At 48.5% G+C, this 60,948-nt stretch overlaps 2 protein-coding genes across 4 annotated transcripts; both read right to left on the bottom strand.

Moving 5' to 3' along the window:
- Positions 1 to 4,820: 4,820 nt before the first annotated feature.
- ACCS (1-aminocyclopropane-1-carboxylate synthase homolog (inactive)) lies at positions 4,821 to 22,443 on the bottom strand. Of its 3 annotated transcripts, none has more exons than XM_088843265.1 (15): positions 22,316 to 22,443; positions 20,383 to 20,673; positions 18,446 to 18,505; positions 15,881 to 15,951; positions 14,629 to 14,698; positions 13,866 to 13,932; positions 11,791 to 11,888; positions 11,182 to 11,259; positions 10,331 to 10,431; positions 9,414 to 9,503; positions 7,658 to 7,703; positions 7,403 to 7,544; positions 5,535 to 5,677; positions 5,282 to 5,435; positions 4,821 to 5,138 (listed from the first exon to the last, which is right to left on the bottom strand). In XM_088843265.1, exons 2-15 carry the CDS (start codon positions 20,671 to 20,673, stop codon positions 5,041 to 5,043), a joined length of 1,509 nt encoding a protein of 502 aa, XP_088699391.1. In that variant the 5' UTR covers positions 22,316 to 22,443; the 3' UTR covers positions 4,821 to 5,040. The 3 variants fall into 3 exon arrangements, with proteins under 3 accessions (XP_088699391.1, XP_055279853.2, XP_088699392.1); XM_055423878.2 differs by having other exon boundaries at positions 22,143 to 22,442; XM_088843266.1 differs by lacking the exon at positions 22,316 to 22,443 and having other exon boundaries at positions 15,881 to 16,100; positions 20,383 to 20,440.
- A 2,465-nt stretch (positions 22,444 to 24,908) lies between these two features.
- Positions 24,909 to 43,972, bottom strand: ACCSL (1-aminocyclopropane-1-carboxylate synthase homolog (inactive) like). The gene is made up of 15 exons (XM_055422709.2): positions 43,951 to 43,972; positions 35,973 to 36,529; positions 34,526 to 34,585; positions 33,990 to 34,060; positions 33,554 to 33,623; positions 33,262 to 33,328; positions 31,743 to 31,840; positions 31,413 to 31,490; positions 30,971 to 31,071; positions 29,708 to 29,797; positions 28,921 to 28,966; positions 28,681 to 28,822; positions 26,504 to 26,646; positions 26,266 to 26,419; positions 24,909 to 24,991 (listed from the first exon to the last, which is right to left on the bottom strand). Exons 1-15 carry the CDS (start codon positions 43,970 to 43,972, stop codon positions 24,909 to 24,911), a joined length of 1,782 nt encoding a protein of 593 aa, XP_055278684.2.
- Positions 43,973 to 60,948: the final 16,976 nt, after the last annotated feature.

Raw genomic sequence — 60,948 nt, 5'->3', positions numbered from 1 at the left:
AGCCCCCCAGGCTCCTCTGTCCATAGGATTCTCCAGGCAAGAATACTAGAGTGGGTTGCCATTTCCTTCTCCAGGGGATCTTCCTGACCCAGGGAATCGAACCCATGTCTCCTGTGTCTCCTGCATCGGCAGGTGGGTTCTTTTACCACTAGTGCACCTGGGAAGCCCTGTTATTTTACATGGAATCTAAAAAACAAAACAAACACACAAAAAACTCAGCTTATAGACACAGGGAATAGAATGGTGGTTGCCAGAGGTGGGGGTGGGGAGAGGAAGAAATGGGTGAAGGGGTGAAAGGCAAAAAGAAAACAATGGAAAGAATTTTGTAGCAAATACCCATATATCCACCATCTATATTATGCAAGTACTATTTTACAGTACTTGTCACATGTCTATCCATCTATTTCCTGATCCATCATTTTTCTGTTGCATTTCAACATAAGTTGCAGATATCAGCAGTTACATCTGAATATTTTATTGAATGTATATGATGAACTAGATATCAATATTTTGCAGTTCTTATTTCTTATGAGATAAAATTTATGTACAATATGCACATATTTTGTACTTTTTCTTTAAATTAGGGAATAACAAGAGCTTTGGCAGATGAAGGGGAAAAAGTAATGGCAGAAGAAAGAAAAATTAATGATTTTTCCTTCATACAAAAATTATACTTCCCATATATTCATTAAACATCTAAAAAAAGAAATTAAGTTAGAAAAAAAATATGTAACAGAAAGAATGAACAAAAATAATAATTCCTCATGAAAAACTCATAAACTAGTAAAACTGATTTTAAAAAAACCATTACAAGACTGTTCGTGATAAAAACAAATGTAGAACAGAAGTCACCAAGATCAGCAGTAGAAAGGGGGAATATGACTCTACAGAAAAAATAAGAAAAGAACGTACTACTGATACACACAAACGCACAGACCTCAAAACATCAAGCCGAGCGACATAACCCGGACACGGACGTGAACACCTGTATGATCCCTTTGACCTGGAGACTTTAAGCGTGGAGCTGGAAATCAGAATAGCATCAGCCTGCAGGGGGTTGGCAGTCCATGGGGCCACAAAGAGTCAGACATGGCTCGGTGGCTGAACAACAGCAGCAGGGGACTGAGAGACATCAGCAAGAGCTCGAAGGAGTCTGCCGCAGTAACGGAGGTGTTTTACGCACGATGGGGTACTGGCTACACAGAGGTATACATTTGTCAAGGCCACTGAGTCTTCAGTGCACATCTGTCCATTCACTATAGCTAAACTTTACCACAGGTTTTAAAAATTAATAGAATGCAATGTTTAAGCCAACCAGTTCATTCTAAAGGAGATCAATCCTGCTGAAGCTCAAAAGACATCTGAGAGCAGCACTAGACCTGGATGGTATTTTTAACTCTCCTAGGACTTTCCCTAAGTAGAATTTTTAATTTGGGGTTGTTTTTTTTTTTACTGTGTACAACTTTCATATGGTTTTAAAAACAAAAAGCATTAAAGACAAACCCAGGAAAACCAAAAAAAGTGAAAGAAAAAAAAGTCCTCACTCCTGTTTTTGTTTCCCATCCTCCCACTTCCCCTACCCTATAGGCAATTACCAATCTTAGTTTCTTTTGAATTCTTTTTCAGACTAAGCAAAAACGAAGGACTTAAATTTTGACTTAGGGTGGTGGAGTCTGAGAAAACATGATGTCAACCCTTAAAAATCCTGCTGAGAGTCATGCAGGCTTAGAACTGTAGTTAGACATGTTCACGTCAGAACTGGAAATTCTGTTTGACCTGGCCTTCATCCAAACTGGGGTTGTCATGACTGTTCAAAGCACAAGTTTCCAGGGGTAAAGAACCTGCCTGCCAATGCAGGAGATGTAAGAGACTCAAGTTTGATCCCTGGGTTGGGCCGATCCCCTGGAGGATGAAGTGGCAGCCCACTCCAGTATTCCTGCCTGGAGAATCCCATGGACAGAGGAGCCAGATGGGATACAGTCTGCAGGATCAGAGTCAGACACAACTGAAGCGACTTAGCTCGCACACGACCTGACTGGGAATCCTGGCTCTGCTGTTTCTGTCACTGTGTGACTTTGGGAACATCATTTCATCTATTTAGGACTCAGTTTCCTCATCTCTAGGGCTTCCCTGGTGGCTCAGACAGTAAAGAGTCTGCCTGCAATGCAGGAAACCTGGGTTTGATCCCTGGGTCAGGAAGATTCCCTGGAGAAGGAAATGGCAACCCACTCCAGTGTTCTTGCCTGGGAAAATCCCATGGACAGAGGAGCCTTGAAGGCTACAGTCCATGGGATTACCAAGAGTCAGACACGACTGAGAGACTTCACTTTCCTCATCTCTAAAATAGGGGGTGATAATGGCAGCTTCCCAGTGTGGTTAGAGTTAGGAATGCTGCCTGTAAATTACCCCACATGGTATCCCAGGCATACAAGGCTTTCACAAAAAGACAGGGCAGAGGGATCAATCAGTGAAAGGCAGAAAGAGGAAAACAAATCCTAATCCACAGAGCACGGTTTATAGAAAGTAAATGCTGATTTCACCAACATGCTCTTGACATCAGTTCAGTTCAGTTCAGTTCAGTCGCTCAGTCGTGTCCGACTCTCCGCGACCCCATGAATCACAGCACGCCAGGCCTCCCTGTCCATCACCAACTCCCGGAGTTCACTCAAACTCATGTCCACAGAGTCGGTGATGCCATCCAGCCATCTCATTCTCGGTCGTCCCCTTCTCCTCCCGCCCCCAACCTTTCCCAGCATCAGAGTCTTTTCCAGTGAGTCAACTCGTCGCATGAGGTGGCCAAAGTATTGCAGTTTCAGCTTTAGCATCAGTCCCTCCAATGAACATCCAGGATTGATCTCCTTTAGAATGGACTGGTTGGATCTCCTTGCAGTATAAGGGACTCTCAAGAGTCTTCTCCAACACCACAGTTCAAAAGCATCGATTCTTCGGCGATCAGCCTTCTTCACAGTCCAACTCTCACATCCATACATGACCACGGGAAAAACCATTGCCTTGACTAGACGGACCTTGGTTGGCAAAGTAATGTCTCTGCTTTTTAATATACTATCAAGGTTGGTCATAACTTTCCTTCCAAGGAGCAAGCGTCTTTTAATTTCATGGCTGCAATCAGCATCTGCAGTGATTTTGGAGCCCCCAAAAATACAAAGTCTGACACTGTTTCCACTGTTTTTCCATCTATTTCCCATGAAGTGATGGGACCAGATGCCATGATCTTTGTTTTCTGAATGTTGAGCTTCAAACCAACCTTTTCACTCTCCTCTTTCACTTTCATCAAGAGGCTTTTGAGTTCCTCTTCACTTTCTGCCATAAGGGTAGTGTCATCTGCATATCTGAGGTTATTGATATTTCTCCCAGCAATCTTGATTCCAGCTTGTGCTTCTTCCAGCCCAGCGTTCCTCATGATGTACTCTGCATATAAGTTAAATAAGCAAGGTGACAATATACAACCTTGACGTACACCTTTTCCTATTTGGAACCAGTCTGTTGTTCCATGTCCAGTTCTAACTGTTGCTTCCTGACCTGCATACAGGTTTCTCAAGAGGCAGGTCAGGTGGTCTGGGATTCCCATCTCTTTCAGAATGTTCCACAGTTTATTGTGATCCACACAGTCAAAGGCTTTGGCATAGTCAATGAAGCAGAAATAGATGTTTTTCTGAAACTCTCTTGCTTTCTCCATGATCCAGCGGATGTTGGCAATTTGATCTCTGGTGCCTCTGCCTTTTCTAAAACCTGCTTGAACATCTGGGAGTTCACGGTTTACATATTGTTGAAGCCTGGCTTGGAGAATTTTGAGCATGACTTTGCTAGCGTGTGAGGTGAGGGCAATTGTCCGGTAGTTTGAGCATTCTTTGGCATTGCCTTTCTTTGGGATTGGAATGAAGACTGACCTCTTCCAGTCCTGTGGCCACTGCTGAGTTTTCCAAATCTGCTGACATATTGAGTGCAGCACTTTCACAGCATCATCTTTCAAGACTTGTAATAGCTCAACTGGAATTCCATCACCTCCACTAGCTTTGTTAGTAGTGATGCTTTCTAAGGCCCACTTGACTTCACATTCCAAGATGTCTGGCTCTAGGTCAGTGATCACGTTATCGTGACTATCTTGGTCGTGAAAATCTTTTTTGTACAGATCTTGACATAGGAACAAGGAAAGAGACAGCTTTTCCAAACAGGAGCACCAGCACCAGAGAAGGGGCCTCAAGCGTACAGCTTTAAGGCAGGTTCAGAAAGCTCCTTTGGGCTCTGAACGAAAGCATCCCTGGGGATAGGGTGGGTGGCCCTTTCATGCTTAGGGGGTAAAGGCCAGCCTGGGTCAGCTTGTCCCCTGAGCAGTTCAGGGACCCTCATCTCCCCGCAGTCATGGCTAGGTTACTCTGGCGCAGGATCAAGAGTAAAGGGAGCTCCTTGCCAGGACGACCACACCCTGGAGACAGAGATGCCCCACCCGGCTCCCACCAGGGGCCCGTTCACTTCATCCCAAGCAGAGGCTGGTCCCACATCCTGGGTCCCAGGTGTGCTGTGGGGCCCCACATCCTACGTGCAGGGAGAATAACCTGAACACAACAGAATTTAATTCCTTTCTCCTTGTACTTTGGAAATTATCGCTCTTTTCTCTCTTGGGGGGTGTGCTCTCTCTGACATGTGTTGTTCCTTTGATTTGTTTCCCTGGCGATAAAGACAGAGGACTGAAGACACCATCAAAAGGAGGTACAGGTTGTTTGTTTTCACATCCTGGGGGTGCCGAGGGCTGCATGAGGAGCAGTCACGACTCCTCGGCTGTTCCGTAAATGACTCACAGCAGAGGCTTCTAGTTTTTCCCTGTTTTGTTTTAATAGCAGGAGATGGGGTGGGGGGATGGACCACAACTTAAGGCACATCTCGCTGCCCCCCACGAGAGCAAGGAGCAAGGATTCTTCTTCGAGGGCAAGGCCGAGAAGGGTATCTGCCTGGCAAATGGCTTGTCCAGCATCAGTCTTCACAGTGGCTGCGAGGCCCTGTGGCCACAAGGCAGTGACCAGCTCACCTGTGGGGGCCTTGTGGCTCCTGGATCTGGTGGGGAGGGGCGCCTTCTGCCAGCTGGGGTTGTCCCTCAAGCACCTGTCGGACCCTCTGCATCCCTGGGAGGTGGGAAGGGCAAAGTGAGGGTCAGCACAGATGCTGGGCGGGTGTGGACCAACCAGCTCAGGCTGCCGGGGCCCCAGGTGGGGCCAGAAGCAGGAGGGCAGGCTGAAGGGCGCGGTCAGAACGCAAGACCGCTCACCCAGGCGAAGCCGGGGGATCTTGTCCGAGAAGACCAAGCGGAACCAGCCGGGCTCTTTGCACTCAAAGGCTTTGCCGAAGGACAGCAGCACCTTGTTCTCCAAAAATCGACGCCACAGCAGCACCTCCTCCTCAAAGGTGGCCTCGGGAAGGTACTGGGAGGGGTGAGAGGAGCTCAGGATGCTCGCCTGCTGGCAGGACCTTTCTCACCACCACCCCCACCACCCCACCACCTGCATTTCCACCTGCATCACCTTCCTCAAGTCGACCCAGATGAAGAAGCCGGCCCCATGGCTCACGAAGGGGATACCTAGGGCCCGGAGGTCCTCCGAGACATAGGTGTGGGCAGCCTTCAGCCGGGCATGGTTTTCCGGCAGATACACTTGGTTGATCCAGTCTGCATGGATGAAAGAAAAGCCAGAATATCAACCTCCCATCAACCCTCCACTGTGTCCCGAGAAGGGACACTGAAGGGAAAAAAGCCCTGAGCTGCCCAGACTGGGTGAGCCCTGCCCCGCTGGCTGATTGGAGGTGATGGAAACAGTCAGTGAAAAGCACCTTATATCCAGGTACTCGGCTGTTCAGGAGCCCCCAGACACAAAGTCCCTCAGGACCCAGACCCTCACCAGAGGTGCACCCCCTTACACAGTGACACTTCCAAGTCACCCGGGCCGAGTCCCAGATCTCAGTGTGGCCACTGATGAGGTGTGGGGCCTTGGACAACTTCACCTCCCTGATCCTCCCCATTTTTTAACTGACCTTTGTTTTCAGTGTCCAGTTCGATGAACTGTTAATATATACATATATTTGTGTAAACCAACCCTCAACACACACACACACAGGCAGGCTACTGAACAGTTCCCTGACCCCAAAGAACACCCTCGTGGTGTCTGAAGTCACATCACCCCTTCCCTATAACTGCTGGTCTACTCTCCAACACTGTAGCTTTTGCCTTTTCCAGAACATTACGTAAGTGGAATCATACAGTAATCTTTTCACTCAGCACAATGCCCTTGTGATGGGCCATCATGGACTTTATATCAGCGTAGTATTCCACTGTGTGGGTGAACCACAGTTTGTTTCTCCATTCATCTGCAGAAGGACATTTGGGTTGTTTCCAGTTCGGGGGGATTATGAATAAAGCAGCTGTTAACATTCACGGAGAGGTTTTTGTGTGACCATGAGGGCAAAGATCTCCCTGGGCCGGGAAGACGCCCTGGAGGAGGGCATGGCAACGTACCCCACTACTCTTGCCTGGAGAACTCCAAGAACAGAGGAGCCTGGCGGGCTGCAGTCCATGGGGTCACGAAGAGTCGGGTACGACTGAAGTGACTTAGCGCACACGCAAGGGCAAATATCTCGGAGCGGGGCTGCTGGGCCATTTGGTGAGCGTGTGTTGAACTTTATAAAAAACTGCCCAGTTGTTTTCCAAGGTGACCGTTCCATCTTACATTCCCGCCCGCAGCACGTGAGAGTTCCAGCTGCTCTGCCTCCTCACCAATACTTGATACTATGGCTCTCTTTTTAAATTTAGCTACGACCGCTGGTGTGTCCTTGTCCTCGTTTTCCTCATCTATAAAACAATGGGGAAATTACAGGGACACCTGCTTCTGAGGATTCTGGGGAGGGGCGACTGAGATGATGCATTGAGAGCGTCTTGCAGGGCTCAATGAATGGTGGCAATTACAGGTAACCTTTCTATCTGAACTCACTCTCTGAACCCAGGAACAGAACCGATCAGCATAGAGAGAGATACTTCCATTATAACAATTTTCCCATAATAGTGTCTGCTCTTTTCCCAGGGCTCACAGCTAAGAATAATGAGTTTACATTGATGAAGTGCCTGCTATATGCCAGGTGCCATTCTAATTGAATGACAAATTTCACCATCCCTACAAGACAGATTCCATGATGATCCCTGTTTTGCAGATGAGAAACTGAGGCTCTGGGAGGTGAAGGAATATGCCCCATAGTCAGGAAGTGACAGAGTCGGGCATGAACCCAGTCTGGGCTCAGAGCCAGCACGCTCAAACACCACCCTCAATTCGTCTCGTGGGAGAAGTATCCACAACCCCTGGCCAGTCCCTCCCGCAACCTCAAGGGGCCAGGCCCAGGCAGTCACCACGGTCCCGGAGCAGCTGGGCCATCTGATACTGGACCAGGCCACTGAGGCCGTGATAGCGACACAGAGAGGCCACCGCCGTGGCCACGTCCTGGTTTTCCGTGTACAGCGTGCCGAAGCGGAGCCCAGACATCCCGAAGTCCTGCAGGAGAAAGGCACCACGGGTGGTGGCCAGCCCTCCCGGAGGAAGCCAGCTCCACCCACCTCTCTGCCCTCCCGCCTCCCTGACACTCCCAAGGCCAGCCAGGAACCCACCTTGCTGGCCGCCCACATCACATGGGTCCTCTGGGGATCAGGCAGCCTGCGGAGAACACAGTGTGGGAACACGGGCAACACAGACCCACAGGAGCTCACAGGATTGGTTGATCAAATGAGGAGATGGCTGGATGAACCTGTTTTCATCTCCTGAATTGCTAATTCCTCTACCTGCCTTACAGCAGGGGTCAGCCAACTGCAACCCACAGGCCAAATCTATCCTGCTGTCTGTTCTTGGAATTGAAGCTTTATGGGGGAACAGCCACACTCTTTCATATACATACCGTCCAGGGCTGTTTTTATGCTATAATGCCAGAGTTGAGTGAACAACCATATGACCAGTAAAGCTTAAAATATTTGCCATCTGATCCAAAAATATTGCCAACCTCTGATGCAGAGCATATTTCAAGCATCACTTCCTCAAACAGACCTCATCTGACCACCTCCCAGTAGACCAGGCCAACTGGGTACCCCAAGCCGATCCTCTGCTGTCTCCACAGACACCTCCTTTTTAATCATCAAATGATTAGCTGTGTATCTAGTGGCTAAAGCTTGTAGAAATATAAGATCCACAAAAGAAGGGCCTGTGTCTTTCTTGTTTGCTGACGTATCTCCAGCATAGCACAGTGTCTGGCCCGCAGTAGGTAGCAAGTCCCTGAATCTCCGAGTCTCACTCTCCTAATCCCACATGCCATCCACTTGGCAGAGCCTTGTGAGGACTGGCTGAACAGAGCAAAGGAAAGTGTTAAGGGACCACTGCCTGAAACCACCCTAGCCAGGCAGGATAATAGCCACTTGTGAGAGTTATGTCACAAGAGAGAGGTCCTGATGAAGGACATGGAACTGACAAGCTACCGCCTGCCAGAAGAATCCGGGAGCAGCTGAAAGGAGGGAAACACCAGCCCATAACATGTCCTTCCAGCCTCCCAGAAACCCTCACGCTGGAGATCATCTTGATTGAGAGATGCTCGAGCTGCCAGGGAGGACCTTGAATTGAACCAAAAATGGGCAGAAGCAAGATGACTGGCCAGAGAGAACCCCAAAAGCTAACCCCATCACCATAAAACCCGAGATATTGAGCCACGTGGCAGAGCGGTTCTCCTGGGTGCCTATCCCCTGCTGCTCTCCTCCCGGACGTCCCTTCTCAATTAAGTTTCTTGCTTTGTCAGCATGCATGTCTCCTCGGACAATTCACTTCCGAGTGCTAGGCACGAGCGCACTCTCAGGCCCTGGAAGGGGCCCTCTCCCAGACACAAAAGGACTCAGCAGGGCTGAAAGGTTCAAACAAACATGAAACCGTCAGAATCCCCGAATGCCAGATGTGCAGGCTTGACAGATGATCTGCTCCAAGTGTTCCCACAGGTGCTTTGCCTACACATGCCTGACTCAAGAATAAATCTAACTTGACTCAAACTGCATCTAACAAAAAAACCTCCAATAGCTGGCAGGGCTTGGCACAGGCAGGGGGCCCCAGGAGTATTTGCTGAATGAATGAATGAAAATGGAACCACTCTGGAGATGAAGGAAACAGCAGAGAGGCCCATTTCCCACCTCCCAACCCTCCCTCATGGAATCCTAAGACCCTTCCTTGGAGCGTTCAGAAACCCCACAGAACAGTTTGAAAACCATTGACTGGCCCAGCCTCCCTTCTTGTTGGGGGATCTGAGGACTGCAGGATTAGCGGGAAGGGAGAGGAACTGCCCTGCGGTTGAGGGGGTCGGGGCAGGCAGGGGCAGGGCCAGGAGAGTCATCTCACCTTTCCAGGCTCAGGACACTGCAGTACCCAGCGGACTCCTCAAACACGGACAGCATGTAGACCTCGTCCATCATCACATGCAGCTCATGCCTGGAGGGCAGGTGTGGGGAGGGGGGCGGGGAGAGAGCTTGGTTTGTTGGTTAAATGCGCGCGCCCCCAGGGTGGGATGGCAGTGAGTCAGAAATCCAGAAGTACCACAGTCTAGCCCAGGGTTACCAAATTTGCTTTTTCCAAGAATATCCATCTTCTATTTTTTTTTTTTCAAACAGAGATGACACTGGGGCTTTTGAAGCACTGTGAGGGAAGGCAGAGCCCTCGGGCACCGCTACAGAGGGACATAGTTAGGTGTGAGACAGTTAAGTGTCTCAGATGGTAAAGAACCTGCCTGCAATGCAGGAGACCCAGGTATGATCCCTGGGTTGGGAAGATCGCCTGAAGAAGGAAATGGCAACCCACTCCAGTGTTGCTGCCTGGAGAATTCCACGGACAGAGGAGCCGGGGGCACTATAGTCCACGGGATCGCGAACAGTCAGAACCGACTAACACTCACACCTAGTGAAGCACAGACAGACCCAGATTCACAGCTGGCCCCGCCCCTCACCCTGAGGCTCAGTCTACTGGGATCAAGACAATATCTGCACCTAACAGCACTGCCGAGAGATTACATGAGCGAGAGCGTGAGGGTTTAGCAGGGGCCTGGCCCCTAGATTGGCAATAAATGACAGCTGTTACAAGAGAGAGAACTAGCATCCCACCAGAGATCTGCTCCCCGCCCCCACCCTGACTCTCCTGCCAGGGAGGGTAGAAGCAGGCAGAAACCGACAGTAGGGTCAGGAGGGCAGCAGGCGCTACACCAAAGCTCACATCAGAAGCCTAACCTGTCACAGGCTTGGTGGGGTGAGTGTGGGGCGCCTCACCTCTTGGCAAACTCCAGGTACTCCTGCAGCTCCCCTGGGGAATAGACGTCACCCAGAGGATTCTGGGGGTTGATGAGGATGAGGCCTTTGACCTTCACACCCTGAAACATCAGTAGGGTAGGAGACCCTCAGCTCCTCCCCAAGGCCACAGAGTCCCACCGAACAGGCCCGGCACTGGGCCGGATCCCGGGGAAATCTGTTCACCACTCAATATGAAATGAAGAAGGGCAAAGAATTATATCTACAGTATTGTATCAGTTATAAAAGAAAACAAATGCAGAGACCAAAGCTTAGAGGGAAATATGTCCAAACACCAATAGAGGTTGCCTTTGTTGGTAGAAATACGGCTGGGAGGTTGTGCTTTTCAAATTCCCACAGTGGTCATGTATGACTTTTATGACCAAGGTTAAAAAAAAAAGATAGATTGATAGATTTCTGAAATGTGGACTGGATAGGAACCACTGGTCTCTGCCGTTCTTAAGGAGGCCTTAGATCTCCTCAGAGTGAGGGGCTACCTATTCACATCACCAGATAGATCGTTGAACCACAAACTTGTAAGCTCCATGCCTGACCCACTGAATCGAAATCAGGCTGAGTCAGGGGTAGTGTTTTTAATCAAGCTCCCTGGTTGATTCTTTGTATACTGAGAGTCTCAGGGATTCTCTCTAGTAGGAAGACTTCTATGGGCAGGCTCCTTCTTGACCCCAGAATGGTTTCATGCTACCACCCTATCCCCATCCCCAACATAGAGTTTCAACCCTTCTCCCTAGGAGACAGGTCCACAGGAAGGGGGTCCCTGCCCTGCTCAGACCCACCCACTTCCAGCCTTGGGTTAAATTTGATCCCCAGACCTCAGAATTAGCTCCTTGCAGGGCCATCTCCAGCTTCTCCACTGTGAGCTGGAAGGGGCGTGTTTCCAGCCCAGTGACCTGAAAAAGATCCACAGAAGCCACCAGCCAGGTTCAGTCATCTCGCTCCGGACCTGAAGGTTGGGGCCTCACCTCCCCACTGCCATCTCCAGCCTCCTCTTAGGACAATCTCAGAAAACACAGGGTGTGCGGCGTCACTCCCTTCTCACTGCGACCCACACATCACATCAGGGACAGCCTCACAGCTCGTAGGTTTGGAGAAAAGCCCCCTGAGGTCCTCTGATTGGGGTCCCTGGGCTTCCATGTGGAGGTCTGCTCTGCCCTGTTCTCACCCCACCATTTCTATGTGGTCTCCCTGGGACACCCTTGGCTTCTACATGGGCCCCAGGGATCTCAGAGCTGGAAGATCAGATGTCCCCAGGGCACCCAGGCAAGGGCAGCCATGGCCAACAGGAGACCCCATTCTCCTTCTGGCCGTAACCCCAGAGCCCGCGGCATGGACTTCCTCTCATGACCATCATCAAATTCAGAAGCAGGAACATCCTGGTCTACAGGAAGGTCCAGGCCCACGGGGGTCCCAGGAACTCTTACCTCACTGTCCAGATAGACACAGACCAGTCGGACGTTGCCATAGAGATACACGTGCTGTGTGATGGCTCCATAGTAAGGGGCAGGGATCAGGAAAGCCTCTGGGGGCAGGAGTGAGCCAGGGCCTGTCACCCTCTGGCCAGGACGCCCAGAGCCCCCATCCACTGACCCCCCCACGCCTCTCCAAGCCTTCAGTGTCCTTGGGGAGCATGCTTCCTCTCTTTCAGCTCCCAAAACTCTTTCTAAAGCTTGGATCCACTGAGATCAGTCCCTTTTCCAATAATTAGTAGCTAACATTTATTGAGCGCTCACTATGTGCGGAGCTCTGTGCTAAATACCTTTAATCTCACTTGATCATCATAGCCACTCTGTTATTATCTTAACTTTACTGATGAGCAAACTGAAGCTTAGGTCCCTCAGAAGCACAGGACACTCTGGGTCACTCTGAGGACAGACTTGGAACCAGGAGTCGAAACTGCAGGGTGATGATCTGGGTTTGACCAATGGAAAAACCTGACAATGGCTAGAACTGCCCAGAGACAGGACATGCTGCTTCTGGAGGGGTGGGGACACTGAAAGCAAAGGCTGAGACCACTAGGGTGGGAGGGGGTGCCACGCAGAAGACTCTCGCTGTGGCCGGGGGTAGATGAGATGATGTCCAAGGTCTGCTCTAATGCAGAGGTGAAGGCACTGCCCCAGTTCCGCAACGGTCACATCGGTCAAGCTGAGCTCCTCAGCCTTCCCTTCAGCACAACCCCCTCCCACAACTCCCAGCTCCGGACGGAGTGGCCTTTGTCTTGCATGACCCCTCTGCTGACCACAGGGACTAGACCAGAGGTAGACAAATGACCCCTGGAGCAAATGCACTGGCTGGCCAGACACCCATCACGTTCTCTCTGTCTCAAGACTTTGCTCCAAGAAGCAAAGACCCTTGTGAGATGAGAATGAGCACTGGAATGCTGAGGTCATGGAGTCAGAGCTGGGTCAACCACCCGGGGCCCTCCAGAGTTGAGGATGGTCCAGAAGAGGAGGAGGGAGGGGGCCGCACATCAGGGACAGACAGAACGTGTGCTTCTCCTACGTGTGACTGTTAGGAAATTGCCTGTTACATCCTTGGGTGAATCTTCCTTTTAGGTTCAAAATGTTACACTTCTTTGTGTGATTCTGAGAAATAACTCAATCCCTTGGGACTTAATCTCCTCATCTGTTAAATGGGAATAAAAGCCCAGAACCTATCTCACCCCCTGGGCCTTAATCTCCTCATCTGTTAAATGGGAATAAGCCCAGAACCTAGCTCATTGAAGTTATAGTGGGGATTAAATGACAGACTGTGCCTAGCTTTAGACCAGTGCCTGAAGCATAGTATGTGGCCAATCAAAGTTACTAACAGTAGTTCAGAAGTTAAGCTAGTGTGAGCGGGCCTCTGTTCCTGGCAGCCAACAACCCCAACCATGACTACAGACAACGTCCTTGAAATGACCGTGGCTCTTGCAGTAGGCGCTGCTGGCTAGCCAGTCGACATCCATTCCTAAGAGAGCACACAGATTTTTCAGCTATGACCAGCAAGAAATCCTAGGAAAGTGGACCTTCCCCCAGCCTCTGGGGATAAAGCAAGTTCGGCTTACACCAACCAGAGTTCTCCTACCCTTCACCAGGGACTGCTTTGGGAATGGGTCTGTGAGTCCATTCTGGCCAGAAAGATGAAGGGGACTCTCCTAGAAAAGAGTAGACCCATTTCCTCCCTCCCCTCAAAAAAGAGATGGGCAAAGCACAGCCTCCCTCTCTTCCTGCTTCAGGACACGCTGTGACGTGAGGCTGTGAGTGCCATCGGAGAGCACGAGGAAAAGCCAAAGTCATCACAGAGGCAGAGCCCAGAAGCCTGGCATCACCTTGATTTCCCCTGGAACTGCCAACCCCTGCTGTCTTGTCAGGGCACTTAGTTCAGCCCCCCGTGGTCTAAAAGTCTATTAGAGCAAAAGCATCTGATGTAGCCCTCCAGGCCCAGCAGCTGGGGTCGGGAGGCAGGGCAGGGGTGGGGGGGCACCGCAGGCCCAGGGCCAGGGCAAAGGTCTACTCACCCCCCGCCTCACACAGCACCGTGGCCAGAGCAGAGAAGAGAGAGGCACAGCCGTTCAGAACAACCACCTGAGGGCGACACGTCCACGGGACCAAGATGAATTCATGCGGGAGGCAGCGCGGGCCTGCAGCCTGTATCCCGGAGGGCGCAGAGGCAGGGCCAGGCCACAACTCAGGGGGCCCATCTGGGCACCGCCACAGCAAAGCCATGGGGGTCCCCGCAGGCCCCTCCTGACTAACAGCCGAATCCATTTGTGTGGCTCATTTGTGAGGACCCTGTTCCAGATCCGCTGAGCAAGCAAGAGGGAGCTGGTCACTCAGAGAGTCCGGCCCAAAGGTGTGGAGGAAGAGGGGCCACAGAACAGAGCAGGGCAGAAATTACGCTGTTGCTGCTGTTTAGTTGCTAAGTCACGTCTGACTTTGTTGTGACTCCATGGATTACAGCCCACCAAGCTCCTCTGTCCCTGGGGTTCTCCAGGCAAGAATAGTGGAGTGGGCTGCCATGCCCTCCTCAAGGGGATCCTCCTGACCCAGGGATCTGGAAGCGTCTCCTGCCTGGCAGGCAGGTTCGTGACAACTGAGCCACCTGGGAAGTCCTGCAGAAGTTATACCCAAACTCTAAATATCTAGGGTGAGGGTAAAGAAGGGAGGGGTGTCTTCCTAATTTCCATATCAAAACTAAGTGACCCCACCAGACCGCTGGTCAGCCAGAAGTTGGGGAGGGAGCAGAAGAGGAGGGAAGAGCAGAGGAGGGGAGTAACTCACATTCTCCGGTTTAAGGGGTGCGGGGCTTCTGCAGTAGAAAGACAGGAACCTGGCCACTTCCTCCCGGAGGCTGGAAATCAGACAGACAGACAGACGGCAGTGATTGTCAGAGGGGCCTGAATTCCTCCTCCACCCCTTCAATGCCAGAGCTCCTCCAGCACATCTTCAGGCAGCTGCCATCACCCTTCTCTGCTTCCCATGAGGGGAATACAATCAGTATTTGTTTCCGCTCCTTGGCCCCAGCACTCTCCACACGCATGGAAACTTTCACTCCAGTAGTTGCAGGACACCCGACCTACCTAATCAGCAGACTGTAGGAAAATCACAAGTAACACTCTCTGTGTAGATCTAGCTAATAGTAATCATAACACATCATCATAATAAAATATATAATGTATAACAACATAATTGGTATAACAATAACTATTATCATAGTTACTGCTAACATTTACAAGCATTTACCTTATGCAGGTGTTAGAGAATTTTCCTTAATCTTCATAAAACTCCTATAAACAACTACTACTATTCCCAATTTATAGACAAAGAAACTGAGGCTTGAAGGAATTAGGTCATGCGCTGATTAGTGGCAGAGTCCACACTCAAGCCCAGTTGTCTGACTCTTGGGCCACCATCCTCATTATTACAAGAGCGGGTGCCTTGGAATTACCCTTGGAATCACCCTTGGAATCAAGTCCTGCTCCAGCACTAAATCCTTAGGACTGCATCTGGGCCCTAGTAAGTGCCCAACAAATATAAAGTCATATTAGTTTCATTCATCATCTCCCATCTTATCAGCAACAGGAGTCCCCAAGCTGATTCTGGCTCCTCTAAAGCTACTGAGAAACTGGGAACAAAGACTCCTGGCCTGAAGGCCCTCCCCATGCCTCAGACTCAGAGAGACCAGGTCTGGGGGCCTCTGAGTGGGGGCAGGACAAACAAGAGGCACCAGTTCTCTGCAGATGCTCGACAAGACCCTGTGACCACCAGCTCTCCAGGACCAGGCCTCAGCCCAGGGCAGGCTTTCTCAACCCAACACTGTTGATGTTTGGGGCCAAATCATTCTTTGCTGTGGGGGCCATCCTGGGCACTGTAGGAAGTCTAGCAGTATCTCTGACCTCTACCCAGTAAAAGCCAGCAGCACCCCCTCCCCCAAGTTACAAAAACCAAAAATGTTTCCAGATGTTGCCACATGTCTCCTGGGAAGCAAAACCGCCCTGGAGGTGAGAACCACTGGCCCACAGGTCCTACTTACAATGGATGTCCCCTCCAGTCGGGATACTGCAACAGGGACGGCTCCACCTGCAGCATGTCGCTCTGACTCAGCTGGGGACAGAGGCGGGACAGCAGGGCTGAGGGCCGTACACACTCATGGGCACCCGTGTCCACACAGCACTGGGGCCTCTCAATCCAAGGGCTGCTCATCAGAAGAGCTGGGACGGGGGCAGCCCAGGGACAGCATTCTCATGCCCACTCTGCAGATGAGGAAACTGAGCCTTAAAAACGTCAGGTGTGGGAATTTCCTGGCAGTCCAGTGGTTAGGACTCCTGGCTTTCACTGCAGCAGGCACAAAATTCCATCCCTGATTCGGGAACTAAGATTCTACAAGCCATTCAGCGTGGCCATAAAAAAGTCAGGAGGCTAGGCAATGGCACAGTTTTAGCAAGTGGCAGAGCTGAGATGAAACAGAATTTCTGACCCCTAGCCAGTGCTCTTTACACAATACGCCACCTATCAAAACCAGAGGGTGGATTTGTGGACGCGGTGGAGGAGCCCTCGACCCTCAGCTCCTCTGGGGGGTGACAGAAGAGGCCCCAGAATTGGGTGCCCTATTTTGGTCTCGGTTCTGAGTCCTAGAGGGACTCAGGCCACTGCTCCTGCAGCCTCAGCTCAACCTCACACTTTGGAAAACGCAGCCATTTCCAGACCACCTCCACTGCCCCGGTGCTGGGTGAGGGACTCCCACGGCATCATGCACACAAAGTCGAGGAAAGGCAGGAGCCGTGGGCGGTGGAACAAAAAGGAACAGAGGGCATCAGCCACGTGTCCATAACTCCACCCTCCTCCCTTTCTCCCTCTATCCTGAGAGCCACGCTGTCCAATACAGAGGCCGCTGGCCACTGTGGCTCCTGGCTCCTTACGTGTGACTCTCCTGAAGTGAGGCACTGGATTCTGAAGACTTATATGAAATAAGTATGTAAAATATGGGGCTACCCACGTGGCTCCGTGGTAAAGGACCTGCCTCCCAATTCTTGAGTTTGAACCCTGGATTGGGAAGATTCCCTGGAGAAGGAAATGGCAACCTGCTCCAGTATTCTTGCCTGGGAAATCCCATGGACAGAGGAGCCTGGTGGGCTACGGTCCATGGGGTTGCGAAAGAGTCAGACACAACTTAGCAACTAAACACCAACAACAGCAACATGCAAAATATCTCAATAATTTTTATATTGATTGCATGTTGAAATGGCTATATTTTAGCTATATTGGACTGCATAAAATACATGATGAAAATGAATGTTACCAGTTTCTTTGTACTTGTTTAATAGAAAAATTTTAATTGCATATGTGGCTCACATTTTATTTCTACTGGATGGTGCTGAGCTGCCTTACAGTGGCGAGATATCTGTGGGTAGAACAGGCTTTTCAAGTCCACTCCCTATACCCATCTCCTATCAGGGCTCAGATGTTCCCCTTTGGAAACATGCTCCTTTGGGTGAAGTATCACTCTCTCCACAGCCCTAGACTCTGACTCCTAGGCCTTGAGAGACACGTAGTTCCTGTGGTTTGCTGCAGATGGCTCTCACTAGCTCAAGAAATCTGATTATTCTCTCTATACATGAGTGGGCAGGGAGAGGGAAGGGAAAGGGGCAAAATAAGGGTAAGCGATTAAGAGGTCCAAACTGCTAGGAATAAAATAGTTACAAGGATATACTGTACAATATGGGGAATATAGTCAATATTTTACAGTAGCAATAAATGGAGCATTATCTTTAAAATTTTTCTTAAAATTAAAAAAAATTAATTTTTTTAAATTAAAACATCTTAAAAAAATTGTGCATCACTGTTATATACCTATAACTTAAATAATACTGTACAGCAATTACACTTCAACTAAATAAAATAATCTGATTATTACATTTTCAGCAATTTTTCAACATGTGCTAAAAACCAGTCATTTTCAAAAATGAAATTACATAAAGTATATAGAAATTATATAAGTCAGTCGTAGTAAAAACAAAGTAAAAACATAAGTAAAAATCATAGTAAATCAAACCATACTAAAAACAAAGGGAAAAGGTACTCAGACATTATTCCATTTCACTCTCATCTGTGCTCTGGGGGTTCTTCCCATCCCGGTGTCTGCATGGTGGGACCACCACGTGATGTTGACCATGCCCCTCTCTTGCCAGCTCTGCGTGCAGTGATAGCACGGCACAACCCTGAATCAGCAACAGTGGGGGTATGCACACTATGAGACTCCTCTAAAGCTGCAGATCAGGACTTCTCCTGCCCCAGGGCCAGTTGTTAAATACTGACCACACATCACTGAGCATCTCTTCCTGAGAGCAGGGACCCAGCCAGCAGGAGGGGCTGAGGCAGGAAAGAGCCAGAAGAGGAGAAGCAGCAGAATCAGAGTCAGGAAGTAACTTGCCCCAGATGGCAGAGAACGTGGTCCCCAAGGCAGAGCTGGGTCTCCTGACTCCAAGACTGGGGCAACTGAGGCAAGCAGCCGGCTCTCCGGGGGACGCATCCCAGGGAATCCCAGAGAAGATAGCCCCTCAGAGCAGGGGATGCCACTCAGAGGTGCACTGGGACTTACCCGTCTGGACAGCAGGTCAAAGCAGAGTTTGTTCTCACTGGTGCCCAAGTTAATGATGCCCTGGAGGTAAGAGGTACAGAGCCACGTAAGCACAGCAGAGGGTGCCAGCAGAAGGCTCCAGGAGCACACAAGGCAGCGAAGTGGAGCTCCGCAATCTTGACCTTCCCACCACCCCACCTGGTCTTTGCTCAAGCGCTGCCCTCCACAGGGTTCCCTGATCACATCTCCCCATTTCTAAAGCTCTGTGCAAATGCCTTCTCCTCCAGGAAGCCCTCCTTAAAAATCCCGCCTGCAAGGGATCTTTTCTTCTTTGGGACCCCAAACTGCTTCAGCTGTTCCCCTTGAGAGCACTGGTCAGTTTCCATCCCAGGTCACAAAGACTGATGTATAGGCTTTCTCTCCCCTACAAGACGGGGAAGGTCCCTGAAGACACCACATGCCCAAGACACACACTGACTCTCTCCAGAGGTTCAGTTTACAGGATGACAGGATGTGTACACAGTAAGCTGGTGCTCTGGCAGGGACAGGAAGAAGGGTGAATATACAATAAGAAGAGGCCCTGGGCTGGTAGAAATTCTCCCTGGGTGGGGACCCATGCCACGTTACACAGCATCCAGATTCCAAACCCATAAGGCACTGTTTTCATAGGACAAGGAGGAGAGCAGGCACAGCTCAAGTTGCCCCTTACAGAGTCCCTGAAAAGACACATGCACAGCTAATTCCTGACCCCTAAGGTATTAGAGGGGACGGGCAAGGGGGAGGACGAAAATGTAGAGCCTCAGTGGGCTCCGGTTATGACAAATAAAAGGCAGTGCTTCTTCACACCCTGGGGAGCAAACCTATAGGATCTTCCCCGCCACCAATCCATCGCTGAATCCTGCCACTTGTACCTGCAGATACAGGCACAGTCCAAGCAGTTCTCCTCCACTGCTAAGCCACCAGTCTCTCTTATCTACATTATTATATTCTATATATTATATTATATTATTATATATTATCATTATGTTACATAATAATATATTATTATTATATTCTATATATTATATAATATATTCTATATTATATAGAATATATAAATATAATATATAATTATATATATTATAAAATACATAATATTATACTATTAATATAATAACTAATAATTTCTAGTAATAATTCATAATAATAAATCATAATTATTATAATTATTATAACAGTCAATAAATTATTATAATAATTATAATAAATATGTTACAATAATATCATGAGAATTATATATTATAATAACACAATTATATTATAATACAATTATTATAAATTATTATGATTTTAATTATTATAAATATATTATATTAAATAATAATATTATAAATTATAGCAATTAAAATTATAATAATTGTTATAATTTATAATAATTGTATTATTATAATATGTAATAAATGTGTTATTATAATGATACATTAATAATAATAGCAACTACCACTTATTGAATGCTCTATGAGAAGCACTTAGCTAATAATTTATCTACCTGATAACATTTAGTTGTGACAGTACAGAATAGAGCAGGTATTATTACCCCAATATAGAGATGAACTGAGGTTCAAAGACTTTTAAGCAGTTAGCTCAAAAATATACAACTTGAAAGTGAAAGTTTCAGCCTGAACCCTAGTACTGTCCCACCTCTAAAGCTGAATAGTTGGGCTGTGGATCAGAAGCCATATAAGAGCATTCCATGGTTTTCGAATTCCTCCCCAACAACCCTTAATTATAAGTGGGTCATCTTCTGACTCAGGTAATATACTGGGACCTCTCTAAGCAACACCGGAAACCCCGTTGGAAGTCAGAAGTCCATAACTCTAACCTGACAAGAGCAAGCTGGGTGCTGCCTCATCGTTCAAGGTGGGGTACCCTCCCCCAGTTCTCTCTTGGGTCCCAGTGGGGAGGGGGGCATCACTCACACTGGGGTTCTTATCCTCATCATATTCATCCATGTGGTAGGTCCTGTAGCCCTCCTCAGCTAAATCCCAGAACCATTTAATGACGCTTCCTCTAGAGGACAGGTAGGGGCTGCTGGAGGAGAACGTGGCGGTGGGATCACCCACTCCATAGAGCTTCAGTGCCTTCTGGTCTGGTTTTCTGGAGCATTCTCTTTCCAGACCATCTCCCTTGTTACCAGGCAGGCCCTGTATGGAGTCTGAACCTGGACAGGCGGTAGTCATCCTGGATTCCTTCTGAGGGAGGGTGAACATCTGCAGAAAAACAAAAGCATTCAATCTCTGATCTGATTAAGGACCTTCCATAGCACCAAGCATCAAAAATGAACTAGGGGGCCTTCCCTGGAGGTCCAGCAGTGAAGACTTCACTTTCCAAAGCAGGGAGGTGAGGGTTCAATCTCTGGTGGGGCAGTTAAGATTCCACATGCTGTGTGGTTTAAGAAACCAAAACTTTAAAAATAATAATAATATAACAAGTTCAACAAAGACTTAAAAAGTGGTCCACATCGAAGACAAAAGATCGTTAAGAAATGAACTGGGAGTCACCGGGCCCTCCGCCTTCTCTATCTCCCCTTCCTTTAAGTCTATATAGTTATCACTTCCTGTGTCCTCTACTAGTTGTAACCATGTGAGCAATTGCTTCAAGGCATCAACCCTACTAAAGATTTACAGGCAGAGGGTTTATTTGCTACTGTATACAACTTTAACTCTGTTCCGTTCAACTAAGGCCACTTTCGCTTGCTTTACTTTGGAGAAGTCTTTGATTCTGCAGGCTAAAGTGTCACAAGCTTCTTTTTTCCCCTTCTTTCTGATCTCAATTTAAAAAAAAAAAAGTTAAAATTTTCTGACTTAGAGCAGAAAGGGCCTGGAGTCCATGGGTCTTGCGGTGACTGATCTGAACAGGAGGAAAGGATAGGATGAGATTACTTGGTGACTTGGAGCAGACAATGGATGAGGCCTGAGAGGAGGGAAACGGGGGTCTCTGCAAGTACAGGGACCCGGGCAGCGCCTAGAATTCCATCTTCACTCCCAAAGTGGGGCAGTTCTGGCCTCAGGAAGAGGCTGGTCTGACCCTGTGCTCTGATGTGAACTCCACTTTCTAAGCCAGTGTCCTCTTGGGCAAAGTGGGGGTAACCGTAACTATCTCATAGGGTAAAGCCCTGGTGAGGATATAAACATATGAGTTGGTGTAAACGGCTTAGGACAAATCCTGACTCATGGCCGAAGTTCAGTAAATTATATTTATATTTATTGTTATGATAAAACTCCCTGCCAATTTCCCTAGTCCTGATGCGCAAACCTCACAACAACCCGATGATGGGGGACCAACCAGCGGCTCAGAAACGCAGGGGGCTGCCCGGGTTAAATTTTGCTCCATGAAGTCATTTCTAGGTCCTCCCCCAACTGATAGGCCTCCTGAACCTTACCTCGGCTCACCACCCCCTGCTCCCCTTAATCCCCCTCCCCGCAGCCTTGGACGGCGGGGAGCTCCGAGCAGGACACCCACGTGGCCGGCCCCCGAGATCCGCGAGGGGGCGGCCAGGGCGGGCGGCAGAGAGCAAGGCCCCTGCAGGAGGGCGCGCGCCCGCCGGAGCCGGCTCCCGCTCTCCGGGAGGAAGTGAGAGCTGGGGCCGAGAGCTTCGAGACGGAAGGGCCGGGACTTGCGCAGAGACCTCGAGCCCGAGCCCCCGCGGGCCCCCTACTCTGCAAAGCGGGGATCGCACCTCCTCGGCGGAGCTGGAGGCGCCGGCCCCCGAGGCTCCGGGGACGCGCGGCCTGTGTCCTCGCCAGGACGCGTCCTCCGCCGCTGAGCGGGGCGCGCCGGGCCCGTCTGCGCAGGGGCCGCACCGCGGGGCTGGGGCCCCCCAGAGCCTCTCTCTCCGAGATCGGCTCCCACCTTTGGCCGCCCAAGCCGGAGGGGAAGCCGAGGAAGGGGAGGCGACCCGCAGCCTGAGCCGGTCCAGGAAGGGGCGGGCCACCCGCTGCCACCGCGGCGCTCCAAGGCCTCGGTGCGCTGACCGCCTTCCCGACCCGGTCTCCCCGCCCCGACACACGCGGGCGCCTCCCTCTGCCTCCAGGCCCTAGTTTACCCATTTTAAGGCAGTTGCCAGGGTCACTGGGCAAATATGTGCCTGGTTGGGGCCTATGGAAAAGCCTTTTCGGATTAAGGTGTGTACATCCTTAAAACATCCTTCTACTGAGAGAGCTTTTGACCTGAGTTTGTCATTTCTCCTCCTCCTTTCGTACTGAAGAACACTTGTTGAACTCTACCTTAGAGCTATACATTCTGAGACTTTGGAAAAGAACTAGACCACCCGCATAGCCTTGAATAGTAAAAGTCTCCTTTTCCCATGGAAAAAAAAAAAAAACTAGCAGGAGCCGCCAATAGTGTGTGCGTGTGCGTGCGCTTTGAGCCACTTGGCCCTAAAATGTCTCAATTTCAAAGGAATGCAATTGGTAATTTCTGTTCTCTAAACACAAAGGAATTAAACTAGAAATCATTAACAAAGATAGCTGAAGGACTCCAAATATTTGGAAACTATTTGTTAAATAAATTATAGAGTTGGACACAGCTGAGCGACAGAACTGAAGAAATCACAAGGAAAAGCAGAAAACTGAATGATCATAAAAACCCAGCTTATCAAAATTTATGAGATGTTGCTAAAGCAATGCTTGGAGAGAAATCAATAATCTTAAATGCTTACATTTAGAAAAAAGAGCTTAAAACTTTTGGTCTAGTCTTCCCTACTAAAAAGCTAGAAAAAGAACAAATTGAACCCAAAGTTAAAAAAAGGACATAAAAAGTAGAAATGAAACAGAAGAGAAACATATAGGGGGAAAAAAAAATCAATGAAACAAAAAGTTGGGTCTTTCGAAAATATTAATACAACTGATAAACATTTAAATTAACTGATCAAAAAATTCATTTCAATATCAGGAAAGAAAATTATAACACAATATCCTTCATGAAAATAGATGTAAAATTATTAACATCAAAGCCAAATCCAACAATATATAAAAAGGTGATGCATCGTGACTCTATGGGGCTATTGCAGGACTATGATGTTGCAGTAACATTTTTTAATCAATATAATTTCATCACATTAATGACTAAAAGAATTATATTATCTCTAAAGGTACAGGCAAAAACATCTGGTAAAAACTGAACACACATTTATGGTAAAACGTTCAGCAAACTAGGAATTGAAGGAAATTCTTCTATCTGGTAAAGGCAGTATGAAAAATTTTTCCAGTAACATTATACTTATGAATGAGAGACCGAACTCAATCCTGTTAAGATTGAGAACAAGGCAAGAATGTTCTTACTTTTTTATTTAACTCTGTACTTGAGGTTCTAGGCCATGAAATTAGAACAGAAAAATAAGAGACAAATATTGAAAAGAAGGAAAATCATCTCTTCTGGTCACATGAACTCCTTCATGCAACCAGTGAATTCTCTTCCTATGTCTACTAATCAAGTTTCTTTCTAAAGAAACTTGCCTGGTGTCGAAAAGTCTTGAAGAATCAGGATTTGTTGGTGGGCTGCAAAGCTGCCCAAGAGAGTGAGGATGATCTCAAACCCAGGTGACTGATCAAAGCCATCAGTGGCTGCTAACAGTTCTTCCAGCATCTATTAAATGGTGGTAGTCCCCACTCTGCCCATTTCACCGCTTCGATGCTCAGACCAAAGCTCAGATGTGCAAAGGTTTTGCAGAGAAATGCTCAGGGGGTATGATTTGGACAGATGAAAACCCTAGAGATGAAAACGGAAGACTTCATTCAGGCTTATCACCAGAGATTCATTTTAAAAGACTTTCAAAAAGGCAAAAAAAGGAGAGAACTCATATTTGGAAGCAGAAACACTTGAAACTATACTCTCAATCGGCCACGTAGCCACACGTGTGTAAGGTGATCATATAAGGACCCTATGGGACACTGCATCCAATACCTAGAAAATGCTCTGCCAATTGGGGATCATGATTTCCCTTCCTTTCTGGCCTGCCCTAGAAAGTATTCTTCACATATAACCTGCTTTAACTGCTGTAGAATTTCAAAACTAAATATTTAAACTTAATTAAAAATTAAGTTTAAAAATCATCTAGCTCCCAAAAGGTCATATGAAGACTGTGAAATAAAACAGGCCTGCAATTTAAAGAATATGGAATTTATTAGGTACAGAATATAAAAGCTAACCCACCTAAACAGGGACCCAGAGAGCTCCCTTTATTCCTCCTCTAGGCTTTCTCCCACCAGAATCCCCATAAAAACATTTTGCACACACGCAATGGCTCGTCGAGACTAAGAAGATGTAAAGCTTCCAAAATGACAGGTGCTTAAGGGGGCTGATGGTGGGGTCAAACGCACTCATGCCTGGAGGAGCCCGCTGTTTGGTCACAGCTCCAGGCCAGTGCCCAGCCTCCCGGATCTGATGCTGACATCAGGACTTCCTGAGAGCGGGACTGGCTGGAGCCTCTGGCTGGGCGGTACACTTACTCCTTCATTGCGTCCTCCAGTTGCTTCACTCTACGCTCCTGCACCTGCTCCACTAGCACCTGCTGGAACCGACGCATGGCTAGAGGGTCCAAATGAAGACAGAGAAAGACTTAGCGGGCGTGCACATGGCCCCAGATACATGCAGGTCCTAGTAGACCACCACAGAAGCTCTGGTTCAGGGACGCCGAACTTGAGCCTTCCCTTTCGGGGGATAGGTTTCCAAGTCTTCCTGCCACATCCCCCATGGCTCTTTTTGGCGTCAGTGTCACAGCCCCTGCCTGCCAGATTACCTTCGTGACTCAAGATCACATCCTGTCACCTGGCTTATAGCCTGGAGAAGGCAATGGCAACCCACTCCAGTACTCTTGCCTGGAAAATCCCATGGATGGAGGAGCCTGGTGGGCTGCATTCCACGGGGTCGCTGAGAGTGGGACACGACTGAGCGACTTCCCTTGCATTTTCACCTTCATGCACTGGAGAAGGAAGTGGCAACCCACTCCAGTGTTCTTGCCTGGAGAATCCCAGGGGGAGCCTGGTGGGCTGCCATCTATGGGGTCGCACAGAGTTGGACACAACTGAAGCAACTTAGCAGCAGCAGCAGCTTATAGTTTGGCCTCATTATTTTCTGTCTTCCTCCAGTGGCCCTTGCCTCGGTCTACTTTCCACATTAGCCCAAAAGATATGTAACATAAATATTCTTTGCTATGTTCCCAGTGGGTAGAACAGTGACCTGCGTGTGTTGAGATGCAATAGATAAAATGATTTGTCGTGTTTCTGTAACCTTCAGAGGAGAATCACAACTCCACAGTGTAGCATACAGGGACTTCTAGGTCACACATTATCTGTCTCACCGAGGAGCTGGCAAGTTCTGCGTGGGCAGAGCTCCATTTCTGGACAGCTTACAGTCCCAGTGCCTCTGCTATGACAGAAACAGACCTGACACACCAAAAGCATAATATACTTCAAGTGCCTAACAGCTCCTCGTTTGCAAAGGAGCTTAAAGATATGGGCTTCCCTTGTGGCACAGCTGGTAAATAATCTGCTTGCAACGTGGGAGACCTGGGTTCAATCCCCGAGTTGGGTAGATCCCCTGGAGAAGGGAAAGGCTACCCGCTCCAGTATTCTGGCCTGGAGAATTCCACGGACTACAGTGCATGGGGTCGCAAAGAGTCGGACATGACTGAGCGACTTTCATTTTCACTTAAAGGTATGAAAGTGGAAACAGAGGGCCTAGAAGGATAGGCGCTACGTAGGCCGCTAAAGGCGAGTGGGGATGACTCCACTACTGGGTTACAGAGGAGTGGCTGGCGCATCTGTGAAGGACGCCAGGACTGGCAGGTCAGCTCCACTCACCGCTTCTTAGCAGGTGGGGCCTGGCTGCAAAGACGAGGCGGAACCAGCCAGGCTCCTTGCACATGAAGGTCTTGCCCGGCGACAAGATCAGCTTGTGGTCCAGGAAGCGGTGATGGAGGAGCAGCTCTTCCTCAAACGTGCACGACTTCAGGTACTGGGGAAGAGAGACAGACAGAGCTGAGCTCAAGACCCAGCCAGCAGATCTGCCCTTTAACACGTCTTCACTCCCAGAGCTCACCTGTTTCAAGTTGATCCAGACGTAGAGGCCGGAGCCACGATTGAGGAAAGGGACCTTCAATGTCTTTAGCTTGTGAGTGACATACCTGTGAGCCTCCTGCAGCCGGAAGTGATAACTGGGCAGGTATATATTGTCAATCCATTCTGAGTGGATGGAGGAAGAGAGCCGTTACATACTTCATGGCTGAGATCTGCCAGAGGGCTCCTGACCAAATGCTCCCTCCCTGGGCTTCATGCCTGCTGATTCTATCCAACCCTGACTGTATCGTATTTGAGCTGATCATACCCAACACGTGGACTTTCCTGGTGGCTCAGAGGTAAAGAACCCACCTGCCAATGCAGGAGGCGCGGGTTTGTTTCCCAGGTAGGGAAGATGCCCTGGAGAATGGAATGGCTACCCACTCCAGTATTCTTGCCTGGAGAATCCCATGGGCAGAGGATCCCAGGGCTGCAGTCCATGGGGTCACAAAGAGTCAGACAAGATTAGCAACTAAACACCACAACCCACGACACCACTTCCACTGTGCAAGGTGGGGATACTGGGCTTCTCAATAGTTGTGTAGTAAAGTTATGTTTGAATTTACACCCTTGAGGCAAGAAGTTGAGGTGTCCCCTAAATGGGGTTGATGCTGCTGTTGTCAACCGGTCAAGTAGCTGCTACTCATAGTTCCCTCACCTTCTGCTTTAGACCCTAACAAATGGACTGTGAAGAACCTCATTATGCTTGGGGATGATCCTAGCACAACCATTCTCAGCATTGGCAGCACTTTAGAACCACCTGGGAGCTTTTAAAAGGCCTAATGAACCAGATTATATCCGCAGACATCTAACTCAGAATCTTTGTGGATGCAGCCTGCACATTGGGCTCCCCTAGTAGCTCAGACGGAGAAGGCAATGGCAAGCCACTCCAGTACTCTTGCCTATAAAATCCCATGGATGGAGGAGCCTGGTAGGCTGCAGTCCATGGGGTCGCTAAGGGTCGGACACGACTAAGCGACTTCACTTTCACTTTTCACTTTCCACTTTCACACATTGGAGAAGGAAATGGCAACCCACTCCAGTGTTCTTGCCTGGAGAATCCCAGGGAAGGGGGAGCCTGGTGGGCTTCCGTCTATGGGGTCACACAGAGTTGGACACGACTGAATGACTAAATTCCCTAATTCCCTATAAATTGGTATTTAAACTCTCCAGGTAATTCCCACGTGCATCCAAGATTGAGAACTAGTGTTCAAAAAGCTGGGAATATGGTTTATACCAAATATCGGAGGACCTGGAACCATGCAGGAGGCATCCAGTTGGATTTCTCCTATCTACCACTTTTTCCACCCAAAGTTGAAAGCAGATTGTTTTTTAAATCAGATTATTGGATAAGTTTGTTTCGTGTACCCCTGCTCCCAATTTAAATCCTTGGACCAGGCATCTCCTCTATGACATGGAATTTTTTAAAAGGAGCTCTTATCCAAGTTTGAACCATGGCATTAAGGGTGGGAAATTGTCCCTGAAGCCACCATTCACTTAAGATCCAAGAGAGAAGGTAAATTCAGGCGCCATAGATGTAGCAGCACCAGCTTGCCCAAATGGCCTCTCCTTTGACCACCCTGGAAGATGAAGTTAAATCATATTTGAAGAGTCAGGGTGTTCTTTGGTAATCTTTGCCTGAAATAAGCCAGGTTTGTGCTCAGTGCTCAGTCATATCCAACTCATTGTGACCCCATGGACTGTAGCCCCCCAGGCTCCTCTATCCATGGAATTTTCCAGGCAAGAATACTGGAGTGGGTTGCTATTTCTTCCTCCAGGGGACCTTCCAGACACAGAAATCAAACCTACATCTCCTTCATTGGCAGGCGAATTCTTCGCCAACTGCGCCACCTGAATGGGAGGAAAAATTGACCTTCATGTAAAGACCAATCTCTGAAGTTCCCACCTTCAAGTCCTGGAGTACAATCAACTATCCCTTTTGCAGGCAGAGCACCGGCTATCAGATGGTCAGTGTTTTAGACCAGCACCTCTGTCTTCTTTCTATACCTGACTGCATCTGCCCTCCTGTAAACATCCCGTCCTGCTGTTAAACCCGAGACAGTGAACAGGGTCTCAGTGTCCTGAAGGCATGTCAGAGGCCCACGCAGACCCAGAAATTCCCCGTGGCCATGAGGTCCAGCCTGGGACGGGGCTCAGTACCTCTGTCCTGAAGCAGCTGACGCAGCTTGTACTGGGCGATGCCAGAGATGCTGTGGAGGTAGCCAAAGCAGCTCATGGCAGAGGCCACCTCCCTGTTGTGGGTATACAGAGCGCCAAAGCGGAAGCCAGAGATGCAGAAATCCTAGAGGAAGAGAAGAGGGAAGGGAATACCCGACTGGTCTGCCTTCTGCTCCTGGCTCCACTTCCTTCCCCACCCAAGGACAGGTGGCTGGGGCTCACCTTGCTGGTACCCCAGATCACGTGGGTCCTGTTGGGGTCAGGCAGACTGGAAAGGAAAGGGCAGAGTCAAGATGATGGAGAGATACTTGAGGGATGACGACATGCAGCCTATGAAGGGAAGATGAAAGTGGCCTTGAGGGCCTTCCTAGACAGAAGGGCCTGGGGACCCGAAGTTCAAGACACAGTTGCCCCAGTTAAGCCAGGAAGTCAACAAAAGGTACCCTTGTGGAACCAGATGGGAGTGCTCTCAAGTGCCCACTGAAGGTACTCAAGGACTCTCAGCCTGGCTTGGGGTCTTCCTACAGCGAGTCCAGAGCCACCTTCTTGGCAGTTGGCTCCTCGTACAAGTGGGCTACCATTTCTAGACTTTCCAAACATTTCTAAAATGTGTTCACCTATTTCTTTCTGCCCCACCTTTGGTGAAAATGTTCCTTCCACCAGTCATGCTCTTCTCTTGCTTTGCCTGCTGGATCCTATCCGAGGGCCAAATACCAACCCTTAAGAAAGTTCTCCTCTGTTTATATCCCTTCCCTGTGCAGCACTTATCAAGAAGCCCTGACCTTCCATAGGGCTTCATCTTCACCTTCTTCTTAAACTATGTCATGTACAAAGTGGCATTTAGAGAAGACATTTTGGAGGACAGATGATGCTTTGCTCACTTTCACATTCCCAGAGGCTCTAAGCTCAGTTCTTGGCTCATAGCCAAGGAGTTTACTGCCCATGGACTCACCTGCAAAAGCAGGAGCTTCATGGTTCTTGTTCCCAACTCACGCTGAGACCAACTCACCTCTTCATGCTCAGAACACTGTGGAATGTGATGGCTTCATCAAACACAGACAGCATGTACATCTCATCTACAATCACGTGGAGGCTGTACCTGCAGGTTGGGTGAGAGAACAGTTATCTAGGCTCTCTCTAATTGTTACTGATTCTTCATTTGTTAGGTCCCTCTGAACACAGATCAGACACTCCTAAGGCCCCAGAAGCCCATCCAAACTTTCCAAGAGGTGTGGCAAGGTAGAAGGGGGTCTCGCCTTCACCAGAGGGGAACTTCCACCCTGACTTGGGGGTACTAGAAAGGAACAGGACCTGAGGGACATGCATGAGAACATCCGGCCCCACGCTTCAACCATCAAGTAGAGACCAGGGGTAGGGGCTGGGTGTCCAGAGACATCTCCTCTGGTATAGTCAGGAGCTCCCAGGACTTCTTCCTGGCAGTCCAGTGGCTGAGACTCCATGCTCCCAATGCAAGGGGCTCAGATTCAATCCCTGGTTAGAAAACTGCATCCTGTGTGCCACAGCTAAGACCCAGCACAATTAAATAAATTTCAGAAAATTTTTAAAAAGAGCTCCCACCTAGGGTCCGGTTCAAACAGGGATACGAGGTGGGCTAAGCGCACACCTGCCTCATCTCCTTTATTCTCCCAGCAGTGCTCTCAAGCTGCACTATCACATTTCACGGGAAGAAACTGGTTTCTGAGACAGGAAGTTAATCCCTCCCTTAGTCCGTGCTAGAGCTGGCATGGAGAGCACCCCCAGCGCTCTTCCTCTCGTCCCCGTGTGCCGCCATTAATTGGTCTGGATTTGTCATGAAGTTTGAACACACATTTCTTCTCGACCGTGGAAGATCATCTACCCTAAGGCGGCTCTTTCCAGACTTCAGAGATATTAATAACTGATGTTAACATGTTCTTAGAAATAGGGACTGGAAAATTCTAGAGGGACTCACCTTCCTCGGCACCTCAAGCCAAAGAGTTTGGGAAATGGATGCAGGAAGAGCTTATGTTAGGAGGGGTGGGAAATAACAGGGCGGCATGACTGTTATGTGGGTATGTGCGCACAGGCAAAGGCCAGAAAGGAAACGGCAAAGCCTGAAGCAGGGAGCACGCAGGTGCCTTTTCCTTCATGTCCATTTCAGTTGTCCATGACTGCACAAAGTACACTACGCAGTGAGAACACTTAGGGTATATTATTTCTGGCTCTGACTCCTTGACTGTGAGTGATGGGAACCCTTCTTACAGACTTCATCTCAAGGGGGTGGAAGTCATACTTCTTGGCAAATTCCAGATATTCCATCATGGACTCTTGGGAGTAGACGTCTCCCAGAGGATTCTGAGGGTTGATTAGCACAAGACCTCTGACCTTTTTCCCCTGAAAAGAACCAAGCATAACCAAGTGAACACAAATCCTTCACCTCCACATCGAGTTCCGCTGAAGGTCAAGGCCAGGGCACTGAGTAGGATCAGACACCTCATCGAGGCCTCAGTGGGCAACTGGAGAAGCAACTATCACGGTGCCCGCAGAGGGGACAGGAAGGAGCTCTGGGGACCCACAGCCAGGCTCAGGGCTCCTCGGGCGATGTGCCCTGGGATGCTGCCTCTTTTGAGGAAGGTGCCCACACTGTCTTGGTGAACAAGTTATCCCACTGTCTCCGTATTCAGCCCCTTTCCGGAGCAGCAGTGCCCACCCTGAAGACCCGGTTCCCACCTCACCTCAATCTTAGCCCCAAGCAGGGCTTGCTCCAGCTTATCCACAGTGAGCTGGAAGGGATAGCCGTTTGCCTCAGTGACCTGGAAGACAGGTCCAGCCTGAGAACCACATATCTGGAAGCTTCCAGGCCTGGATTCCTCATTCCCAAAAACCCAGAACAATCCTCTCCCTTCATACCCAGGGACTGGTCCCATGTGCCCTTTTGGCCCAATTTCTCCATCCTTCTCCCATAACTTGTACGGGAGAAAAGCAAGACCAGCCTCCACCTTGGCAAAGTCTAGACCATTCCCTTGCCTGGGTCGGCTGAGCAGGGGAAGGAGGTCCACACTGACCTGACTCTCCAGGTGGACGGGAACCAGCTTGACTTTCGCATACAGGTGGGTACTAAAGGCGAAGCCCCCATGGGAGGGGGTGGGGACTAGAAAGGCCTCTGGAAGCAGAGAGACAGTGCTGTTAGTTCAGGGTGTCCCAGTGCAGTCCCCCAGATCAGCAGCAACACGCCCCTCAGAGGAGGTTTCCTGTGCAATCCCTCCTACTTAGGGGTGAGTGCTTTGCAGCTGCTTTGCAGCTTTGGATACATAAGTGTACGTGTTAGTCACTCAGTCGTGTCAAACTCTCCAACCCCATGGACTGCAGCCCGCCAGGCTCCTCTGTCCATGGAATTCTCCATACAAGAAGACTGGAGTGGGTTGCCATATTTCCTTCTCCAGGGGATCTTCCTGACCCAGGGGTCGAACCCAGATCTCTTGCACTGCAGCCAGATTTCTTACCATCTGAGCTATGATAAGCCAGTACTGTATATTTAATCCACTCTTAAAAATTTTATTTAGGAAAACAAAACCCTTGAGTTTCTTCTTTGTGGGTACACTAGAAGAGAAAAGGGGAGAAAATCCAGGGACTCAAGCCAGGCTCGCAGCAGGTAGAGCATGAATCATCAGCAAGTCTTGTCAGCTCCAGGCCGACACTGGAGGCCGCGGTCCACACACAGAAAGGGCTCTCATCTCTCTACGTGGCTCAGGTCTTCCGGGCTTGGTGACTTCATGTGTTATTTTCTTTCCATCTGTTTGGCCTCCTTGATGAGCTAATCAAGGACCCACTCCTTCCAGTGAAACTGGCCATCTTGGTAACAAGTGCCCCATGCAGTAGGCTCATCAGGAAATCAGATTCTTATTTCAAATTGTTCAGAGGCATCTTTAAGGAGACCAAGAACAGATCTCTCAAGCTTTACTTGATCTAGAACCTAGTTTTTAATTTCAGTGTTTTTGTTTGTTTGTTGAAGTTGCTTCAGTCATGTCCAACTCTTTGCGACCCTATGGACTGTAGCCCACCAGACTCCTCTGTCTATGGGATCCTCCAGGAAGAACACTGGAGTGGGTTACCATGCCCTCCTCCAGGGGATCTTCCCAACCCAGGGATTGAACCCGAGTCTCTGAAGTCTCCTGCATTGGCAGGCGGGTTCTTTACCACTTGCGCCACCTGGGAATCTCCAGAGATACACAACTTGCTGTGTGTCGAAGAGATAGAACATCTGTGTTGTCTAAGCCAGTTGACTAGGGCTCTCTGTATTGGGGTTGAGACTGAAAGTCCAACTAATACTAGACAGAGTTGGCTCCAGATGTCACCATTCCTGGGGCAGACGAGGCCTGTAACATGCCCATATTAAATGGGAATTCAAATCCCTCACTCCTGCATAAAAAGTAGGAAGATGCTCTAATCGGGGCAGGATGCATCCCAGCGCTTCAGGGAAAAAGTCTTCAATCAAGACCCTCTCCTCCCTTAAGGCCCAGGGCCCATGCATGCCTGCCCACGTGGGGCTGTGTCCCTGAGGGAGCGCAGAGCCCGCTGACTTACCACCTGGATCACACAGAACCATGGCCAGAGCAGAGAAGACAGCAGAGCAGCCATTTAGAATGACCACCTGGAGAAGATACACAGAAGGCAGAAGTTGAAAACCAATCTTCATGTAAGAGGGATCAGTCCCCTGTCTCCCTCCCCGCAGGGAGGATAGACATACGGAGTCTCCTCAGCGAGGACCCACTGGCCTCCACCCTGCCCCGACTGTGAGAGGCTCTTCCGGAAATGCAGAGGTCCCCAAGAATACGGTCCTCCACCAGGGTGTCAGAAAGGCTGGGAAGAGACTCACATTTTCTGGGTCAAGGAGCTCAGGTGTCTTACAGTAGAAGGTCAGGAACCGGGCCACTTCTTTCCGCAGGCTGTGGACAGACCCAGACAGACCAGTGGTTCCCAGGATAAGCCCTGGGCTTTCCTAGACTTCAGTCTTTTCATGAGAGCAGAGCGTGCAACCTCAGGGTCCTTACAGGGTGAACAGAAGACTGAGGCTCTCAACTCCCCAGGAGACACAGACATGAAGAGTGCGGATAAAACTTGGGTCTCTTGAACAATAGAGCAGTGCAATTTCTACTACACCAGCTTGCCTGCTGTGATAGTCTACACTAGGCATTTTCTAGAAGTCATTACCCCCCAAATAGGTAGGCACCCAGCAGAGAACCAGGGAGTCTTTTGCTGGATGAGGACGGGTGCCGGTAGACCAGAAGACCCCAGGTCCAGGGGCTACTTACAATGGTTGCCCTCTCCAATCAGCGTACTGCAGTAGATCTTCGTCAATGTAGGTCATGTCACTCTGACTCAACTGTTGACAAATAGAACGTGAGCACAGCCAGACCAGGGATGCCCAAGAGGCTTCATCCTACTCATAGGATGCCCATGGGCGTTTGCCCTACAACACAGGGCCTCCCAGAGGGAAATGGGCATATACACGACATGCTCCCTGATGAACAGAGGCTTTAGTCTTCGTGTCAAAGATTATACAACTAGATCTCCCCTGGGAAGTGGAGATCTTCCCTTGGACCTCCCCAACCCTACATTTGATCTAGATGCTCCCTTGGCAGCTTACCCACTGCATACCCATCCAGAGAAAACTTCCCAACACAGCAAGGCCAGTCAGCAGGTTAGATGTGCTGTTCTAGAAGCTATTTCCCCACTCCCTTCCTCAACCTTCTAAGTCTTATTCCTGTGTCTACCCCGTGCTAAAAGACCATTCTTGGGGCACCTGGGCCTGAAGCTGGGTCCCCGCACAGGCTGGAACGTGGCTTACCCTCTCAGTCAGCAGATCAGTACAGAGCTTGTTCTCACTGATACCAAGGTTGATGTAGCCCTGGAGATGGATGGGATCGAAGTCAGTCCTCTTGCCCTGCCTACCATGGACCCCTTTAAACGGGTCAAAATTACTCATCTGGATGAGCTCAAATGGAGGTCTCCCTACTCCATGAGGCAATAAAATCCATGTTTGACAACCTTAACATCAGAAAAATTTCCCCAAAATCTCCCAAATCGTACAGCTTGCAAACTTCCCTCTTTAGAGCCATATATTGGGTTGGCCAGAAAGTCCATTCAGTTAGTGAGTACCTTGTTCCAATAGAGTTCTTGGTGAAAATGAGAAGTGTCTTATTTTTATTCAAAAGTGAACGAACTTTTTGGCCAACCCAGTAGATAAATAATAATAGTTATATTATGTACCAGCCATCATTCACTGAGCTCCTATATTCTAGACATTAGACTAAGTGGTTCATGTCAATTGCCTTAATTCTCACAACTCCTGAGAAAATGCTCTGATCTCCTGCTGAAAGAGAGTAAAGCTCAGAAAGGTTGAATTAAACTACACTAGCCCCCCGATCTTGGTGATGAGCAGCATCTCACCTGACTGGCCCCAGAGCCGGGCTCCTTAACCAGGCCCTGCCTGTATCACCCCTGCCATATCCACTTCCATGGAAGGACCCCTTCAAGTTCCTGGAAGGGGCACGGCCCCTCAGAGGCCAATCAGGATACCCGACTCATTTGGGCCCCAGAAAAGCAGATGGCCATCGGCCACACATCCCTTGGGTAGGAACAGAAGGAAAGGTGAGGCTACTGTGGCCCGCTGCCCTCTGGCTGGAGAGCTGTTGGGACCCTCCCTTGCTGGGAGCCTTTGATTGACCCCATCACCACTGGGATAACATCCCAACATCCTACAGTGGCCCGATCCCATCCATACCTCTGTTACAGCACTAACCGTCTCTACTCAAGCCACACAGGCCTCCTTCCCCAATCACTCCAAGCTCTTCTCACCCTGAAGCTTTCACCCATGCTGTTCCTCCTTCCTGAAGGACCCCTCCCTTACCCCCATCACCTGACTGACAGACTCAACCTTTAAACCATCTTCCCTGACCACCCAAAGCAGGCAGCCCCTTTATGCTCTTGGAAACATTATTCACATCTGTTTCCCCAATGGCTGACTGATATCTGTTACTAGACTTGAGTTCCACAAGGGTAGGTTCACTTACCACAGTGGCCACAGTGATTCCCGGTGCATAAGAGCTAGGACAGGAGGGGAAACCAGACCCAGCTTGTCAATTTTCCTGTGCCCACCCCCTCACCTACAGGGGAAAATAGCACCTACTCTACTCCATGGGGCTGGGAAGAATCAATGAGAATGCACAGTTCTTGGCACAGGACTCAGTAAATCCTAGTGATGGGGGCCCTTGAGCCTGTCCCCCCATCCTCACCAAGGTATTCTTGTCCTTGTGGTATTTGTTCCCTTGGTAGGTGTCGTAGTCCCGGAAGCTCAAGTGGTATAAGGCAGAGATGTCAATCCCACGGTTGGACAGGTCATAGCTGATAACTGTATTTTCAAAATCACTCTCTTGGTAGAACATCTGGCCAGTCTGCCTGTTTGCTTGGACTGGCTGCCCACCTCTGACATCACCCCTGGAGTCCCTGGATGTGCAAGGCGGTTGGACGCTCTGGTCGCCTGCGGCCCCAGCCGGCAGGAAGCTGACAATCTGGAACAATAAGCGACCCAGGAGTGCCTCCTGCTCCCTGATGGTCTGACCGTGCCACTGCTCCTCCAGCGCCAGGTCCTGCTGCTGAGGTCTGGTTGTCAGCTGCGTGATGTGATCCTCCACAGTCTGCCTCAAGGTCAGCACCATCTCCATCAGCTGGGTGTGGATGCTGCCGTATCTGAAGGCCTGGTCCCTCATCTGGACACAGGGCGTGTGGGGGGCGTCTGATGGGCTACTCGTACTCTGGGTGTTTCCACTGGCCTCAGCAGGCTGGCTAGAACCTGCAGAGAGAGACCACGTGCTGCAGCAAAGGAGACTTCCTGAACCTCAGGCCCAGGTGTGATCTCAGGCTGGCCACCAGTGCCTTCTACCTCCACACCTTGGTTACAGGCCCAAACTGGTTGAGGAAGAGTTACCTACTCATTCAAGGGCAATGCCTAAGTGGCCCCAACCTCAGATGTTGGAGCACTGGACTTAAGTGTCATTAATATGTGTTCTTAGGAAGAACCTTAGGGTCCACTTCAAGAAAAAGGAGAAATTGAAGAGGTAGGCTGTGGATTCTTCAATCAGAGTGATTCCTGCTTTATACAGTTATAAGGAAGAAAAGGGATTCTGCTGCCAAAAATAAAAACAACAAACCAAAACCTTAAGTCATTCTGTGAGACTAGGGGAAAGGAAACTACTGCCCAGGGGCCAAACCAGCCTTCCATTTGTCTGTGTAAATAAAGTTTTATTGGAGCATAGTCATGGGCACTTGTTTACGTGTTATTTATATTTGCCTTTGTACTTCAGCAGCACAGCTGAATAGTCATAACAGACCGTATGGCTCATAAGGCCTAATAAAGCTACTGTCTGGCCTGTTACAGAAAAAGTTTGCCAAGGCTTGTTCTAGAACATCATTCCTTTCATTTTTCCATTTTTTCCCCCAAGTTGGTCGTACCAGATGTTCGAAACTCAGTTTTTTCATCCTCTGCTTTGTATCACTTCCTATAAACACCTTCGACCTGCTCACAGTGAGAGCTGCCTTGGGCATCCATCACCAGTAGCCATGGGCAAGATACACGGCTCTCAAATTTTAAAGTCCACCAGAATCACTTAGAGGGTTTGTAAGGACGCAATGCTAGTCCTCATCACTGGACTTTCTTTCAGGGGTTTTGGGGTGGAGCCTGAGTAATTGCAGTTCTAACAAAGTTCCTAGGACTATACGTTCTGAACCACTAACTATTCAGCCCAACTTTCTGTCTGAAAAGAAGTCCAAATGCTGGGTAAGACTTTGTACACCTTTGTAAAGCGTCAAAGAATAAAAGAAATCAGATATTAAGAAGCCAGGAGGTATGAAAATGTGAGGCTGACAGCGGCTTCTCATTCACTGTAAAATAATCCTCATATCCTCAGTCACTGAGATCCCTTTTTCTAAGAATCTAGACTTACACCCCTTCCACCAAAGGCCATCTTCTAAGTTTTTCTACATTTCATCCCCCCACATATGCAAAACCTTGTTACTTCTTTTACAGTTTGTGGGACCAGCACTTCAAAATACTGGACACTCTGCCCAACCTCTTTAAACCGTCTTTAGTCTGCTTGTGATATTCCCATGCAACCTATACTTCTCTGTAATGACACTTGTTCAGTATCTGCCCCGGTCAGCCTTTGTCGTGGTGTCCTTCGCACACCAGCTGGCATACAGGTAACTAGCAGGAGAGGCACAACCTCAAGGATGGCTGACTCAGGGAAGAGATAAGCCATGACTGGGGACTGTAAGCTATGGAAGATGGAGTGACAGTCGGATGAAGCCACGGGACAAACAGGTACCAAGTCTTGACTTAGGAAGCCAACCTTTCATCAGTAATACAGAGAACTTCTCTCACCGCTACTAGAAACATAATGTTTAGATAGAAATTGAACAGATTTTTCTTATTCCTGGACTAACACTTGTTTCACAAGCGAAAGCTTTGCTCTGGCCCAAGCTCCATCCCCTACAAGTAACAGGGTCATTGCAATGGGGCTCTGAACTCTGGGGGTGAGAAGGTCACACTGTCCTCCAGGAACTTGGGTCACCCTTGGTGTCCTTCCATCTACCCAGCCCTCAGTCAGGGACCTCAGGCTCACAGGAAACAGGGATCAAGCTGGGGCAGGAAACTGGAGGTCAGTGTGGCCCAACAAGCCACTGGAGGAGGCAGCCTGGCTAGAATTAGAGCTCTCCAGGCAGGGGCCAAGGCAAGTAACTGCAAAAAGTATATTTTCCTGGCAAATGTATTTTCTGATAAGGTAGTGAGTATGTAGCAAGGCTGAGGGAAAATCAAGAAGTCAGACCTCCACCAAGACTTGTCTTTTCTATAAGAAAAGCCTATTGTGACCAACATCGTTCCACAAAGGCCATAAATCTCAGCCCTAGATTGTCTGGTGTTGGGATACACAAACTCTCAAGTCTTCCTGGCTATACCCATAATTTCAGTATTTCTCGCCTTTAAACCATCTTCCTCCCAAAGCATACACAGGGGACTTCTATAAAAGCTGTATCTCAGGACCAGTGCAGCTGGTGCCCTCTGATAAGAGCTGAAAGACAGATCTTAAATAGTAAAAACTGAGAACAGGGAATGAATCTGGGGAATGAACTAGGAACAAGCGAGTCTCCTGCTCATTTGGGGTGCCAGTACATGGGTATACCATTTATACCCAACAATCCTGGGTGTTCATTGGAAGGACTGATGCTAAAGCTGAAACTCCAATACTTTGGCCACCTCATGCAATGAGTTGACTCACTGGAAAAGACTCTGATGCTGGGAGGGATTGGGGGCAGGAGGAGACAGGGACGACAGGGAATGAGATGGCTGGATGGCATCACTGACTCGAAGGACATGAGTCTGAGTGAACTCTCGGAGTTGGTGATGGACAGGGAGGCCTGGTGTGCTGTGATTCATGGGGTCGCAAAGAGTTGGTCATGACTGAGCGACTGAACTGAACTGATTCTTTCTCTAGTACCTACAAGCCCTTCCAGTTCGATCTGCCATCTGGCCTTCATTTCCCTTGCCATGCACCAGCCTTCCCTGGTGTCTCAGTACCCTAACCTAATTGAGATTCTTCCTTCTCAATGTAGTAATTAAGATTACTACATAATAATTAGTACATAATGATAAAGATTGTCAAGTCTTCCTTATGTGCATGGGAAGCAAGGTGTGTGTGGGGTATAGATCCCTAAACAGAACTTGCAAAACTGAAAACTCAGGTAAAAGCAGCCTTGAGAAGTGTAGAATCTGTTACCACTCACCAACTGTAAGATGTTGGAAGAATTCTATCTCCTGTCTGGGCACCAGTTACTCACACCAGATGAGAAAGTCGCTCGTTGTGTCCAACTCTGCGACCCCATGGACTATTCAGTCCATGAAACTCTCCAGGCCAGAATACTGGAGTGGGTAGCTGTTCACTTCTCCAGAGGCTCTTCCCAATCCAGGGATCGAACCCAGGTCTCCCACACCGCAGGCAGATTCTTTACCAGCTGAGCCACCAGGGAATCATAATACTTACCTCAAATAGAGGTAAAATTGAGACTCAGTGAAGGCAAGGAACTTCAAGTGTCCGTCAAACCAAGATTTAAACTTCAGCCCTCTGATGTTAGCCCAGAACTCCTGGGAAGAGAGTGAACTAACTAGCAGAAAACCAGCGCTAGCACAGACTCCAGCCTGGGCTGTGCACATTTGCATCACATAATGTGCCCTAGAAGTCTCAAAATCTGAAGCTGGATTAACTTCATCCAACAGTACTGTCATCCTGTACTATTGGTGACTCAAAGTCCCTGGACAGAAGAAAACAAACGCGCTGGGAGCAGTATACCTGAGATTCTAGGTTTCTCAAGAGCATGATTTTTTCAAATACAGCATCCAGCACACAGAACATCTAGACATGTGTATCAACAGCATGAGCTAAAACCAGCAGAAACGGCGAAGACCAGCTAGACTTGAGGTGCTAGGAGTCGGCCGTAAAAACATTGCTTTTCTGTTCAAGGAGATAAAGCCCAATGAAACTTCACAAAAATTAGAAGTTGTTAAAATGATAGATCTAAAGAAAACAGGAGATTCTAGATTGCCTGTTGTTAAAACACAATTATTGAAAATTTAAAGCCTCGATGGAAAAGGCTTAATGGCATATTAGATACAACTGAAGAGAAAGTTAGTGACCTGGAAAGAGAGGCTGGAGAAACTTTCTAGAATGTGGCGTGAAGACACAGAAGAATCACAGAAGATATAAAATCTAAAGTATACATGCTCATATACATACTCATTTGGAGTCCCAAAGGAAGAGAAAATGGGGCAGAAGAGAAGCAAGTTGAATAAGATGTTTCATCAGTGCCAAATAACCAGGCACCAAAGCATGGCATCAAGAAGTTTTTAAAAAATGAAAATTATGATAAATTATATAATTTTATATACATATATAATTTATTTACATATATAATTATATATATGTAGCTTCTTTGTGAAGCGACAAAAAAAATCAAGACAAAGAAGCATTTCAAAAGCTGCCAAGAAAAAATATTATCTGAAAAGGAATTACAGATCAAAAGCTGGTATTAGCAACAGCAGAAACCTGAAGTTAGTGATATGCCATTGTCAATATACTGAAAGGAAATAACTCCCAATCTGGAATCTTGTAGCCATCACACATCGCCACTTCGACAGGCAGTACCCATCTCTCCCGCTAGAGGGGCTGGATTTACTGCAGAGGACCAGTATACTAGTCAGAGCCAGTGAGAGGCGGGGAAGGCAGACACAACTAATCAGAGAAGCAGGGTCACCTTAAAAGCTAAAGCCAGCTGAGTGAGAGAAACCAGACAAGGTTCACACTGTACAGTGCCACTTACAGGGCAACTAAAAGCAATTGGTGATGATAGAAGTCAGAACAGTAGCTCCCTGGAGAGGAGGTTGGGAAGTTGACTGTAATGGGATACAGAAAACTTTCTGGGGAGATGATATTAACATATCTTAATAGGGTGATGGTTACATGGCTGTAACCATATGTCAAAGCTCAAGGTGTACTCTTATGAACTTTGTTATATTTAAGTAGGTTTTTAAAATGCAGGTATAGCTAATTTAAGGCTTTATTGTTGCTGTTTAGTCACTAACTTGTGTCTGACTCCTGCAACTCCATGGACTACAGTCCATCAGATTCCTCTGTTCATGGGATTGCCCAGGCAAGAATACTGGAGTGGGTGACCATTTCCTTCTCCAGGGGATCTTCCCAACTCAGGGATCAAATCCAAGTCTCCTGCATTACAGGCAGTTTCTTCACCACTGAGCCATCTGGAAAGCCCAATTTAAGGCTCTATTGGATTATAAATAGCTAAATAAGGTTATCTCCAATGTGAGCCCTTCCAGTGTAAAGACCACTATCAGAACAGGCCCCAACTATGCAGAGGGATATTTGCATGATTAATTTATAGTAGAAAAAAACAAAGCGACAGTTCTTGAGAGACAAGCACAGCTAACTTAGTCAAGAAAAATAAGAGAAAGCACATGCACTGGAATAAGATGAACTAAAGATTACTTTGCACTATTCTAACGGGTATGATTAAGTCTGGGAAAAATGGAGAATCTAGTTTAAAAATGTAGTTAATTATTCACAGTCCCGGATAAGAAATAAAATCTTAAGCAAATCAGTTTCCATAGACATTATCAAAGAGTTAGGTCTCTTGAAGAATATCTGGCACAGTGGGTCTCATAAGGAAATTCCATCATACATATAAAGGAGTATATTATTCCAGTGCTATTAAACTAGAGAAAAGGAAAATTTGCATTTCATAATCAAATAAACAATGATATCTAGACTTGATGAATTTTATATGAAGAACTACGGACAAATCTATGGACAAATGATTAGATTATCAATACTTAAAACTGAATAGCACCTAGCAAGCAGAATCCAGCATCATAATAAAATAACCTTTTGACCAAGTGGGGTCATATTGAGAATGGAAGTTCAATTCTATGACTTCTATTAACTTTTCATTAGTAGATCCTAAGGGAATAAAAGTCACTTGATCTATAGATGCTATAAAGACATCTGACAAAATTAGACACCCATTCTTGATTTAAACAACTTAATACAATGAATGGCCACCTCTTTAGCATAAGACATCTCTCAGCCAAAGAGCCAGCCTCCAACTTAGCTGAGAAACCAAAGGGTTTGAAATCCTGAACAAGAGATAAGGTTGCCCATGGTCACTGTAAAATACCTAACATTTCACCAGAGGTCTCAGCCAAAAATATTAGGCAAGGGAAGAAATTACAGTTAAAAATAGGAAATTTGAGTTAACACTATCTACAGATTACTAACATCTACTTGGAAGACACAAAAGAATTAACAGATGCTTTACAAGAGAAGTTAGTATAGTTATAGACTAGGACCCCATTTCATCTTTTTTCCCCTTTGGCTGTTTAGCATACTGCTGCTGCTGCTAAGTCACTTCAGTCGTGTCTGACTCTTAGCGACCCCATGGACTGCAGTCTACCAGGCTCCTCCGTCCATGGGATTTTCCAGGCAAGAGTACTGGAGTGGGGTGCCATTGCCTTCTCCTGTTTAGCATGCAGGGATCTTAATTCCCCAACCAGGGATAGAACTCATGACCCCTGCAGTGGAAGAGGGATGTCTTAACCATTGAACCAGGGAAGTACCCTCACCTTTTTGTAAATAAAGTTTTATTGGAACACAGCTGCACCCATGTGGCACACAGACACTGGCTAGACTTTGGTAGACTATACTAGAAGGAAATGAACAGACAGTTGTTGAGAGATGCAAGCCCAGCTAACTTAGTCAAGGAACAAAAGAGAAAGCACGTGCACCAAAAGATGATGAACTTAGACCAGCATTTCAACCCAAGTCACTTAGCTAATGAGAGCGCTTAGTGACCGCCCAGAAGCCCCAACCACAGGCAGCTTTATTTCCACTTAATCCTGGCTGCTAGGAGGTGAGAGTTATCCACAATTTTCAGATTGGGTGAATAAGGACATAATTTATAATAGCCTGTTGAATTCAACACAGTCCCCTTATCTACCCACCCTGAGTATGAACGGTGTAAGCTTTCGGGGGTCAAAGACCCTTTAACACCACAACATTATCAACCACAGTTTACACTGGGTACTGCCTTGAGCCAGGCTGTTGTCTGGATTCTTTGTATACACCGCCCAATTTAATCTTCAAAGTGGCTCTATTAAGAGGGTAAACAATCTACCTGCAATGCAGGAGGCCTGGGTTCAATCCCTGGATCCGGAAGATCCTCTGGAGAAGGGAATGGCAACCCACTCCAGTATTCCTGCCTGGAGAATTCCTGGACAGAGGAGCCTGGTGGGCTACAGTCCATGGGGTCACAAACAGTCGGACACGACTGAGCGACTAATAGCAACAAATGAGGAGGTGCCACCATTAGGCTCACTCTACAGGTGACGAAACAGGAGGCTTAAAGGTAGGAGGTTAACTCAAACGTGTAGGATGGGAAAGGGGGCTTGAACTCCAGGCTCCACTGCCGTCTTAACCATGCCTTCCCGAGGCTGCTTGCCAGAAGGACACACACACCCTCGAAGCCCGGCACTCACTGTCAGGAATCCATAAGGCCTGAAGTCCATCGTTGGCCCCACCCCACTGGGGGGTCCAGGTGAAGCCCCCTCTCAGTCCACATCCGTGGCTCCCAGCCCAACCACCATGCACTTACCGCTCTCCTTGTTTCCACTCATCTCTGCTCTGGTCAAAATCCTTTAATCGTCGGGGGCCTCAGAGACCGCTCCAACCCGTCCGCCTCTCAGGAAGCCTGCTTACTGCTTTGGGCCTGCGCGCTCTGCTTTTAAGCACACAGATGGTTTCAAGGGCAACAACATCCACCTTGTCCTTCCGGAGGGGACCTCCCTCAGGTGCGCTTAATTACCTAATACGGCCTTTCTTTTTACAAAATTTTTAAAATTATTTATTTACTTTAAGTGGAGGTAACATTGGTTTATAAGATTATATAAGTTCGCATGTACAACATTATATTTCAACTGCTGTATACACTTAACTGCATGCTCGCCACCAAACATTTGGTTTCCACCCATCCCCACACAGCTGATGCCCTGTACTCCCACCCCGCTGCCATCCTTCCCCTCTAATAACCTTTACTCTGTTCTCTCTGTCTACATGTTTGTTTCATTTGGTTTGGTTTTGTTCATCCATTTTGATTTTTGTTTGCTTCTTATATTCCACCTATGAGTGAAATCATATCGTATTTGTCATTTTCCATCTATTTCACTTCACATGATACCCTCAAGTTCCATCCATGTGCGTGCGTGCTCTATTGCTAAGTCGCGTCTGACTCTTTTGTGACCCCATGGACTGCAGACCTCCAGGTTCCACTGTCCATGGGATTTTCCAGGCAAGAATACTGGAGTGGGTTGCCATTTCCTCCTCCAGCAGACATTCCTGACCTAGGGATCGAGTGCGCATCTCTTGTGTTTTCTGCATTAGCAGGCAGATTCTTTACCACTGCGCCACCTAGGAAGCCCCTAAGGTCCATCCGTGTTGTTGAAAATGGACAGATTTCATCTTTTTTATGGCCAAGTAGTATTCCTCTGTGTGTGTGTGTGTGTGTGTGTATGTGTACCACATTCTCTTTACCTATTCATCCATTGATGGAACTTAGGTTGTTTCCATATCTTGCCTATTGTATGTAATCCTGCAATGAACATTCGTGTATCTTTACAAATTAGTGTTTTCATTTTCTTTGAATAAACCCGGAAGTGGAGTATAAATCGGTGCAGCCGCAATGAAAAACAGCATGCAGATTCCTCCCAAAATTGAGAAAAACATGGCCTTTCTTTGAACTATTATGGAGAGAGGCCCAGCAGCCCCCACGCCTGTAAGAACACACTTTGGAGCTGTGGCTCTCAGTCTCTGGAGGCATTGGCATCACCTGGAGACCTCGTAAGGAGGAGGGGCTCTGGGAAGAGGGAGAGGGTCTGAGCCTGGGTAGACCCTCAGGAATGTCAGGTGATTTGAATACTTGGCAACGTCAGCAAGCAAATCTCAATTAAAGCACAAAGGAGCTCCTAATCCTTCAGGCCACGATTGCGAGCAGGCTGCAGCGGGTTAAGCCAGGGCAGGACAGACAGCTTGACGAGGAAGCACTGGAGTCGGGACCAGGGCTGGGGGGTTGCTGGTTCCAGTCTTCTCAGCCCTGCCTGCCTGTGTGTCCTTGGTAAACCCACAAAGCCTTTCTGGTCTTTGGTTTCTCTTTGTTGAAGGGAGAGGAAACCGACCTCATGAAGGGTGATGGATGGGAATGGTGTGCTTGAATGAGCTCCACACATGTGGAGCTCCTGGTCTGCCCTCCCTGAGGGTCGACAAACAGAAGCAAAGCTAAAAGCTGAGCCTCCTGTCTCGCCACCATCTCTTGTTCCTCTAGGCCTTCGCACATGCTGCTCCCTCCGCTCAGAAAGCGGCTCACAGACCCGCCCACTCGGCAGACGTCTGCTCTGCCTCACGTCTCTGCCTGTGTTACAGTGAAAACGAAAAAAGAGGAGTGAGCTTTTCTCTTTCCCTTTCCAGAGAACAAAGAAAATAGAACAGTGAGCAGGTCTGAACACCCCTAGTTTTTTTACTTTAATTGCTCCTAACTCTGCGTGTCTGGAGCGAAGCTTGCTTTTCTGCTCCATAACTCTGCAGGAGCTACAATTCACATTTTTTCTCTTGACTCTATGCTAAATGTATCCTGTATCTGGTGCCTTACCCTTTCAACATTCTTCCCCTTGTGGTTATGTATCAGAAAGAAGGGCACAGAGCCACTGAACTGCCAGACTCAATTATTGGGTTACTGAGGCCAGGTTATGACTGTCTTTGAAACAATGCAAGAGGAAGAAATCAAGATCCTATCACCTGTGTTCCTCATCACCGACCCCTGACTGCGAGCCCTTGCCTTGTATAAGCCCCTAGACTCCTCATGGCTGGTGGGGGCGGGGGCACAGTTCTTGAGCCTACCGGGTTCTCCTCTCCACCGGCTGACAATTAAAGCCACCTGTCAGTTTCCTTCAAACTCTGTCTCCATATTTTTTATTCGGCTTTGATGGGCAGAGAAAGCCAAGATTTTGGCCAGCAACAGCTGCGTGTCACCTCCTCTAAGGACACTTCCTCCTTGACTTAGGCAGGTTTAGGGGCCCCAGCCTGCATCCTCACCCTCTCTGCATATACCTACAATGCAAAACACAAAGGATGAGGTGGCTGGATGGCATCACCGACTCGATGGACATAAGTTTGGGTAAACTCTGGGAGCTGGTGATGGACAGGAAGGCCTGGCATGCTGCAGTCCATAGGGTCACAAAGAGTCAGACACGACTGAGCGACTGAACTGAACTGAACTAGACAAAACACAGCGGTGCCTCCTAGCCTTTGCTCTAGCTGGTTTCCAATACCTGGACCTCTGTTCGCCGGAGATGTCTGCCCCACTCCTCACCTCCTACACATCTTTGCTCAAATATCACCTTTCGGAGGCCAACTGTGATCACCCGCCTCCTTCTGCAACCTGCCCCCAGCACACTGCAGTGATTCCCCCCATTCTATCCTTCTCGTTGTGTGGTACTTTTCTCCTTCAAATGTACTGTATACTTATTTGTTAGGCGCACTATTTTCAGTACCCCCCTTCTAAAATACAAACTTCACGAAAGCAAGTATCTTTGATTGTTTTTTTTTTTTTTAACTGTTTCTCAAATGTAAAGAACAGGTACTTGACCCATAGGGGAGCTCAACAATATTTACGAATGAACGAGAGAGTGGATGAATGGACAAAGGAACGAATACCGTAATACTCATACGGTCATTTAAGGTCTGGGTCCCTCCTGCACAGTTAGCTTCTTAGTTGTGAAGGCACAGAGGGGTCTCCAGTTAGTGTCTGTTGACTATCACTGGTAACTATTTGAGGAGGCACCGAGGCCGGGAATGAAGGAACCAGTCAATCAATTGTCGTCACCGGGTGACAGCTGACGGTGGAACGAACGCGCCCAGAGGAAAAGCCTCCTGCCCCGCCCCGCCCCGCCCCAACCCCCTCGGCTTCCCACCATCTGCCCCGGGACCCCTTGGAAAACACAGCTGTAACACGGATTCGCCAAGAGGGGTCGCTAAACTCCTATTTTCCCTCCAGGCGCAGAAAACTCAGGGCGGCAGCCTGTGCAGACGCAGAGAAAGCGGAGGTGGGAGGTTGAGAGGAAAGACGGGCGGAGGCCCTACCCTCTCCGGCCAGGCCAGCCGCAGGGCGCGCCCCTAGGTAGACCCAGACAAGCTAAGCACTGCGCTAGGGCGGGCAGTGTGACCTCCACCTAGGCCTGTGGCCCCTGCACTCTTCGGGTCCTCTAGATCTGTTTTCAGATAGGACCCCAGGCTCAAAAAGGTTGGGTGCCTTGCAGCCTAGCACCACGAGAAGACCTCCTGGTAGGATCAGAGATTCCGATTTGCTGAACCCGGTCGATGCCACCCTCTACTCGCTCCCCCACCCCACCCCACCCCACCCCCGACCCTACCTCCCAGCTCTTGTGAGCATCTCCCTTGCAAAAGCAGAGCAAGATTGCAAGCCCAGTGTCTGACTGGGCCTCATGTAGAAAGCCCTTGGGTCTTCTTTCTGGTGGGGCTTAAAGCTAGGGGCTGGGCACTGGGAGGTGGGGAAAGGCTGAGTTCCTCCCCCAAGGACACAAAACCCGCTGCTCTAGAGCTCATATCTGAGTGAGTAACTGCCTTGTGAAGCTGGCAGGGGGATTCTCAATCCAGTCAGGACACATGGGGCTGTGTGAGGTACATGTCTGGCTTGGATTCCCTTGTTCTCAGTGCTCGAGTAGAACACCTTTGCTCCTTGAAAGTCCAAGGTCTTCTTCTGGGGTTCCTGGAGCCGCAGGACAACATTCTCAACCTGGGGCGAGGTTGGAGTCCCCTGGGATGCGTTGCCCCAAACCAATGCCAAGCTCCACCTCTGCCTCGCTGACCCAGAGACTCTGGGGTGGACCCCGGGATGAAGACCACTCATTACGAACCTTAATGAGTGGGGCTGTGGGTGGGCCTCAGGGAACCGCTCATCCCATCCCAAATTTTATCTGCAGGCACGTTTGGTCTTAAAGGAGTGATCAGGACCAGGCTTTCATCAGAGTCCCCCAGAGATGAAGAAATATGTCCCAAGGCAAACAAAGTAGGCCTGTCAGAGAAATCACAGTGATAGCCCAGCGCCGGGGGTCTTCACTGCCCGCTGCAGCCTCCTGTTCATTCCCTCCCAGCCCCCGCCCCCCACCCCCCCACCAATGCCGTTCCTCCGGCTTCTCCATCTCGGCACTTTGCCTCAAACTATTTTGATGGCAGCGTCTCCTTTCCTTCCAGTGCTCAGTATGCTGCCGGCATTCAATACCTCTTCAGATATGAATAAGCTGTTATCCTCGTCAGAGCTGTGGCTCAGTTAAGTCAGTGTTTTCTGGGCTCTTTCTGTTTGCTTTTCCCCCAAGGTCTTCTTGCTTCAGCCATCAAAGAGAAGTTTGTTCCAGCTGCCCTTGTCTGCTCCCCAGCCGCCCAGGTCCCAGAATTCTGGCCCCGGGACACAAAGAAAAGGGTTTTGTTTCATTTTCCGTGGACATTACCTACTCTTGTCACCCTTACGTCAAAGCCAAGGGGCCCCTCTAGGAGCGCTGGACCAAGTGACCTCGGCCCTGGGGGAGCTGGGGGAGAGCAGGCGGGAGGAGGCAGCCATGGGGTGACTGGGTGGCCTGTCTCCCTAAGGGGGCGGTGCTGTCTGGCTTTAGGTGCTGAACTCATCAGCTTGTTGTCTGGACCTTGCAGTTTGCTGTGACCCCCCTGAAATCTCCATTTCTCTGAATAGCATGTGGCGTAGTGTGGTGTCATCTATCTGGAGTTGTCAAGGGTCTGGGTGTCAAGTCACAAGTTCAAATCCCAGCTCAGCCACTTGGAAACTGTGACTGTAAGTAAGTTATTAAGCATCTCAGGGCAGCAGTTTCTCATCTGTGGAAAATAGGTGAGGGAAGAGGGGTTGAGAGAATTAAGTGAAATAATGGCTATAAATTTGAGCCTCCCAGCCATCCACCACACCGTTCCTCCATCCGATCATCTCAACTTTCATTCTTTCAATTCATGTTTGTTGAGGTCTACTGTGCCCTTGCCAGTCTCCCAAGATGCAAGTTGTTACACGGAATGTTCTGGAAGGAGCTGACTCCCCTCGGTCTCGCTCAGGAGACCCAGATGACAGTGGGTTGAGTTTCCACAGGACATTTTCTTCCAGTCACACCACATTTGTGTGTTCCTTCCCACTGCTGATCTTCTTGGCAGGATGTCTTCTCCTCGTCCCCTGGGAGGCCTGCTCTGACTTATTGAGCTTCTGTTGACCCGGGTCTCACCCCAAACCCAGAATCTGCAAAGCTGGACTCCACTGCTTTCCCTTCTTCCTAGAAATTCTTGAGCAGGGACAAGGCCCAAGGGTCCCCTCCGCGATCAGCCCACTGTGATGTTCTTCTCAGCCCACTCTAAGTTCTTCTCGGAGTCAGAGCAGACTCCTTCACCCCAGAGCCTTTCAGAGGGTGGTTTCATCATGCCAGTCCCTGTGTCCTGGGCACACATCTAGGGCAGGCCAGACACTGTGCTGAGCTCTCAGCAACACTGTCCTGTCAAACGCCTTCCCCTCCACCAACACACAGCCCTGGGGCAGCCTGTCAGGCTGGTGACCACAATGAATGCCCTTGTGCAGTGCCCTCTCGTGCCGACTCTGGGCTTGGCCATGTGTGTCATGGGTCAGCCAGTGTGACGTTAGCCAGCATGATGCTAGCAGGGTCTTGACAAGTGCTTGGGCCCTGGGGCTTGTCCTCTGCTGCGCAGAAGCTCAGGCCAGGCTGTGGAGTGATGAGGAACCTTGTGGGGAGCCAGCCTGGAGGACAAGGGGCCACCATGCACATTTCCAGCTCCCTGATCGAGCCCCACCGACCCACAGAATAGAGAGACAACAACTCATTGCTGTTCTGAGTCCCTAAGTTTGGGGGGTGGTGTGTCACGTGGCAAGAGACACAAACCCTGAGGCCCAGACACTGAGATTATCATCCTCCTTTCACAGATGCTGACCCTGAGCTTTGGAGAACTGGAATATGGTTGCCAAGGTTGTCTACTGCGTAAGCAAATGCGGTCAAGGTGAACCACTCTCTGGTTTTCCTGCTGGGGAAGCTGAGTGGAAGACAGCCCAGCTCTGTCCCCCAGGGCTCACCATCAAGTCCTCATTGAGGTGGGCTTCCTGCTGCCCCCAGGCTATGCCCAGCCCGTGATGGGCTGTATAAAGGGGGCTGGTGCAGGCCGGGTCCTTGGAGATGTGGAAATCCCCCCTCAGCCTGCTTTGACTCCAGGACTCCCCGTGGTGGGGGGCAGTGGGGGGCGCTGAGCTTTTTCTGGAATCCTGTCACGGTCTGAGACTCTTCCTGCCCCGCCTGCTCCTTCTCTCTACTCCAGCAGGACCGCAGTCACAGGGCTCTCCCCTCCTCCCACTCCCTCCCGTTTATCCTTCACAGGTGTTTCCTCCAATTAATATGTTGTGTTTTGAATCCCATTTTGGTGTATGCTTCTCAGAGGACGTGATCTAACATGCTGGAAAGCAGAGATTCGAACCCACGCAACCCGGGCCTGACATTTCCCTTTTGTTTCTTTCCAGACACTGTTCCTCTCAGGAGAAAAGCCATCTTCAAAGGGGCAGACAGCCCACAGAAGCTCTAAGGCCACAGGAGAGGGAAACTCCAAGGACAAGGGAAACAAGGTGCAGGAACCTCCACAGACATGCTTGGGGGAACCAGACAGACCCTGGACTCTTCAGGAACTGACACGAACCAGGAGCCTCCACAGAAGGAATGGTGGCAGCCAGGGGTGGAGGTGGGATGATGAGCCAGGGTTTGTGTTCTTCTCTGCTCCAAGCCTTTTACTGGCAATATCTCACTGCATTCTCCCCAGTGCCCATAGAGCCAGAATTGCAACTCCTTCTGAAGAATTGATGCCTTCAAACTGTGGTGCTGAAGAAGACTCCTGAGAGTCCCTTGGACTGCAAGGAGATCCAACCAGTCGATCCTAAAGGAAATCAGTTCTGAATGTTCATTGGAAGGACTGATGCTGAAGCTGAAACTCTGATACTTTGGCTACCTGATGTAAAGAAATGACTTATTTGAAAAGACCCTGATGCTGGGAAAGATTGAGGGAAGGAGGAGAAGGGGACGACAGAGGATGAGATGGTTGGATGGCATCATTGACTCAACCGACATGAGTTTGAGCAAGCTCTGGGAACTGGTGATGGGCAGGGAAGCCAGGCACGCTGCATGCTGAAGTCCATGGGGTTGCAAAGGGTCATACACAAGTGAACGACTGAACAACTTTACAAGTGAAGACACAGGTTCAGAGAGGTGAAGCCACTTGCCTCAAGTCACACAGCTACCATGTGGCACAGCTGAGACTTATACCCAGGTAGAAGGAAGTTGAGTGCTTAGGTGCTTCCCAAATCCTGGGTGTGACTCCCGGCTCCTTCATGTGTTCCAGAAAGACCTTGAGCAAGTTACCTAACCTCTCTGAGTCGCAGTTCTCCATGTATAAAACTTGGACACTTTTTCAGTTGCTCAGTGGTGTCTCTTTTTGCCCCCAGGGACTGCAGCATGCCAGGCCTCTCTGTCCCTCTGCATCTCCCAAACTTTGCTCAAGTTCATGTCCATTGCTTTGGTGATGATATCCAGCCATCTCATCCTCTGATGCCCTCTTCTCCCTCTGCTCTCAATCTTTCCCAGCATCGGGGACTTTTCCAATGAGTCGGCTGTTCACATCAGATGACCAAAATACTGGAGTTTTAACTTAAGCATCAGTCCTTCGAACGAGTACTCAGGGTTGATTTCCCTTAAGATTGACTGCTTTGATCTCCTTGGTGTCCAAGGGACTCTCAGGAGTCTTCTCCAGCACCATAGTTTGAAAGCATCAATTCTTTGGCACTCTGCCTTCTTTACGGTCCTGCTCTCATAACCATGTGACTACTGGGAAGACCATAGCCTTGACTATATGGACCTTTGGTGGCAGAGTAATGTCTCTGCTTTTCAACAGACTTTGTCATAGCTTTCCTGCCAAGAAGCAAGAAGTAAGCAAGAAGCCCAAGAAGAGGAAATCTGTCACTACTTCCATCTTGTCCCCCTCGATTTGCCATGAAGTAATGGGGCCGGGTGCCATGATCTTAGTTTCTTTAATGTTTAATTTTAAGCCAGTTCTTTCACTCTCCCCCTTCACCCTCACCAAGAAGCTCTTCAGTTCCTCCTCGCTTTCTGCCATTGGCGTGGTCACCATCCACATATCTGAGGTTGTTGATGTTTCTCTCACTTATTTTGATTCCAGCTTGTAACTCATCCAGCCCGGCATTTCTCACGATGTGCTCAGTGTACAGGTTAAACAAACAGGGTGACAGCAGACAGCCCTGTCATACTCCTTTCTCAATCTCGAACCAATCAGTTGCTTCATATAAAACTTGGATACCAACTGCCCCTTCTTCCTAGAGACCTTGTAAGCACAGCAGACGGAGTCTGGAACTAGTGGGCGTTCGATACGTGTTAGTTCTGCCCCCACGCCCGCACCCCTGCCTCGAGGCTGGCCAGTTTTCCATGACACCACACTGTTTCCATTCTGCTATTGACACAAATGAGATAAGCACTTTTGTGAAAAACCCAAGCCCCAGAATGAGCACAGTTGCGCAAGAGTCGATATCCAGACCTGATTCATGACATGGTGTTGCCTTCATTTCCAAAATAAAACAACACATCGACAAACTGAAACGTTGACAAATGAGCGCGCGACTCACAAAAATCAAAGGCTCCCAGCCAGGACCAAAAAAAAAAAACCCCTGGATTCTTTCCCCATGAGGGGAGGTTTTCCACAGGGACACAGCCCCGTGCTTTGGCTCAGGGACCACACTGCTTTCTCCTTGAGAAAGCTCCTGGGATAAAAATAGCCAAGCAGCAGGCGGCCCCTTCTGGGGCTTGGAGAAGAGGAAGGGAGCGATGGAAGGAGGGGGGCTTGCCTCCCTGATGCCTGTATCCTAGAGAAACAGGACGAGGAGGGGGCTGTGCAATTTGGGGCCAGAGCGGGAGGCGGGGAGAAGAGGCTTCCTGGAGAAGGGAAGGAAGAAATGGTCAGGTCAGGGCTTCCCCGATCCATGGAGCCAGAGAATCCTGAGGAATGACTGCTTTGGGGAGCGGGAAAACCAGGGATGTGGGGCTAGACTTTGCTAGACCAAGGGGAGAGAGGTCACAGCACCACTGAGCCAGAAAGATCAGGAGGAGCCCCTTCATGTACATAAAAAAGAACAAAAATGGAAATACACAGGCCCAGGGGACCCTGGCTGGAGTGTCTGAAATGAATCCAGGCCAACGGAAGCACTTCCAAGAGGTCCATGTTCTGCAAAAGTCATCCCCTTGCCCTTTCCAGCCCTGGACCCAGGGGCCCCAGCTTAGACCTCGTCCTTCTCCTTCCTAAGTGGTCCCTCAGTGAGCCTAAGTCTAACGCTCCTCTGGAGGGCCGGCTCACCAAGCCACGGGGCAAGCGTGCAGCTAGAATTGCAGGGACCCTTAGGAGCTCAGGATCATGAACTCTTCGAAAGGAAGAGGAATCTTCCGGGTTGTTGAGTCCCTTATTTAGGGCTCACTGTGCATATTTCATTGTGTCTGAAACCCAAGAGGACGAGCAGCTTGTTGGCATCTCCTGACACTGATGCCCTGCAGACCTGCCTGTGACCCCTTCTGCCCTGAAGGCCATTTGTCTGAGAGTGACCGAGCAACAGTTATGTACCAGGCGCTGTCACAGGTAGGAGGGTATGCAAGGTGGGAGAAGACAGCTTTATGCCCTGTGCACACAGAGAGCCTCTCTGATGTGACGTCTGTGCAGAGTCCTAGTATCAGTGAGGGGTGAGCTGTGAGGATATCGGCTAGACAAGCATTCCAGACAGAGGGAGAGTGCAAAGGCCCTGAGGCTTAGTGTGTTCAAGGGCCCGCGAGAGGCTGGATGGCTGGAGTGGAGCATTTGGGGATGAGGTCTGAGACGGAACAGGTAGGCTCTGTAGGCCACTGGATGAAGCTTGACTCCCCCTCCAACCCCCACACCCCCCGCCCCCACTCTATGGTGTGTCAGGAAGTCTTTGCAGCGCTTTGAGCAAGATTTGATCTGATTGAAGGCAAAAGGAGAGGGGGGCAACAGAGGATGAGATGGCTAGATGGCATCTCCGACTCCATGGACATGAATCTAAGCAAACTCCGGGAAACAGTGGGGGACAGAGGAGCCTGACGTGCTGCAGTCCCTGGGGTTGCAGAGAGTCTGAAACAATGTAGTGACTGAACAAGAGCAACAGCAATATCCTTGTCATGTGGAAAGGATGCTGTTGAAGCAGGTCAAGGACGGGACCGGAGGACCCCAGGGTGAGATGGTGGTGATGACATGGCTGAGGCAGTGAGCGGGGGAGAAGAGGTTGCGTGCTGGGTAGAGGTCAAGGCCACAGGATTTGGCGCTTGATCAGATATGAGGCCTGGGGCTGGGGAGAAGCACATCAAGGATGAGGCAGGGCCTCGGCCTGAGCAACTGGGAAGCTCGAGTTGCCATTTGAAGTAAGGAAACCACAGGAGGGGTAGATCTGAGGGGAAGATCAGGACTGTGTGTGTGGATCCAGCCTTGGGTCAGAATCAGTTCCCTGAAGCTTTCACTGATCACTTGGTGCCTTTAGTCTGGAACAACCCACAATCCAAGTTCAGCCCCAGGCTATGTAGCAGACAGGAACAGTCACGGCTCTGTTACATTCCATTACCCCCAGTTCACTCATACCACATCTCCACACCCTGGCCCAGCCTGAACCCATCTTCCCAAGGGACTCATCTGTGCTGAAAATATTGTTTAAACAAATTTCTTTCATTTCTCTACTACTTTGCAGTGTATGAAACCTTCTTTCCTGTATTATTCCACATGACCCTCATCACGCGCCTGTGAGACATGTGGGGCAGGCATTAGCGTTCCTATTTTACAGATGAGGAGACTGAGGCACGTAACGGCTAAGTGCCTCAGGCTAAGAGCACAGCCGCACAGTCCAGGGGCTCAGGGTAGAGGCCGGGTCTGCAGCCTCCTGCGTAAGGGCCCTGAGAGCCACACTCTCCACTTAATGGATGACTTTTGGAGCAGTTGTGATGAGGTTGGTCTATGGCTGAACTGGCTGGTACAGTAGCAACTAATTACATAAGGCTGTTGAAACTTTACCAGCTGAGCCACCAGGGAAGCCCAAGAATACTAGAGTGGGTAGCCTATCCCTTCTCCAGCGATCTCCCTGACCAAGGAATCGAACCGGGGTCTCCGGCATTGCAGGTGGATTTTTTACCAGCTGAGCTACTGGGAAGCCCTAAATTCAGATTATATTTATTCAAATTGAATACAATTAAAAATTTAATTTTTCTGTCTTGCCACATTTCATGTGCTTGATGTGGTGTTGGAAAGTGCAGATAGTAGAACACTTCTATTATCACTGAAAACTCTACCGGACAGCGCCATACTGACAGCCAACCCTTCTAGTCCTGCCCAGCCCAACTCCCAGTGTCAGAGAGGAGGGCTCACGGGTGGTATGTAGCATCATGTCAACTTCCATCATTCTCAACTTTTGCCCTGACAACACACCACGTGAATCATATCCTACTTAGTAATTGTATTTAGACTGACTAACTTTTAAAAGTTAAATACTGATGTATGCCTTGTCCTAAGCACAAAGTCGTGGGTTGGGTGTACAAACGCTGCTGCTGCTGCTGCTGCCAACTCATTTCAGTCGTGTCTGACTCTGTGTGACCCCATAGGCGGAAGCCCACCAGGCTCCCCCGTTCCTGGGATTCTCTAGGCAAGAACACTGGAGTGGGCTGCCATTTCCTTCTCCGTACAAACGCTACATACGCACAAACATGCGGCTGAAGTTGTTGAATGGTCATCGACTTACCTCAAATCATCTCACAACTGAGAAATACTGGTAGAGAGGCATGGGCCATGGAAACAGGAAAGGGGCTCACCACTTAGCCAGCTATGTGCCCTGGAGCACATTTCTTCACCTTTCTGGATCCTAGTTTGTTTGTTTGCTTAATCTGTAAAGTAAATGAGCTAATAAAATACCAACTGGGGACTTGCCTGGTGGTCCAGTGGCTAAGACTCCTGACTTCCAAGGCAGGGGGCCGTGTCAGGGAACTAGATCCCACATGCCCCAACTAGCAGTTCGCACACTGCAACTAAAGATCTCATGCGCCACAGCGAAGATCAAAGATGCCCATGCCACAGCCAAGACCCAGTGAAGCCAAATAAGCAATTATTATTTTTGAAAAGAATCAGGTAAAGAGGTTTATAATAAAAGCTAGCACTGAGCCTGGCACGTAGTGTTTATCAGCTGTAGTTCCCTTCCTGTCTTCCTTTTTTCCCCTCTCCCAGTCCCACTCAGAGTCAGAAGCTTCAAAATAAAAACGTGTCCATAGGGGACTGTGAAAAGTGCCAGTGTATCCCTGAGAATCTAAAAATCTACATGCAAAGGGCTGCTAGCTCACCCAGGAAAGATCTAAGAGGCACGAATCTTCCTTTAGCTGACTTCGATCCTCTGCACAAGAAGGAAGTGAAGACTAAGGCAAGTGGTAAACTCTCTGCCGGAGCATTGAACACACGCTCCAGTACACATCTGCAGAGCCTCCTGGCAAAGGCTGAGAGACTTATTGGATCCAGCATTTGAGGAAATCTCTGACCAATTATTAACTGACCAGTAGGCTCATAAGCAGGGCTTCCCAGGTGGCTCAGTGGTAAGGGATCTGCCTGCCATGCAGGATATGCAGGAAACGAAGGTCTGATCCCTGGGTTGGGAAGATCTCCTGGAGGAGGGCATGGCAACCCACTTCAGTATTCTTGCCTGGAGAATCCTAAGGACAGAGGGATCACAGTCTGTAAGGTCACAAAGAGTCAGACATGACTGAAACAGCTGAGCAGGCACACATACAGAGACTAATAAGCAGACACTTCAGGGGCCACACGTGATAAATAACACAGATTTTAAAGAACTGGTCTAAAAAGTCACTAAGGAAAGACAGCAACAATAACAGACTCTAATGAGGGGACAGAATCTCTTCTTCAGAACCATCATATTGTTTTAAATGTTTACATTTCAACAACAAAAATTATGAGATTCTAGGAAATAGGACAATATGGTCTATCAGTTCAGTTCAGTTCAGTCGCTCAGTCATGTCCAACTCTTTGCGACCCCATGAATCACAGCATGCCAGGCCTCCCTGTCCATCACCAACTCCCGGAGTTCACTCAAACTCATGTCCATCGAGCTGGGGATGCCATCCAGCCATCTCATTCTCTGTCGTCCCCGTCTCCTCTCGCCCCTAATCCCTCCCAGCATCAGAGTCTTTTCCAGTGAGTCAACTCTCTGCATGAGGTGGCCAAAGTATTGGAGTTTCAGTTTTAGCATCAGTCTATACACTGGAGCAAAAAGCAGTCAATGAAAAATATCTCTAAGGAAGCCCAGATGTTGGACTGGATGTCTTAGTCTGTTCAGGCTGCTATAGCAAAGTACCATAAATCGGCTGGCTTATAAGCAATACATGTTTACTCCTCATAGTTCTGGAGGCTGGACTTATATGATCAAGGTGCCAGCATGTTTGAGAGGGGCCCTCTTTCAGGTTGCAGATTTTTTGTTGTTTCCTTAAGTCGCAGAAAGAGCTAGTGCATTCTGTCAGGCCTCTTTTATGAGAGTGCTAATCCCATTCAAGAAGGCTCTAGTCTCATGACCTAAGTACCTTCCGTAAGCTCCACCTCCTAATACCATCAAAGTGGACATTAGAATTTCATCATGTGAATTTTGGGAAGACACAAACATCCAGACCAAAGCACTAGACAAAAACTTCAAATTTATTGAGACTTGTTTTATGGCCTAAAGTATGGTTCACCAAGGAAAATGTTCCGTGTGGGCTTTAAAAGAATGTGTGTTCTGTTACCGTTGGTTGGGCCGAGAGCTCTGCAGATATCCGTTAGACCTGGTTGGTTTATAGCATTGTTCAAGTCTTCTATTCCATTGCTAATCCTGTGCCTCCCTCATTTCTATCATCTTTTGCTTCAGATAATTTGAGATTCTGTCAATAGGTATAAAGTTATTTGAAAGCATACAAAATATATTCTCTAAACATAATGAAATGTTTTAGGAATTAGTAACAAGAGAAAATTTGGGAAATCTACAAATATGTGGAAATTAAACAACAGACTTTCTAAAAACCAGTGAATTAAAGAAGAAATCACAAGGAAAATTAGAAATTCTTTGAGATAAATAAAAATGAATACATGACATACCCAACCTTATGAGATGCAGCTGAAGCAGTGCTTGGAGGGAAATTTACTGCTGTAAACACACATCAAAAAAGAAGAAAGATGTCAAACAAATAACCTAACTTTCTACCTTAACAAATTAGAAAAAGAAGAACAAATTAAACCCAACACAAGAAGGGGAAAGAAATGATAAACACTAGAGCAGAAAGAAATGAAATAGAGACTAGCAAAACAAGAGAAAATCAACAAAACCAAAAGCTGCTTCTTTGAAAAGCTAACAAAATTATAAGACCGGGAACCACTGTATGCCAACAAACTAGACAACTTAAACTAAAAAGAACAAATACCTAGAAAGACACAAACTACTAAACTTGACTCAGAAAGAAAATCTGAATAGACCTACAATAAGTAGAGATTGAATTACGAAAACTTCCCACAAAGAAAAAGATGGCTTCACTGATAAATCATACTAAACTTTTAAAGAAGAATCAACACAAACTCTCTCCCAAAAATAAAAGAGTAGGAATACTTCTTAACTCATCCCAAGAGCCTAATATTATCCTGACACCAAGACCAGACACAGCACAAGGAAAAAAGCTGCAAACCAGTACCCCTTATGAATATATACAGGATATAAAAAGATATAACAACATATAAAGAGAATTAAGCATCATGACCAAGCACGGCATATCCCAGAAATGCAAGCTTGTGTTAACATCAAAAACCGATCAGTGCTATTGTTGTTGTTGTTTAGTCACTAAGACGTGTCTGACTCTTTTGCGACCCCAGGAACTGTAGCCTGCCAGGCTCCTCTGTCCATGGGATTTCCCAGGCAAGAATACTGGAGTGTGCCACCATTTCCTTCTCCAAGGGATCTTCCTGACCCAGGAATCAAACCCACATCTCCTGATTGGCAGGTGGACTCTTTACCACTGCAATACCCGAGAAGCCCAGTCAATCAGTATAAAATAACATATTCAGTTCAGTTCAGTTCCGTCGCTTAGTCATGTCCGACTCTCCGCGACCCCATATATCACAGCAGCCAGGCCTCCCTGTCCATCACCAACTCCCAGAGTTCACTCAAACTCATGTCCATCAAGTCGGTGATGCCATCCAGCCATCTCATCCTCTGTTGTCCCCATCTCCTCCCGCCCCCAATCCTTCCCAGCATCAGACTCTTTTCCAGTGAGTCAACTCGTCGCATGAGGTGGCCAAAGTATTGCAGTTTCAGCTTCAGCATAAGTCCTTCCAATGAACACCCAGGATTGATCTCCTTTAGAATAGACTGGTTGGATCTCCTTGCAGTCCAAGGGACTCTCAAGAGTCTTCTCCAACACCACAGTTCAAAAGCATCAATTCTTCAGCGATCAGCTTTCTTCACAGTCCAACTCTCACATCCATACATGACCACGGGAAAAACCATAGCCTTGACTAGACGGACCTTGGTTGGCAAAGTAATGTCTCTGCTTTTTAATGTGCTATCTAGGCTGGTCATAACTTTCCTTCCAAGGAGCAAGCATCTTTTAATTTCATGGCTGCAATCAGCATCCACAGTGATTTTGGAGCCCAAAAAAATAAAGTCTGACTGTTTCCACTGTTTCCCCATCTATTTCCCATGAAGTGATGGGACCAGATGCCATGATCTTCGTTTTCTGAATGTTGAGCTTCAAGCCAACCTTTTCACTCTCCTCTTTCACTTTAATCAAGAGGCCTTTGAGTTCCTCTTCACTTTCTGCCATAAAGGTGGTGTCATCTGCATATCTGAGGTTATTGATATTTCTCCCAGCAATCTTGATTCCAGCTTGTGCTTCTTCCAGCCCAGCGTTCCTCATGATGTACTCTGCATATAAGTTAAATACCGTATTAATTAAGGACAAAACAAAACCCACAGGATCATCTTATGGAAAGAGAAAAAGTGTTTGACTGACTCCAACACCTTTCATAATAGAAACATCCAATAAGCTAGGAATAGAAGGGAGCCTTCTAAACCTAATTAAAAGTATTTATGACACTACCCTTATGGCAGAAAGTGAAGAGGAACTCAAAAGCCTCTTGATGAAAGTGAAAGAGGAGAGTGAAAAGGTTGGCTTGAAGCTCAACATTCAGAAAACGAAGATCATGGCATCTGGTCCCATCACTTCATGGGAAATAGATGGAAAAACAGTGGAAACAGTGTCAGACTTTATTTTTTTGGGCTCCAAAATCACTGCAGATGCTGATTGCAGCCATGAAATTAAAAGACGGTTGCTCCTTGGAAGGAAAGTTATGACCAACCTTGATAGTATATTAAAAAGCAGAGACATTACTTTGCCAACCAAGGTCCGTCTAGTCAAGG

The sequence above is a fragment of the Moschus berezovskii genome, chromosome 14 (genome assembly GCF_049115385.1).
Source record: "Moschus berezovskii isolate FMDL1 chromosome 14, NW_MosBer_1.0, whole genome shotgun sequence".
Taxonomy (NCBI): domain Eukaryota; kingdom Metazoa; phylum Chordata; class Mammalia; order Artiodactyla; family Moschidae; genus Moschus; species Moschus berezovskii.
This window is presented reverse-complemented; position numbering and strand designations above follow the sequence as displayed.

Excerpts from the sequence above, each read along its gene's own strand:
- ACCS (XM_088843265.1), bottom strand. The coding sequence starts at position 20,673 with ATGTTCACCCTCCCTCAGAAGGAATCCAGGATGACTACCGCCTGTCCA. Across the intron at positions 7,704-9,413 it reads AGTGTCCTGAGCCTGGAAAG|GCTGCCTGATCCCCAGAGGA; the intron begins GTGAGATGACTC and ends TGTTCTCCGCAG. Across the intron at positions 5,436-5,534 it reads TCTGGGTCGACTTGAGGAAG|TACCTTCCCGAGGCCACCTT; the intron begins GTGATGCAGGTG and ends CACCCCTCCCAG.
- ACCSL (XM_055422709.2), bottom strand. The coding sequence starts at position 43,972 with ATGAGTGGAAACAAGGAGAGCG. Across the intron at positions 36,530-43,950 it reads GAGTGGAAACAAGGAGAGCG|GTTCTAGCCAGCCTGCTGAG; the intron begins GTAAGTGCATGG and ends CTCTCTCTGCAG. Across the intron at positions 26,647-28,680 it reads TCAGCTGCTTCAGGACAGAG|AATGGATTGACAATATATAC; the intron begins GTACTGAGCCCC and ends CCATCCACTCAG.